Source organism: Bidens hawaiensis, unplaced genomic scaffold (assembly GCF_021521415.1).
Source record: "Bidens hawaiensis isolate Kalapana, Puna unplaced genomic scaffold, B.hawaiensis_p1.1 tig00028248_1, whole genome shotgun sequence".
NCBI lineage: Eukaryota > Viridiplantae > Streptophyta > Magnoliopsida > Asterales > Asteraceae > Bidens > Bidens hawaiensis.
In genome coordinates, this window is record NW_027494600.1 from 72,895 (window position 1) to 144,983 (window position 72,089).

The 72,089-nt window shown below is 36.1% G+C and overlaps 1 non-coding gene and 1 pseudogene across 1 annotated transcript; both read left to right on the forward strand.

Moving 5' to 3' along the window:
* The first annotated feature begins 20,818 nt into the window (after window positions 1-20,818).
* On the forward strand, window positions 20,819-20,920 carry LOC143576633 (small nucleolar RNA R71). Its single transcript, XR_013142977.1, has one exon. It is a non-coding gene; the product is annotated as a small nucleolar RNA R71 (small nucleolar RNA).
* Window positions 20,921-42,420: 21,500 nt separating this feature from the next.
* LOC143576630 (RING-H2 finger protein ATL13 pseudogene) lies at window positions 42,421-43,743 on the forward strand (annotated as a pseudogene).
* Window positions 43,744-72,089: the final 28,346 nt, after the last annotated feature.

Genomic DNA, 72,089 nt, shown 5'->3' on the forward strand with positions numbered 1-72,089 from the left:
CAAATTGTCCAAAACCTTTGATTCAGTTGAACTAATCTATTGCAAAAAATGACTATGACAAAATACTCTTTTGCACTCATAAACTTATAAAATTCCGATGATCGATCCTTATTTTCTTAGCTACTTTGTTGCTTTTTCGCACGTCTTTGTTGATTACTAAAAGGCTACTTGTAATAGTAATATTGATGATATAATTAATATTAGTAACAATAATATTGTTTTTATTCCATATGATCATTAGTACTTATTAATTAAGTTGGTTGTGGCTTAATGGTAGAGCACTCATCTTACTAATGAGAGGTAGGGGGATCAAACCTCAATATCACCAATTAATATGGGAGATATGAGGGATGACCCTGGCTTGCCAGGGTTCGAGTCCTGATCTCACCCGGTTTTACCGGCTCCTCGCTGTCGTGCCGTTTGGCGGGTGTGGGGGTCGGGTTTTATCCGGGGAATCCCTCAATAGGTGGACCGCTAGGGGCTCCGTCCGTCTGGACTCGTAGCCGGCTCGGGCTACCTTTAGCCATTGGGGGCCGCGTACGGAGTACCCGGCGTTACTTAGTTGGTCGTTCAAAAAAAAAAATAGTATTTATTAAGTATTAGTTTGTATTTATTATTTATTTGTATTTATTAGTTCACATGTGGCAAAGTAAATGACTAGAAAACGTTATGTATTTCCACATTGGATAGAGAGGTGTTAGGAGATGTCATGTGGCATTAGGGGTTTTCTTTTATTAGTTACTAGGATAGAGCCCGTGTAATACACGGGTGATTAAAAAATAAAACAAAAAAGTTAAATTTAAGAATATGCATAATAACGTATCTTATGGATTCATAAGACATATATAATTTTCTAAAATACATAGGTTAGTAAGAATAATTTGTATTTGCGTTTTAAAATAAGTTAAAATGAAAAGTTGTGACTCTATACTAATTAAGAAAAAGAGAAGGTTAACATCAATTTATCCTAATTAAGTTGTTAAGTCATAAACATTTTAAAAGTAAGGTAGTGAGTTCAATTCCAATTAATAACATATTTTTTGATTTTATTAATCATGAAGGAGAAATGTAAAAATAGAACTTGTACATTTGGTACCTTATTTGGAGGGTGTAATTGAATGATATGTGAAAATTTTGTATTGCTTTAAAAATAAAGGTAAATTATATTATTATTATTATTATTATTATTTAACTTGATTTCTTTAATTATCTTCACCGAAGATAATTGTTTGTTGTTGAAAAGTTTGTCATTTTGAGTTCCGAGCATATCAAAGTAATCAAATTGTTAACGCATATATCACCTATAGCAAGTTATGTGTTTGTCATTTTGTTGATAGTATTAATAAATTCTACTAAATTGTTTACATGAATTGTTTTGTCATTTAAAAAGGGTCGTGCACGTAACTTGTTTTCAGTTACTTGACTCTTTATTATATATGAATATGTATTAGGTTTTTATGATAAGGCAAATCGGATTTTAGTAATCCTAACTTAATGCTTTTGGCGGATAATAGTCTTAACTTAGAAAGTAGCTGTCACTAGTCCCAACTTTCACACTATTTGTTTTCACTGGACCTCCGTTAAAAAAACTTAACAGCATTAAGGTTTTTTTTTCCAAATTTCAAATTGATATTTTAGAAGCTTTTGATCGGAATGAGAACACGAATCGATTGATGTAAAACTTAACTCGAAACGGTGTTTCAAACAACTTGATTTTTGTTAATTAAAAGTTCAAACACCGGGATTGAAGCATCCTTTAATCGTTTGGATCACCGTTTTCAAGTAAGTTTTACATCAGTCGACTCGTATCCTTATTCCGATCAAAAACCCTAAAATATTAATTTGAAATTTAGAAAAAATATAACATCGTTAAGTTTTTTTAACGAAGAACCAATGAAAACAAATGGTGTGAAAGTTGAGAATGGTGACAGCTACTTTTAAGTTGGGTTTATTATTCTCAACAGCATTAAGTTAGGATTATTAAAATCCAATTTACCTTATTATAATTATCTTTGAAAAATGGATAATAAAAATGGAAAATAAAATGACAAATGTGAAAAGAGAATTGGAATAGAAGAAAAAAGAAGCATATGGGTTCAAATTCCAAAGTTTTGTTTTCTTGAAATAGTTTACTAATTGTTAATTCAATTTAATTGCTTCCAAAACTTTATTTACTGGTCGAAACATTATTAATATTAATTGTGTATTTAATGTGCATTGATGTAGGAGTTTTGGTAAAGGTAGGTTCACATTTGAAAATTAGAGTCAACAGAAATACAGTGCATCAACTCAGAGATTAAAATCAATAAATGCAAAATTAAAAACTTTCAGCTTAAATGAATTATAGACATCTTTTAAAAATTATTACATCATCTTTTTTTCACAGTGGGACTCCATTAATCCCTCCTTCCCTCGTCTTAAAGCATTCTTTTCCAACCCTTTATTTTATATGAATAGTGTTTTTATAATTTAAAAAATGATTCAGGGTCTAGTGAGCGAAAAATTTTTATATTCCTTTCATCACTTCAGTTCTCTGACATTAAATTATAAAAAAATTGTTATTGTAGCTTTTATATATAAAAAACTATTATTTATCTTGCATCAATTTATATGAATATATAAAAACAAAGAAAATTTATAAAATAAGTATTTGTAAATAAGATAAAGATAAAAATAAGAAATAGGGTGTAAGTTTTTTTTTTAAATGATACATAAATTTTGAAAATTATGATTTTAGTTAAATTATATTGTAGAAAATGGCGAAGAGAATGCTACACCAATTTTCCAAATTAATATCATCAAAGTTTTTATATACAAACTAGTTTCTAACCCGCTGTGTTGCGTCGGGAAGGTGGGTAAAGCTCAGACGGTTGTCTAACCCAAGTGTTGAGCCGGTAAGCCGATGCGAATTCGATCTATGATGTACGTTATTGTACTAGAATTAAAACCAAATATAAAACAAAAAAACTATAAAAATTGAGGTGGACCAATGGGGTGGTGTCGATTGGTAAAACTCGAGCGTTGATAAAAACCCAACCGTGGTCGATCCCGGGCTTTGAAACGGTGAGTCTACGGGAATTCGGCCAGTTCCCGTCACGCTCTTTATAATACCGGAACCGAAAAAGAAATTGGCGTTTGGCCAGTCTCCGTTGCGTTTGTTATGATGACTGAACTAAAAAGACAAAAACAAAATTTACGGGCCAGTTCGGTGTCGCCAAGTAACCCAATAGAGCACTTGCGATACCAAACTTGTCATTTGTTATATAGTATAATATCTCACATCAATATAGATTTCTTTTAGAGAAAAATTTCTTTTAGTTTGTGACTTTAAATCATTTAAAGATTTTGTCTCTACGACTGAGCCATCAATCTTAAAACTCCATCAATATCTAAGAGCATTCTCATCTTACCCTTTATCTTCAAACAAAAAATTATACTAAAACTCACTTTATTTTCTCTTTTTATTTCAATTAAATAATATTTTTATACCTTTTATTATTACATTTTCTCTTTCCTTCACTCACAACCACTTTCAAAATATATTAAAAAATTATAGGGGATGAACAGTAACTTTTCAAATATACAGAAAAATCATTACTTTTTCTAAAATATAAAAACTCTTTACTCACAACACCCTGAATCACTCTCTAAATTATAAAAACACCTCACATAATATAAAGGGTTGGATGAGAGTGCTCAAAGAGCATTTCCAACCGGTTCTTCAAATTATGGAGTATGTTCTTTATTTTTTTGACTGTGGATGTGAGTGGAAAATTAAAATGTTACTGTTTATTTGTAAATTTGAATAATACTATTCGCTCTTTATAGTTTTTTAATATCTTTTTAAAGTGGTTGTATATAGAAGAAAAAGAAAAGATAATGATAAATATATAGAAGAATATTATTTAATTAATAATAAAAGAGAAAATTTAGTAATTCTTAGTATGATTTAAAAAATAGAACTAAAGGATGGATTGAAAATACTCAAACAGCATTTATATTCATGAAGTGTAAGATTTATAGAAAAATTATTAATGTGTGTAGATAGAGGCAACTTATTATTCAAATTAAATTTGCCTTTCAATAATGCGTAGATAATTTTATTAATAACCTAGCAAGGTTCTTTTAATAAGTCTTTTAACTTTCTTTTTCCCGTTTCATTCAGGAAACTGACCTTGTAGTTTACTCATTATTTGTATAAACAAATTATGTTTCAATTTAATATTTCACAAGTCAAGATTAGAATTTGTAAAAAATATTAACCATCGAATATTAGGATTTTTTTTTGAAAAAGGGAAAATTCTTAAAATAGCCTATTTTAGAGAAAGAATCCCCAAAATAGCCATTTTTTCCTCAAAAATTTTTTAGAATTTGCACTTGGTAGACACATTGGGAAAATATAATAATATAGGGGTAGCAGGCCAAATTTCGAAAGAAAGTGTGGTAGGAGACGAGATTTGAAGAAATAATGAAGGGAAAGTCCAAATTTTTTGTAATCTTAGAGCAAAAGTTCAGCTTTTTTTTAAAAACCGTATTGAGAGACTGTTTTTTTATATTTCCTACCTTTCCCGTCCATATTTTCAAATTCTTGAAAAAAGAGATTTTGAAATCTCGTCTTGAGAGACGAGATTCTACCACCACCACCACCACCCACCTTTCGCCTTCTACCACCATCACTACCGCCACCACCTACCACCACCACCACCACCACCCACCGTTCGCCGCCACCACCATCCACCCCCACAACCCACCCACCGTCCACCACCACCATTCGTCACCACCCACCACCATTGTCCGCCACCACCATCCGTCACCACCACCCACCGTCCTCCTCCACCACCGTCTTCTCCATCATCTTCATCTTCATCTTCATCATCATCATCATCATCATCATCATCTTTTTCATCTTCATCTTCATCTTCTTCATCTTTACCGTCGGGTGGTAGACGGTGATGGTGGAGGACGGTGGGTGGTGGTGACGGATGGTGGTGGCGGCGGTGAGTGGTGGGTGGTGGCGGTAGTGGTGGTGGTAGAATCTCGTCTCTCAAGACGAGATTTCAAAATCTCTTTTTCCAAGAATTTGAAAATATGGACGGGAAAGATATGAAACATAAAAAAAAAAGTCTCTTAAGACGGTTTTTTGAAAAAAAAAATTTGAAAAAAATCTGAACTTTTGCTCCAAGATTGCAAAAAGTTTGGACTTTTCATTCATTATTTCTTCAAATCTCGTCTCCTACCACAGTTTCTTTCGAATTTTGGCCTGCTACCCCTACATTATTATTTTTTCCCAATGCGTCTATCAAGTCCAAATTCTAAAAAATTTTAAGGAAAAAAGAGCTATTTGGAGATTCTCTCTCTAAAAGAGGCTATTTTGTGAATTTTCTCTTTTAAAAAATCTAATATTTAAATACTAGCATGAACGGAGGATCAGAGTATAACAAAATATACGGGATAAATAAGAAGTGTAATATGGCGCTCATATAAAAGTGATTGTCCATAAATGATTAAAGATAGAATTTTGTATTGTATATAACTTAAATTAGCCGATAAAGCATGGGATAACTAACGATATAACCAATGTCAACGGTATTTTAAACACATGTTTTGTATAACTTAACTTATAAAACTATATTTCAAGTGCCATAATTTCAGAGAACATTTTAAAATCATGAAAGAGTGTTGATAAATCTTTAAAGCCAACCTAATCGATCATGCCATGTTGGTAGTTTTGCAAATAATGATTCGATTAAAACTCAAATATAATCATTTTAAGATGCGAATAGGAGATCATGAGTGTAACATTTTGGAATTTTCTTTTCCTTGTATTATTCTTTACCTGACCTGAATTACATTCGGTTATATCATCAATAAAAATTTCGTATTTGTTTAAGTATATTTATTTATTTTATTTATTTATTTATTGATAAAACTATGAATCATGTGCAAAAACAACCCTTAACTAACCTTTTACCAACTCTTGCACCCACAACAAAAGACCAATGTCCATGTTGCAATTAAATAAAAAATTCTTCCCTCCCCTCCTCTTCTTTCCGTCACGACACCATACCCCTCTTTCTTGTTCTTCAATCCTCGACCGAAATGAACGGAATTAACCTTACCAAGCCGTTTATTTACCTTAAACGAATCACACTAACACTCTAATCATGGTAAAATATAACGGTTTGATAGCTAATTCACCAAAATACAAACCGCGGCTAACCAGGCATTGTTTAACTATAAATGCACGTCCATAAATCAATTAAACTTGTCCACACCTTCCCCTCAACATCAGGATTCAAACCCCTAACTTTATTTCAACATACGAAGCCGACAAGACCCATTTTGATTCCGAGTTGAACCGTAAACCCTAAGCCACCATTCTCGCTCAATTCATTAATATTCAAGGTAATAATTATATGCATTAAACTCGTTTTTAATCAATAAATGATAACCCCAAACCAATTCGAATCAACATTGATTAAAATTTGACCAATTTGGAACGGATTCAAGTTAGGGTGCATAATTAAAATGGGGATCATGTTCTGAGTCTGTTCAAGTATTTTAAGAATCATCATCTTTCACAAGTTGAAGCACAAGCCTGATGGCTGGTGCGTATTTTTTAATAACTCAGAACCGACCCAGGCGCGAGTTCAAACCATCTGGACCCGGTTTTTGTTTTCCTTTTTTTTTCTCTTCTTCTTTCTTTTATTTTTATCGTAGTTTTCTTTAATAAATTATATATATATATATATATATTAAAGAATAAGGAACCAATGTATTTTTTTACCTCTCGCTTAACAAACCAAACTATATTAGATGTTCAAATAAATTTTCGTTTAATCTTCCCATTAATATATATATATATATAATATTATTTTATCTATCAAATATTAATATTTATTTTATTTATCAAACATGAATGTAATAATAATAATAATAATAATAACCACAATAATTATGATAATTAAGCTAATAATATTTTGATTTCAATCTTACTTAAATCCCTACCGAATTCCAAGCCCGCTATAGTCTTGTTTTTTTAATTATTTCGTTTATAATTAATGAATATTATCGTTTATAATTAATGAATATTATCTTACTTAAAACCCTACCGAATTCCAAGCGTGACCGTTTCTGTCTTAACTCTTTACCGTCGTCTCATCACTCATTCCACTCGTTAAGGTGAGTAATCACAACCCCCATTTTTATCGTTTATATATTTTTGGGGGCGTTATGCGTTCACAAATTAAATAGATTATCATTTTCACCACAATTTCACTATATGCGTAGATATGAAATTGCTCAATTAGTTGAAATACGTGCGAATGTGACTATTTGCTTATTTTGAGTTATGGTTGTTGGGGTATCTCATCCTCATCCTTATTAGTATGATCATACGTCTCCAGGGTAACTCGACCGGTTTGGGACGAGGGAAATTGCCTTTTTTATTATTATTGTTATGCTAGTTGTAGTCGTTCATGTTTATCACAAGGAATTGTCATTTTCAATATTATTATGTATGAAAACCGTGATTACTTGTTCAAATTTATCTTGATAAACTATATATTTTCACGCATGACGCGGGCAGTTATTTGGGATGAAGCAAGAGATTAAAGAATATATTATATCTTAGGTTGCATGATGAATAAAGATTGATCTTTTACTTTAATTATTTAATTGTAATGTTATTTTCATTAAGACAACGTGATGCTTCTGTTTACTTGATCGTTTTATGAAATAAATAATTTAGATATTGACACGTGTAATTTATTTAGTGTCTTTTGAGCCATGATATAAATTATGTCACACCCTGGCATGTTCCGCCGTAGCTTGGGGTGTGACAGTTTGGTATTAGAGCCGAAGGCTATAAGATAGGTGGTTAGACGTAACGACCTAGTAGTATGCTTAGGATCCCTATACATATTCCTATACATGCACCCTAATTATAAAAGTTAAATTAATTAATGAAAATTTTTTAATTTAAAATGGAAATTAAATATAGAGAATACATAATTTAGTTTAATAATAATAAAATTTACAATAATTAAATTTTAATAATAAAGATTTATAAAGTGGAAAATAAGTTGTGAAAATCATCATGATATTGAGGAAAACAAGAGATAATAAAATATTTATAGTTTAAAGTTGAGGATAAGGATTTAAATGTATTTAGAAATTTATAGTTTGAGGATATGGATATAATTAAGAAAATATAATTTAAATAATATTTTAACGGATATGAGTTAGTATAAGATTTCTTGTTCGGTGTATTTTTGTTTTGACGAGATTGGCGGTCATTTGGTTAACGGAAGACAGTAGCAAACTCCTTGGCGATTCTAGTAGCAGCAAACTCCTTGTCGATTCTAGTAGTCGAATGGAAATCACGAGAAGCAGGCGAACGACGTTGATAACGATGTTTTCCTAGGAAAGACATTCTCCGAGGATCAAGAATGAGATTTTAATGAAATGTTGGGTAAGTTGTAGGAATGAGTTGATAGAAATAATGGGGATGCGTATGTATATGTATTAGTACCAGTGAAGACTCGAGTACGAGTCGGGATTTAAAATAATATGAGTTTGGAGCATTTAAGTAAATAATGTTTTATAGAATTTTCCAAAAATAAATAACCAAGCATATTAAACGAGTTGACCTCCCATGAGCTTTACATGGCAATTTGAATGACCCAACTAAATAAACAACATAAAGTTTGTGAATTGGCCTTCCATGGCAATTTGTTGGCCCAATTCAAATAACGTGTAATAAACAATTGAGTTGTTCAGCCCATGTGCGTGTACTTGGCATTTAACTGACCCAACTAATTAATGAATTATCGAATCAATGAAGTTGTTCGGACCATGAGCGTTACATGGCATTTAACCGACTCAACTCAATATCGAATCAACGAATCAAATATAAGTAGTTGGTGTATCTCGGGAACCACCCCGGACGATACGTTCCAACCCAAAAATCAAATTGAAAATGATTCAAGAAATGGATAGTTGCAGTGCCCATGGATTTTCATGGATTTTTCACCCAACTAAGCATTTAAAATAATTTAAAAACAAAAATTTGGAAGTATAACCGTTTAGCCGGTTATGTTTACCACGTAACCGTTTAGCCGATTACGGGTACCACTTGAAGTTATGTGGTTGTACGAGATTTGTCATATTCCCACGCTTCAAGGTGAAAGAGCAAAGCACGAGAATTCTTAAGGAATGTCCCACAATAAAAGATAATCTACTAAAAATTAAGAGGATTTAAAAATATTTTGAAAGTTGAGGCATAACCTCGGAATTTGTGTGTGTGTGCAACAATTAAACAAGATAAATACAATTTAAATAATTAATCTAAGCAACTTGTAAACAATTTATTAAATAGCACATAAGGCAGTTTAGATAAGCACGTATAGGGTTCCTAACATATGTCTAAGACCATTTCTAACGACCTATCTTATAACCTTCGGCTCTGATACCAATATGTCACACCCCAACCTAAGGCGGAAATGCCGGGGCATGATCCGATTGCTCACAGCTCGAAGATACTATCATAATATAAATGACAATATCTAATTAATTATTTTAATTAAAATATTCACACACGTTTACAAACATTACAAAACAATTCAAATAAATGATTATAAACATGATTTAACGATCGTCTTCATTATAACCTATGGTCTTGACTAAATATCCATACTTCAATCTAAGCAACTTGCATATGCGTAGAAAATGGAGTTTGTTAACAACACATGTTGAGTGAGATGATCACCAATTTTGAAACATTAAATAATAGCATATATATGTATATAGTTGATAAATGATAAATGATAAATGCGCAAACCAACTATGTGATAATAATCAATCGAATCATAACAATCACGCATATAACCAAATCGTGTGTGCCAATGAAATCGTTGCCAAGCGAATCGGGCATTGATTACAATGACTAAGGTTGTCGGTTTACCATTGCGCGCCAAGCGAATCGGGCTCCGGTTACTAAGACGAGCGTATGATCATACTAATGAGAACCCTCTACAAGGGGATATGATGGACCTCTCCGAGCGTTATCAAGTAATCAATTAAACATGTAGCAAATAGTAAATAACGTTCAACTGATATTCACACAATGATTATATTTGCGATTTTGTGTATATATATAGATAGAAAATATGAATAAGTACGCATATGTCCCCAAAATGTTTGAAAATAGTGTATAAAAAGGGGAATGATCAAACTCACCTTAGATTAAAGGCAAGTGAGTATAATTAAGAATAAACGAGTCAACGGATAATCGAGTCGTCCAATACGCGTCAAACGAGATAACTGATCAGAACCTGAAACTTTGTGATATGAAACTATAAATAAAAATGAACTTAATGCCGCTGGAATTAATCCAAACGGATGAGAAGAACTCTAGTTATGTTGATTTTAATGTTTAAACGAGTCGAGTCTGAACAAAATCCGAACGTCGAGTCGGGAGTCGGGTTTTGGGTAGAACTCTAAAAATTACGTTATGAGAATAAAAGTCTTCTGGACCAAACGTTGAATCCGACCAGAAGCATGAGAAAACGCAAAGTCAAACTTGTTGACTGTTTTACCCTTCATCGGGTTTTAAAGCAATTGACCAGTCAATACCCTTCAATCTTAGAAATTGATTGAAGGTTATTGACTAGGGAATATGTATGAACGATTTTACAGTTTACAACTTACCCGGAAAGTGAAAGGATTGATGAGAAACGGAAGTCAAAGATCCTAAAGCAAGCAAAGTCAACGAACAAGTCTTGAATCTTTAACGAATATGCAAAAACCGAAGGGTTTACAATCTGGGCAGAAGGTAGGACGAGTGGAGGATGTTTTTTACGGTTTGATTAAAGTTTACAGCAGATGAATGGGGCTTGTTTATATAAGAATAGCTAAAACGAACAAAATATGGGCTTTTTGGCCCGTTTAAGCAAGTATATGCGATTTAAGGAAAGAATCAATGAAATATTAGTAAGGATCTGATCTTGGGTAGAGGGAAACGAATTAGGAATAATATTTTAGTTATATGATGTTTATTTGGACCTTAATTCACTCAAACATGCCTAAAATAAACGATTTTATGCCTTAAATGAGTTAACGAAAGAAAACGAGTTGGGATTCTGACCATATCAGCCACCGCGCTGCGCGGCCACATGGAGTGGAGCCTGTCGCGCGGCGCTCCGGAGTTTAGGAGGGGAAAGTCTCATTTTTTACAAGTTTAGTCCCTATAGTTTGGTGTATGGTCTTTAAATGCACTTTTTGATGAAATCATAAGGATTTAAACGTTATTTAAAGTACGAGGGCCTAAAGTGAACACTAGAAATTTAATACTTATAAAGATTTGATTTTTGATTAATAATAGTGATCCAAAATATTCCCGGGTCGGGTTAAACGTAAATGAATACGATTTGAAAAATCCGAAATGTTACAGTATGTATATACGAGGTGGTCCCTGAGTTACTACAACCATATACCTCAACCACCCCCCTAACTCGATTTTAATCAATTTTGTTGAAGCCAAGCCATGGTGATACATTGATATTTGAACAGCAAATTTTATTTGGTTTTAGGTAATTTTCATTTTGTTAGGGAATCATGGTGGTTCATTTTAAGTTATGCTAATATTTCTTTTCTTTGTTTATAATGTTAAAGATGATAGACCTTCACTTAATCAAGTTTCTTAAGTGATAAAATTCTCAACCTCAAACACAATCTCAACCTCAATTATTAGTAAAATTCACAAGTATCAATTTATGCAAACTCATATATTTACAACATTTACCCGAGTCTCACAAAAGTTTACACATTTTATCCTTGCAGAATGTCTTCCCTGCCTCATCAACTGTAACCTGCGTACCGGCAACTCTGGCCGTAGCATGTCATCTCGCATTGCTAAGGGAATCGTGGAAGCCCTTCCAACACTTATTTCTCAACTCCAAACCATGAATGTTGCTGCCACACCCGTGACTCCAAACCCAATTACTTGCTCCTTCAAACAATTCACGAATGTTAACCCACACGATTACGTTGGGGATGAGGTGCTGTTATGGGCTAATTTTATGACTCGGGATCCTTTTCAGGATTCCACTCGGGATCCTTGTCCTGATTTTGACTTTTTCTAGGATCATGAGTACTAACGGTTTATTTCAATCTTGTCTTTGACTTATTCTTGTAGGTAACCATTGGTAACTTAGTTAATCATAAAGGGTCGCAAAATAAAGAGAAGAAAACACGTGGAATGGGCCCATAACGGGCTAGGAGTGATGACCAAGTTAAATTCCTATTAATTAGACTTATTCTATGCTGGAGACAGTTACTTTTATTTCTATTGATAATAAATATAATGTTGATAAGTAACTGTTTTAGACTTATTCTATGCTAGAGACTCAGTAAAAGCACATGAAGAATAGCCCAACGGCTTTGAGTGTTGACTAAGGAGAAGCTGGATTTAGCTCATAAGCTGTTTAATTCTTTTACTTTATAAGGAGGTCATTATGATGGATATGAACACATCGTTTTTACACACAACACTCCCACTACTATATTCTAGACTCCATCACACTTGGCTCTCGAGTTGTAACCTATTTTTCACTTTAATAAATTAAGGCAGGGGATAATTTATCCCTCCCGAGATTTTTTTCCGAAGATCCTCACCAGGATCCTAGGCTTTTCCTTGCTATATCGCAGTGTTCGCTTTTACTTTACCGCATTTACTTACCATATTGTTAAAGAACACTTTACCTCACTTAACAAATTTGTTCAATTATTGCTTTGGTAATTTTTGACCAAAATAGTTTGGTGCCCACCATGGGGCAAGTGGTGTTTTACATACTCAAATCGATCCTTAAATTCATCCTAAACCATTAGCTTGCAAAGCAATACTCAAATATGACCTCAAAATCAAAAGCTACATCTTCTTCCATGCCATCCGCAATTTCTGGAGCCGCCCAACCACTTCCTCCTCCACCTGCTGCCCAAAGAAATACGACCAACATTGGCGTTAACATCTCAGGAGCTGGAGAATCAAGCAGCATGCTTCCTCCTACAACAAGGCATTCTGCCGACATGCCAGCCCAAAGATCCGGGTCTCCCAACACGAGACCTGTCCATATGTCTAATGATGATATTTTTGGTGTTTAATACAAATGAAGGAGCACATTGAGACCCAAAATCAAACTAACAACTCTGGTGCAAGGGAAGAAACCGGCAGAGGAATCCTTCACTTCATTGCTACCTAGGAACCTGAACTTTGAAGTGTTAGGATCCCAAGGGAATCGTTATAATGATTTCCTTCCCATGTTGCCCACAACCAGAATGAGTGAGCCCTCTTGGCAACGAGGGCTACTCCTACTCGGGAATTAGGTTTTATCCGGAGATCCCGTTGAGGATTCCTGATACTGGTAATTTTAATAATGCTGTTATTCCTATGACTAACCCTGATGCTGTGCAGGATTCTGGTATTAGTCCAATGGTTCAGAAGCAGTTGCAAAACCTGAGAGAGTTAATCTCCAGTGTACCTAGAATAGTCCAGCTGATTCCGGAAGTAGCTCCCAGCAGTCACAGGATCTCGAGATTCGCACCCCCATATGTGATGCCGAGATCCCGAAGCGATTCTAGACTCCAAGCATGAAGCTGTATGATGGAACCACGTATCCTGAAGAGCATGTCACCCCATATCAAGAGGGATGGAGATCAACCCCATACCTCGGAATCTCAAGGAAGTCTGCTTGTGCAAAGGCTTTGGCTCAACCTTTGTAAAAACGTTAAACGAGCGTTTACGAGCCAAGATCTAGTCGCAATCAATACGTGATTCGTGTTGATACGTTAAACAAATACTTTATTGATGATCAATACGTTACATGAAGATACGTTAACGGAGGTCTAGAGAGAATCCGGCATGGTAACGGTACATAAACATAAATATGGCACATATCTCTATGCTAAACAACTATTGAATGCCTATTTATAGGCTGGGCTCATTCGTTAAACTATTGTAGCAAATGAGCCTTCTCATTCGTTAACATTCCTAACGAATAAGTCTTTCCATAGCCCCATTCGCTAAACACCCTTAGCGAATGGGTATACCTTAACGAATAAGTCACCATTCGTTACATTGTAGTAACGAATGGGCTTCTAACTTAACAGATGAGTCTAGTCTTTAACGAATGAGGCCTCATTCGCTAAACATGCTTAGCGAATGAGCCTTTATACATTAAGTGTAAAGACTAAACTACCCCTATCCTATTCGAACAACTGCGGACACCAAATCCGTGCACTTACAACCTTAACCGGAGCTGCATTAAATTGGCTTAGTGTCTCTCTTTTCTCTATTAAGTATTTTTCTCATTTAGTTAATATGTTTAATAACCAATTTTCTTGTAGTATCAGTTTCGAAAGGTTAACTAGTGACTTGTATAGGGTAACACAAGGCAAAGATGAATCCCTTAGGGATTACGTCAGCAAATTTAGCAAGGAAGCTTTGGAAATCCCCAACCTTGATGAGTAACTATGGTGCAAGCTTTCAAGATAGGGATTAAGAAGGATAATCCTTTCTACAAGGATCTTGTAATGAATCCTTGCAGGGGTCTGTATGAAGCGAGAAACAAGGCTCTCGGGTTCATCAGACTAGAGGAAGACAAGTTGGTTCAACAAAGATTGGATAGTGTCAACAACTACAACCACCCTAACAGGAAATCGGATTCCCCATCATCCAAGCCATATAGATCCAAACCATATTCAAGAAATCACATGGTTAATGTGGTGGACGATAATGAGGATGACGAATCTTAACCCAACTTAAATGATTATTGTTTTTCAGTTGATATTCCTAGATTAATGTGTCGTATGCAGGATCTGGGTGAAAAAGCAAGATGGCCACGTAAAAACAAGAAAAACGCTGCTTGGGATGACAAGTCCAAGTGGTGTGCCTTTCACAAAGATTTTGGTAATGTAACATAAGATTGTATCGCTCTAAGAAGGGAGATTAGGTATCTACTCAACAATGCTCACTTAAGAGAACTGCTGGGGGAAAATAACAGAAGTAGGGATTCTGAGAAGGATCCTAAAAGGGCGGAATCCCTGCCTCCGGGTGCTCGAATTGTTAATGCTATTTTAGGAGGCTCAGACATTTGCGGAACATCCTACTCGACAGCTAAAAGAAATGCCAAAGTAGCTAAAGTAGAGAAGCCAGAGGGACCGACAAAGACAATGACTTTGCCCAAGAAATCAGATGTCCTGTTCGATGATGAAGATTGGGATAATATTCAGGATCCTCATCACGACGGTTTGGTCATAACCCTTTATGTTGCTAATTGTTTCGTACGCAGGATCCTGTGGACAACGGAAGTTTGTTGAATATCATCCAGCTGGATACCCTAAAGAGGATGAACATTCCAGAATATGAGATTGTAGCAAGACCTTCGGTCTTGGTGGGATTCAGCGGTGAAGCCAAGAGCACTGTGGATAAATTAAGCTTCCTGTTTATGTCGAGGGAGTAAATTCTATCCATAAAATTTGTGTTATTAATGCATTAACATCTTTTAACATAATCTTAAGCAGGCCCTGGATCCATGATATGAAAGTGGTTCCCTCAACCTATCACCAGTGCATCAAGATGCCAACATCTAGGGGATCATTAAGATTCAAGGTGATCAACAAGAAGCTAAAGACTGTTATGCCTCATCAATGAAACAAATAGCTAAGCCAAATCAGGCATTGCAATCAAAGAACAAAACACTTGATGTATTGGAAGCAGCTGACCAAGAGGTCAAAGTAGTGCAGTTAGATGATCGGGATTCCGACATAAAAGTATTTATAGGAACCGGGATTCCCGAAGATATTGAAGATCAGTTAATCAAGTTTCTCAGAAGTAGAATCTCTACCTTTGCATGGAAACATGAGGATATGACAGGTATTTCTAGAAATATGATTACTCATAAATTGGGTTTGGACAAAAGTTTCAGGCTAATCCAATAAAAGAGAAGGAAGTTCGCCCCAGAAAGGAACGCCATTATTCAAGAAGAAGTTGATAGGCTATTGAAAGATGGAATGATTAGGGAAGTGAAGTTCCCAAGATGGTTGGATAATATAGTGGCAGTATAGAAGAAGAATGGAAAGTGGAGAGTTTGTGTTAACTACATTGACCTCAACAAAGCTTGACCCAAAGATCCTTTCCCCTTACCGCACATAGACTCGATGGTAGATGTAACTACAGGGCACAGAATTCTAACTTTTATGGATGCTTCTTCGGGATTCCAGCAGATCCAGATGGAACCCTTGGATCAGGAAGACACGACATTCATGACCAAATAGGTATCCATTGTTATATTTCCATGCCCTTCGGTTTAAAGATTGCAGGTGCAACCTATCAAAGGCTGGTCAACATAATGTTCAAGAAGAAACTGGGGGACTGACGTGAGGTCGAAGACTCACTCAAAAATAAACCAAATACAACTAACTAGATAGCGGTAAGTGGGTGTCGAACACGAGGAGTTTATGGAATATGTGTTAATATGTAGTTTAACGATTAAGCTAATATAAATGTAAAGAACACAAAGTAATTTCCATGTTGATTTTGATTTGATTTGATTTTGTGAACTAAAATAAACCAAACGAATGTTGTAAACGATTGATTAAACAAGTATTTCTCTTGGAATTCGGGTTATCACGCAACACTCTTGTTTAAGTTCAATGGATAAATCATAATATTTTGATTTTGTGTAAATGTAATTGTTTGTGATTAATCAAGAACTAAGTACTCGGATTACTAGAACGCGAGGTTGTTACTTGTTAATCAATCAATATGTTTTTAACCCTAATTCCTTCTACTAAATCTCAATTGTCAACGACACCAAGAACGTATAGAAAGAAACTAGGTTGAAACAATATGGACAAGCTACAAACAATCAAACAAACATCATAATTGTACTAACATCACAATTAGATAATCAATCCAAGTGCAAGAACAATAAACAAAAGTGTTTTGTAAATAACCTTACATCCAAGATACCAAGAGAAACTAGCCACTCATGGTTTGATGGATGATCATACTTTCAATTGTCTCAATCATATGAATCAAAGACATAAACTAATGATTACCAACACCCAAAATAATGTTTCAGCCTCCACAAATTGCCCTAGGGTCATCCCAATTGAAAGATATTTCAAAAGACAACCAAAAACGGCCTAAAAAGTGGCCCAAACTCAGAAGTTACATGTCGGATCACGGGCCACGGTCCACACCGTGGACCACGGTCCAGCTACGGTGCCTGGAATGCCACGGTACGGTGTATTCTATTGATTTTGGTTCCAGTTTGACCGTGGCCCACGGTCAACACCGTGGACCACGGTAGAGCTCTTCCTCAATTTCTTGTTTTCTTCATATCTTTCTCGTTTCAACTCCGTTTTCTTCGCCGTTTTCGCCCATGTTCTCGTAATTTCATTCTCTACCTCCAACTACCTGCAAACATATGTGTAACCATAGTCAACTAATTCCATGAAATTAAGTTGGTTAAGCCAATGCATTTATATCTTTTAACTTGCTTAACAGCTTCCCTACGAGTCACTCGTCACATTCCCACACTTAACCGTTGCTTGTCCCCAAGCAACACTTCAAACAACAACTGTTTTTTAAACTAGAACCACCATACCAACAATGCCGATTTAGTCAAGGTCCCAAGTCATACCATATTCCCTCGTTACTATAGGTTTGCACTAGTATACTTGATATTATATTTAAACCATAGAATTCTAATAAACCTAACATGATTTCGGTTTTTACCCACACATAACACACCTCCACACATTAACTCTATTCTTGGTGATCATTCACGTGTATTCAATCATAACCAATTCTCCTCGCATACGCTTGTACTGCCATCAAATCTCCACCTATATATGCTTTGACACAAATACAAATCAAGAGGACTTAAAACGAGTAATAGAGGGGCTAGGTGCAAGGGTATGGAATGGGAATATTGAAAGTAGCTCAGACGATCCGATCCGGCTTATTACATCAAAACTAAATAAACAATAAAATAAACAACTATAAACATTACTAACTTGCATCTTAACACTCACTACACCATACTTCGAACATTGACTCTTAACTTTTTCTTTCTTTTTCTATTTTTTCTTTTTTTTTTATCTTTTTATCTTCTTTTTTTTTCATTTTTTTTATTTTTTTCGAATAAACATAATACTTAATACTTCCTATTAATTAGTACTATAACAATTACAAATACAAAGAAATACCTACTAAGCCAGATCGTCTGATAAAATAACATCAGGGTTGATCGAATAAAAGAATAGATCCAATAAAGTTTTCTAAGGGAACCAACCCCTGCCCCTCTCATTGCCCACGCTCATATGTGTAATGTATGAGGCCCAACCCTCAAAACCCAAACTCGCGCTCATCCAGACGAGGCTTAAACCTAATTGCCTCTATCACTTTTGCAATTATGCCAAGCTAAGGTCTCGAAGTGCATTGATCGCACAAGTTCTAACGGAGAATAATCAATCCATCACCACTCTTCACTTTCCCAATACACAAGTGGATAAGGACATGTTATGCAGGTTATTGTACTGAAAGCATGCTAACCTTAACTAGAATACTACACAACCTCGTTTTTAAAACAACTAAGCAAACTTGAATTTAAGGGAATTGTAACCATGAAAAGGAACCAAAACTTTACCCCGCCATCTTACCACTTTCCGGTTTTCTTTCAAATTTTATTTTTAATTTTTGAAAACGAAAAATTCCCCCATCCCCACACTTGGGATACATTGTCACCAAAGTATGGTTTTGAGAAAATAAACAAAGACGTTACTAATTAAAACCCGTGTTGTCCCCAACATAGTGTCGAAGAGAAATCCACAAGAATTTTCCCACACTTGGTTTTTGCTAAGATGGTAAATTAAAATACCATTAATAACAAACAAACTAGAAATTATAAAGCAAAATAAAAAATAAAATATACAAAATGTACAATTACCACCTTTTTGAAACTTTTATGACATTCAAGGTGGGTGGCTGGCCCACTCCCGTGCAACCTTCTCGTTATAAGCACGCTCTTTTTCAAGCAATTGTTGCCAGTCTTCCGGAAAAACAGGGTCGGGCCCGAACATCCTCATCCTCCACCCTGGATCATTTAGGTTAGGTGGATGTCTCACTTTCGTCTTCCTTGGTCGGCGACCTTTTTCTGCCACCTTATCACTCTGTTGATGCTCAACTTCTTTCTTCTCAACTGACCTGTTAATCACAAAATACTCCATTTTCGTGTGATCCTTGCTCAAGGATACACACTTGTTAACAAAATCCGTCTTCGGGCATTCCTTGTCAACAAGAGGGTTAGTAGTATTTTCAAATAATAATAACCGTTTATCACGATTCTCACATTTAATTCTCAGTGTTCCCTTAGCACAATCAATTACTGCAAGTGAAGTGGCGAGGAAGGGGTCTACCCAATATGACTGTGGGTTGCGTATTAGTTACATTTTTAGCATAATCAAGTACTAAAAAGTCAACTAGGTAACAGAAATCCTCCACATGTACCATCACATTATAAATCATGCCTCGGGGAAGTTTATGGGTTTGATTCGCTAAAACCACGGTGGTGTTTAGTTTTTATAGCGGACCAAACTCATACTGATCATATAAACTACCGGGCATGATACTAACACAAGCTCCAAGATCTAGCAGTGCCCGATCATTTTTATGTTCACCAATTTGGATTGATAAAAGGGGCACACCTGGGTCTTGAAGTTTACTAGGGATAATATCATTATCAAACCTCTCATCCCTTATTTTAGTTAATTTGTCATTTAAACATTTATCACAAGAACAATTTTCACAAAAAGATTTTTCATTCGGTTGTAATTCAGAGTTATTTTGGAAAATTGTTTCATAATTACCCACATTTTCAATCTCATCACTAATATCTTCCACCACCCCCTCAACAAACTGTGGTATTGGGTTAACTTGTACACTAGAAATTCCAAAATTAGGTAAAAGACTTACCGCATTGATATGCACGTCGTTCCCATTCTTTAAGCTCGAGCTGTTTTTCTTCAAATTCTCAACATTGGTTGCAAGTTGACCCATTTGAGTGGTCAACGATTGAGTGGCTTTATCACGGACTTCATCCTTTTGCTTGCGCACTTCATCAAGTTGATTTCTCCTTTGCATGTCTTGTTGTATCATCTTAAGCATATCCATGACTTCATTCCCACTTGAAGAACTTTGACCCGAAGACCCACTTTGACCACTTCTCGTTTGTTGAAATTGACTTTAAAATCCTTGATTGTTGTATTTCTAGCGTGGAACATAATTTCCTTGATTCCCTTGGAAATTCGGATTGGATTGAGTGGCCGAATTCCCATAACGAAAATTGGGATGATTTTTCAACCCGGGGTGGTAAGTGTTTGAGTTCATGTTATAGTTTCTACCATTTCCACCTTGACCTTGAGTCGCATTCACTTCATTCACTTTTTCTTGTCCCACCATACACACATCCACTGCATGACCCAATTCGTTACAATTAGTACAAACATCAATTACTTGATTCGTGGTTTGTACTCCTCTATCTTCCACGCATGTACTTGCACTCTTCCAATTGCCGGCCTTGCTCTTCTTGCGGTTTGAGCCTTTCTCTTTGATGTCACCGACATTTGCTCCAAAAATGCCCAATCATCTTGTTTATAATTAGTACCAAATGTACCATTTGTGATTGATATTAAATCCTGCTCACCTTCCGTATTCAACTCCTCATGAAAAGCATTTAACAACTCCCAAAGAGCTATACCATGGTGAGGACAATTCTTTATCAACATATTGAACCGCTCAAATGCTTCATGAAACATCTCACCCGATTGTTGTTGAAAGCTTCTCAAATTTCATCTTGCATCATTAGTCTTTTGAGCTGTGTAAAATTCTTCTAAAAATCTCTGTTGCATCTTGGCCCAAGTGTAGATTGATGCAGAAGGCAATGTGTAAAACCATCTCTTTGCCTTATCTTCTAACGAAAATTGAAACAAAACCAACTTAACCTCATCCGGTGAAAATAAGTGAAAATAAGGTTCTTTCGTTGCTAGACCCTTATACTTTGGTAAACTTTGGAGCGCATTGGTTCTACCCTCAAATGTTCTTCCTTGTTGATTTTGTGGAATAACTACCGGAGATGGGTTATTGGTGATGACCAGTCTAAAATGAGCTTCAATTCCCCTTACCATCTCTCTTGCATGCCTTCTTGGTACCTACAATGGTACTCTCGGTTGGCCCATTTGCCTATAAACTGGTCTTGGTTGTGGATATGGCTGAAATTGTGGTTGAGGCATTGGTTGTTGATAATGAAGTTGTTGAGGAACTTGTTGTAATGGTTGTGGTTGTTGCAGTTGTTCTTGATTAATTTGAGGTACACCCCATGTTTGCAAAATTTGTTGCGGTTGTTGTTCGGGTACATACCCGAACATCCCTTGAACCCTCAATTGATTCCCATCAACCCCACTTGAATATCCCTCTTCATACTCTTCATACCCTTCATTGTTATCGCCATAACGTGGCCCACCAAACAATTGCGGGCCTGATCTAGGACCCGGTGAGATATGGGTTATGGGTGGGTCTTGAGGTAATGTGTATGGTTGTTGATTGAAAATTAGATGTTGTTGAGAGTGGAAAGGTGATTGTTGTGGTGAGTTTGATGATTTTCTTTGAATAGGCATGAAGTTGTTTAAAGGTGGAAGGTTAGATGGTGGTTGAAAGCTAAACAGGGTTGAGGTAGGCTCACGCGTAGGACTTGTAGTGGTAATGGGTTCAGTGAATGGAGGATTTTCTGGATTGATGGGTGGCATTAGTGGTAAGGATTGATCGAAGTCATGTTTGTTGTGTTGGTTGTTCTGCTTTGTGTGCTTGGTGACCCAATAATCTAATTCTCCCTTTGAAGAATCCAAACTGACAATAACAATTAAACAAAAACTACAAAAGTAACACACGTTGCGCACAACTCTCCGGCAACGACGCCAAAATTTAACGTGAGGTCGAAGACTCACTCAAAAATAAACCAAATACAACTAACTAGATAGCGGTAAGTGGGTGTCGAACACGAGGAGTTTGTGGAATATGTGTTAATAAGTAGTTTAACGATTAAGCTAATATAAATGTAAAGGACACAAAGTAATTTCCAAGTTGATTTTGATTTGATTTTGTGAACTAAAATAAACTAAACGAAAGTTGTAAACGATTGATTAAACGAGTATTTCTCTTGGAATTCGGGTTATCACCCAACACTCTTGTTTAAGTTCAATGGATAAATCATAATATCTTGATTTTGTGTAAATGTAATTGTTTGTGATTAATCAAGAACTAAATACTCGGATTACTAGAACACGAGGTTGTTACTTGTTAATCAATCAATATGTTTTCAACCCTAATTCCTTCTACTAAATCTCAATTGTCAACGACACCAAGAACGTATAGAATGAAACTAGGTTGAAACAATATGGACAAGCTACAAACAATCAAACAAACATCATAATTATACTAACATCACAATTAGATAATCAATCCAAGTGCAAGAACAATAAACAAAAGTGTTTTGTAAATAAACTTACATCTAAGAGAAATACCAAGAGAAACTAGCCACTTATGGTTTGATGGATGATCATACTGTCAATTGTCTCAATCATATGAATCAAAGACATAAACTAATGATTACCAACACCCAAAATAATGTTTTAGCCTCCACAAATCTCCCTCGGGTCATCCCAATTGAAAGATATCTCAAAAGACAACCAAAAACGAACTAAAAAGTGGCCCATACTCAGTAGTTACGTGTCGGGCCGTGTGCCACGGTCCACACCATGGACAACGGTCCAGCTACGGTGCCCGGAATGCCACGGTATGGTGTATTATGTTTATTTTGGTGCCAGTTTGACCGTGGCCCACGGTCAACACCGTGGACCACGGTGGAGCTCTTCCTCAATTTCTTCTTTTCTTCATATCTTTCTCGTTTCAACTCCGTTTTCTTCGCCGTTTTCGCCCATGTTCTCGTAATTTCATCCTCTACCTCCTTCTACATGCAAATATATGAGTAACCATAGTCAACCAATTCCATGAAATTAAGTTGGTTATGCCAATGCATTTATATCTTTTAACTCGCTTAATGGCTTCCCTAGGAGTCACTCGTCAGGGACACCATGGAAGTCTACATAGATGATATGATGGTGAAGTCAAAGAAAGTTGGGAATCACCTCCGGGATCTTGAAGAAGCCTTTAACATCCTCGACAAGTACAACATGAAGCTGAACACGTCCAAGTGTCACTTTGGAGTAGGGGCAGGAAATTTTTTGGGATATATGGCTACTAAGAGGGGATGGAAGCAAGTCCAGAGCAGATTAAAGCCATCGTGAACCTGAAAGTGCCTATCAACGTAAAGGACGTTCAAAGATTAACCAGCAGGATCGCAACCTTGAATAGGTTTATCTAAAGATCCTCAGAAAGGCTAAAAAGAGTTCTATAAGATCTTGAAAAATAACAAGAAGTTTGAATGGGGACAAAAGCATGAGAAGGCACTTAAAGACTTAAAACGGTATCTTTCATCAGCACCTTTACTCATGAAGCCTGAAGATGCTGAGCTTTTATTCCTCTATCAGGCGATGTCCCAAGATACAGTAAGTGATGTACTAGTCATGGATCACGAAGGGCAGCAACATCCTATCTACTATGTAAGAAAAAGTCTACTTGATGATGAATCCAGGCATTCCCATTTAGAAAAGTTAATTTTGGCTTTAGATATGACCTCAACGAAGTTAAGACATTATTTTGAGACGCATACTATTTTTGTTAAAACTAATTATCCTATTTAAAATGTTTTGAGAAAACCTGAAATGTCTAGTAGGATGGGTAAGTGGTGCTAAATTGAGTGTTTATTATCTTTTCAATGAATCTACGACATCAATTAAATCCCAAGATTTAGCTGAATTTGAGGCTGATTTCAATACTGATATTCAACAGGAAGCTGACTGGGAACTTCCATAACTAGACTAGATAAGAATAAGTGGATATTATTTACTGATGGGGCTTCAAATATCAGGGGGGACAGGCTTAGGAATTATCCTAAAATTGACATAATACCCCAGGCAATCAGAAGTGATTTCCAAGCCACCAACAATGAAGCTGAGTATGTAGCTTTAATTGCTAGCCTTCAGTTGTCTAAGGATTTAGAAATTAGAAATATTCATTTATTTGTGGATTCCTTATTACTTGCTAATCATTTCAATGGCTCTTACGCTGTTAGAAGGGAAAAACTAACCGAATATCTTCATACAGTTAAATTCTGGCAGAGAAATTCGATTCCTTATCATTGAACAGGTACCCGGGGAGGAAAATGCTGAAGCGGATGCTTTGGCAAATCTTGGATCTGCTTTCAGGATCTTGATGGAAATAAAAAATTCCAATCACACATATCCTGAATCCAACCACAGATATGCCTTCACTTAATGAAAAGGAATTAATAAGAGAAGCTGCTGAGCGAGATCCCCAAGTCAATGAAGTAACATATTTTGAAGATATTGCAGATCAGGATCCTCAAGCTAGTCAGGAATCCTAGGTTCAACCTATCAAGAAATATTTGCAACACACCGAGATCCCTATGGATGAGAATCCTAAAGTCTTTCGTATGAAGGTATCTTGATTCGTTCTTCTGAATGATATTCTCTATAAAAAATCTCTTACAGGTCCATACATGAGATGCCTGGAGGATCCTGAAATACAAGAAGTTCTAAAAGATATCCATGAAGGCAACTGTGGGAATCACACTGGAGGTCAATCACTATTCTCCAAAATCCTTAGGACTGCTTAATATTGGCCAACCATGGGGAAGGATGCAATGATCTATGCTCAAACGTGTGATGCCTGTCAAAGACACGGAAACATTCTTTAACAACCGCCTGAACCCATCCATCCGATCGTATCTCCATGGCGTATCTTGAGGGATGGATAGTGGGGAAATTACCCAAGGCTCTAAGAGGAAAGGTTGTCATGTTAGCCATGTCAGACTACTTTTCCAAATGGATTGAAGCAGAAGCATTTGCCCAAGTTAGAGAACAAGAAGTGATATCCTTCATTAAGAGGAACATCCTAACGCGTTTCGGAATCCTAGCCGAGATAGTCTGTGATAATGGATCTCAATTCATTGGCATGAGAACCACTGAATTTTGTGTTGCGTGGGTATCAAAATGATCACTTCTACACCAGTACACCCTCAAGCCAATAGACAAGTGGAATCTTCAAACAAGATCATCGTCAACAATTTGTAGAAGAAGGACAAAGAAAGGAAAGTGGGCCGAAGAGCAATCATTTTTATTATGGGCAGATCAAACTATATCAAAGAATGCTACCAGTCAAACTCCTTTTGTAACGATTCCGACTAAACCAGGTATACCCTAACCGGTAGACAATAGTTACGTCATATTTAATGTCGGGTACATGAATTACCATAGTAATTATACGAGAATACATGGTTCAATGTATTGATTGTACGTGAATATATAATTCATCGTATTGAATATGCGATTAATCGATTGATAGTTATTGAAACCCGAACGGATCGAGGGTTCAATTATAGACGATATCTATAATATTTAGTGATTTTATGAAGCATTAATGCTTCAGGATAAGTAAAGTACGGTATAGAAAAAGAATTACGATTTAATGGTACGTCGGTACATTAAACGAAACCTTCAATACCAAACCGAGCAAGAGACGATCGATCAAGCCGAAAAAGATGCGCAATTATTAATAATATGATGTTTTGAGTTAATAAATGTCATGGTTTAAGTTTTTAAAGTTTTTAAATCGGTTTTATATAAATTTCATTTTTAAGCCAAAAACGACCGTTTTAGCCTCGTTTTAAGCCGAATTAGACATTTAACCGAAAAACGAACTGAACCAGATTATCCAAAACATTATCCGGATTCTCAATATCCAAATATGTGGCTAAGAATGAAAAGGTGGGTCCCACCCCACCCCTTTACTTGGTCCGATCGGAAATGGGGTAAAATCCCCTTACCCCTCATTTTTTTTATAACAACCTTAGCATGATCTTCAATCCTCTCCACATTTTGATCCACAAACCCGGAATTTTAACAAAAAAACCGAGGTAAAAAGTCGAGTTATTTACGTTTCCATCTTCGTTTCTTGAGTTTATTTGCAAGAAAATGAGGTTTCAAAGATGAAAACCGATTCTTGCATGATCAAGTGATGTATACGGGTTATACAAGGGATCTTGGTCCAAGAAAGGAGTTAAACGAACCAAAAACGAATTTTTACGGTTTAAACTTTAGTTTTGAAACAATAACCGAAACTATAGTGTAAGAGGCTTGATTGTGAGTGTAACTTGCTTGGTATTGTGGTATGTTGGTTGTAGGTTCTGTATTTAGTGGTAGATAAGGCGGAAAAACGAGTTTGTAGCTTGTAGTGGCGGAAAACAAAAGGTATATTCGGTTTATGTTCGGTTATGGAATTTTGGACAGATTGTGGATGGTTTAGATTTGGGTCATGAAATTTTACAGGGATTTTCTACACATGAAAATAAGAGTTCTGTGAAATTTTGGTAATTTTTGGACAAAGGATGAATATTTGGTGAATTTAATGCTCGGTTTTGGCTAAAAATGGTGAAAAAAAGTTAAATATCATGAAAGATTCTGGAAAATTTCAGATAAGCTTTTTATAACATGTATATGTCACACACAAAATTTTAGGTCAGTTGGAGAAGTCTAGGTAGGCTTTTCGGTTAAACGAGTTCTTGGGTTTTCTAGCTCGGTTTTAGTGAAAATGGCATGTAAAAGAAGATTTTGGTTCTGGAAAAATTACAAGGGACTATTTGGATGGCAGGGGTCTTCCAGGAAAAATTTGGGATTTTTCTAAGGTCGTTTGGTATTTACGACATATTTAGTGTTTAAATGGTGTTTAAAAATAGATAAATAAATTTTAAATATAAAAATTAATTCTGGAAATATTTTTATAAAATTCCCCACTGTCAAAAAGTGATTTGTGCAAAATTTCAAGATCCGAGAATAAACGGATAATTATTTGTGCAAAAACAAACTTTTAAAGCTTAAAACGCGTAAACCGGTAAAGTTCGCCTAAACGAACTGACTGGTGTATAAAAACCCTAAAAATGAACTATTTTCATATAATTGAGTTAAACAAGTAAAAATGAATCATCCGAAAATAATTCGGATGATTTGAGTAATTTTACCCGATTTAACAGTTTCCGGTGCGCTAAAGACGGAAACGGGTCCCGCGGCCAAATGGGGCGTCTAAACCGAGCTCTAATTTCACAACTTTAATTAAACTATCAGTCAACCACTATTTTCGGGTCGTGTGTGACCAAACTCATTTTTGAAACGTAAAAACGGATAACCGTGCTAGGCACGCAAAACGGGGAAAACGAACTAATAGTAAATTTGACTATAGAACTCTAAACGATATCACAATCTGAGTCCGGAGAAGTGTTTCTGGGTTAACATTGCCCCCGGAATGGGTACAGTACTGGGTTAACAGTGTCCCCAGATGTACCGGTTGATACGGTTAAAGATTATATAAACAATAATTGTATAATAACGATCGTAGGGATCATATTACAGATTGGACGTGTTAACTGATAATGATTGTTGTTACCTGCTTGCATGTGCTAAGGTGAGTTTCACGAGCCCCTTTTTCTGAATTTTTTTTAAATATTTTCTCGGGGCGGAAGCATGTTACTACTGAAATGTTTAAGTACATACTGAACGCATGGATTTGCGTGGATTTATATATATTTTATTGTACGGGAATCGTACGGAAATGTACTAAGATGGTAATTGTCTGAGTTGCTAACATTCTAAGGCCCCGGAACACGAGTGATTAACTGAAAGCCGGTAGAGTGTGGATAGTACTATTGGTCTGACAAACCCAACTGGTCCGGCATGGATTTGCTGATGTTTCCCAGCCAGTTGCACATGTTTATTTTGTTGTTATTTATTTTGCTATGTAATGTTAGACATAGCGGTTTGGGGCAGGTCCGTGGGCGGGGGATATGCCACGGGGGTTGTGTGTGATAGTCAGAGGTTTCACTTGTGGGCTCAGCATAATTACATCGATAATATTATATTTTGATATTGATATATCATGGTTTACTCGAATTGTGAAACTCACCAACTATTCGTAGTTGACCCGTTTTCTCACATGCTTTTCAGGTACAAGTAAGATGAAGTGATTGCTTACGTGCTAAGTGCTTGATGTGTGTAAGATTTGCGTGCGGGATGTTAGGATACATTATAATAAATAGAATTATGTATCGTATTGTATGATGTGTGTATCACATAGACGGTAATGAAATACGAGATAATGTAATTTGAAGTATATTAATGTATTCAGTTTTCTTTATAAACAATGTGGTTGATATCAGAGGTGTCTGTTGCATCCCGTTTACGTTTCCGCTGCGGTTACGGGGTGTTACACCTTTCTCTTTAGTGTTCGGAACCGAAGCAATGATTCCGACCGAAATGGTGATCCCTACTGCAAGATCCTACCTGCAGAATCCTAAAACCAACAATCAAGATCTTGCCGATGATCTTTACGTGGTGGATGAACTTTGGGATTCTGCAAGGATTCGTATGGCAGAATACCAACAAAGTATCATCAAGTCCTACAATAAGAACGTCAAGGTCAGAAGATTTCAAGTGGTAGATTTGGTACCAAGGAAGGCATTTCAAAATACAACGGATCCCAAGGATGGAAAATTAGCACACAAATGGGAAGGACCATACAGGATCGAGGTTGAAGCAGGGAATGGAGCATATCAGTTTTCTGCTATGGATGGCAGGATCCTACTAAGATCCTAGAATGCTATTCACCTTAAACTCAACTTCGTGTAAGTTAGAACTTTATTTCTAACTTAGTATGGTATGTATCCTAACCTTACTATTTCAAATATTTAAATTCTTTTTACTATTCCTTAAACCAATTACTAGGTTAAGCATCAGAGGGGTGTTAGATGAGCTAACACCCACCCTCACAAAGGTTCAATTGTTTTGCAGAATCGGGATCCCGACTAAGAAGTGAATGCAATCCTAGGGGTTTGGCCACCTCTCTACGTTTAAGGTTCTAATCCATTCTAAGGTTTAAACGTTTTCACCTTTCTAAGAATTGAGTTTAAACACTCCGTCTGGGCGCACGTTGTCCACGTGTAGTTCAAGATGGCGGGACAAGTTCTTCTTAATGGTGGCTAACAATTTCATTGCTATTGGCTGCATGTTGGATCCTCAAGTATATTACCAATGGAATAACATAACCATGTTATACAACTGTGGCTTGTCCCAAGTATTTACATAAGGTTTTGGCATTTTCATTTTACTCACGATTGGCTCGTCTCCAGAATTTAACACCTAGGTGTTAACTCAAGATCAACGTTATTTTCGGGATTTTCCCTAGGATCTTTATGATCAAAATTATTTTTGGGATTTTCTCTAGGATCCTCAAGATCACCTATTTATCTCAAAAATTCTCAAAGGATATTATCTTAACATGTCTTGAAGGATCTCAAGAAGATAACTACTATGGCGATTGATTCTCTTTAAAGTCCAAAGTTTCTACCGTTAGAGTGACACTAGGCCCTATCCTATCCAAACAGGTTTTTTCATTTGCTTACTTTCCTAAGTATGTGGTGAAAAATTATTTCCAAACTGATGTTTTTATTCAATCCAATTAAGTATAGTTCAATGCCTTTTTGATATAAAACGAAATACACATAAATAAGGCTAAAGATTATCATCATATTAAGCAAAAGGATATTCCTAACTTCCTTCTGAAACCCAGGATCCCTCCATCTGGAATATCTAAAGTTTTTGTAAGCTGATACTCAAAGGCTTCATCTTGAAACTCAGGATCCCTCCACCTTAAACTATTCATTGTTTTGCAAACATAAGAAACAAAGTATTCAAAAGATCACCACGTGACAGGAAAAGTAAATTGTTTAGTAACAACCAAGCCTATCAAAGGTTCAGAACTTATTTAACTCTTTGCTGATATCTGATATGCATACCTATTCAAGTTATTATTATTTTTATGCTTTTAACTCTATTGAAATTTTAGTTTTTGACCAAGCTCAATTAACTAACTCATAGCATTCATATAATCTGTTTTTCAAAATAATCTATTTATTTCATATACATGTTTCTAAACAAGGATTTGATGAATGTTAGAATTGTTGTCAAAAAAACCTATCTTTATATGTAAACTTTTAAAGCATCTTGTATCCTAACAGGATGCTTAAAATTTTTTCTCAAGTATATCAAACCCTTGGTAGTTGAAAATTCATTTCAAAATTTGTTTTCAAACAAACCAACAGAATGGCAGAAAATATTTCTCAATTTGAATGTATAAGGAATTGCAGCTTCTTGGTGACTTCAGCATACCTCATCATTTCGAAGAGATTCACTGGCGACTTGAAACAAAGCAAAGAAACGCGTGGCTTCAAAACAAGACGAAGTAGGAGCTGGCTTAAGGGATCTGCAATAGGGACTTAAAGACAAAATGTTTCCTCAACAAACAACGATTTGAAAATTTAACAGTTGTAAATGGTGATTACAGCTGTTAAATTTGGGGACAATTGTTATAGGTCAATTTTATAACTCGGGATCCTGGTCCTGATTTCTACTTTTTCCAGGATCTTGTGTACTAACGGTTTATTCCGATCTTGGCTTTGACTTATTCTTATAGGTAACCATTGGTGACCTAGTTAATCATAAAGGCTCGCGAAATAAAGTGAAGAATACGCGTGGGATGGGTCCATAACGGCTAGAAGTGATGACCAAGTTAAGTTCCTATTAATTAGGCGGGATCCTCGGAGACTGTTACTTTCATTTTTATTGATAATAAAAATAATGTTGATAAGTAACTGTTTTAGACTTATTCTATGCTAAAGACTCAACGAAAGCACGTGAAGAATAGTCCAATGGCTTTGAGTGTTGACCAAGGAGAAGCCGGATTAGCTCATAAGTTGTTTAATTCTTTTACTGTATAAGGAGGTCATTGGGATGGATAGGAACGCATCATTTTTACAGACAACCACAACACTACCACTTACTGTACTCTAGACTCCATCACACTTGGCTCTCGAGTTGTAAACTATTTTTCACTTTAATAAATTAAGGCAGGGGATAAATTTCCCCTCCCGAGGTTTTTTCCAAAGATCCTCACCAGGATGCTAGGCTTTTCCTAGCTATATTGTTGTGTTCACTTTACCTATACCGCATTTACTTACCATATTGTTGAAGAACACTCTACCTCACCTAGCGAATTTGTTCTATAATTGCATTGGTAATTTTTGACCAAAGCAGGTGCTACCAACCTCCTCTAATGGTTTGAGCCGAAGGAAAGTGTGTTCCCCCATTGCTCGTGGCCAGAAGACAAAAAGACAGCCTACGCCTAAAGCGTCTTCAAACTGAGTGCCCTCACCTAGTGGAATGGTGAGAAACGCTTTCTTGGGGCTGAGGTTGCAATGGCCTTTCCATAGGATGACCTCAAGCAACTCATGTTGAAAAAGTTTTGCCCGAAACACAGAACTCCGGAAGCTGGAAGAAGAGTTCTGAACCTTGAAGCAAGAAGGTGGTGATAAAGCCACTTACAATGATCGATTCCATGAATTGAGCCTTCTCATCCCGCACATGATCACTCCTTGGAGCATGCCATTGATAAGTACATCTCGGATTTGCCTATGCAAATCCAAGATTCCGTCCTGAGCCGTGACCCAAAAATCCTTCATGATGCAATCACTCTAGCCGGTACCCTCACCAAGAACCACGTTAAGGCCGGGACCTTGACACAAAAGAGTTCCAAGTAACCCAATGATAAGCCCGCACTCGAGCCCACTAAAAAATCCAAGCTCGAATCCTCTTAGCCCGAATCCTCCAAGCACAACAACAATCATAACTCTTCCCATTACCACAACAACAAGAGAAAGCCCAACTCCCAAAACTATGTCTTAGCCTAACCACTAGCCTAACAAGCCCCTCCAAACAAGAAGCCCTACACCGGCCCACACCCATATTGCAACACTTGCCAACGCCACCATCTGGCACAATCCACTTGCCGGGTGTGCACCAATTTTCACTAGTTCGGCCACCTTACCCAATATTGTCGAGAAGCACCTCGTGTGCAAGCCGCTCCACTGCGGTTCCCACCATCAAACCAACCCAACCGAGCCTTCCCCTGTGCTCTAATCATCGCTCCCGTTAGAGCTTGTTTTAATTGAAGTGACCCAAATCACCTATGCAATGTGTGTCCTCGGCTCGCTCAATCCCACCAAGCCTACAGTGCACCACTACCCTACTACACCTCCCAAGCCTACCAAGTACAAGTTTACCAACCCCAACTCATGGCTCCCCAAACTCCTTAAGCCCAACCCATAGTTATGCAAGCCTATCAAGCTCCAACTCCTCAAGCTTCAACTTCTCAAACCCAAGCACCTCCTGGAACTTAAGGGAGAGCTTTCACCATCAATGCTCATCAAGCCCGAAACTGGAATGATGTGGTGAAGGTACGTTTCTAGTTCATAAGCACCATGCTTCGGTATTATTTGATTCGGGAGCCGATAAGAGCTTTATTTCCTTTGATTTTGAATACATACTTGATGTGCCTCGTAGTAAATTATCTAAGCTCTTAGTGATAGAGATAGCTAATGGTAGTTCGATCATTATTGACTCCGTTTTCATAAATGCACACTTACTTTGAATGAGAAAAACTTCTCTATTGACCTTATCCCTATGCAAATGGGTAGCTTCGATGTCATTGTTGGTATGGATTGCTCCCTCTCCACCGTGCCGAAATTCTATGTTTTGAGAAACTCATTCGAATCCCTGTCAATAGAGGCACAGTTCTAAACCTTCCCGAAGAAAAACCCTTCTCAAGGCTAAACCTCATGTTGTGCCTCGAAGCCTAACGCTACTTACGCAAGAAGTACGTCGCTTTCTTAGCCCATGTCACCACAAAATCCCATGAAGAAAAGAAACTTCTCGACATCCCAATTGTCCGCGACTTCCTCGAAGTCTTTCCCGATGAAGTTTTCGGACTCCCTCCCGTTCGTGAAGTGGAGTTCCGTATTAACCTCGTACCCGGAGCAAACCCCGTAGCCAAAGCACCTTATCGCCTTGCACCTTTCGAGATGCAAGAACTCTCTATCCAAATCAAAGAACTCATGGACAAGGGTTTCATTTGCCTGAGATCATGTCCATGGGGCGCACCCGTCTTGTTTGTCAAGAAGAAGGACGGTACTCTTTGTATGTGTATCGATTACCGCGAGCTCAGCAAGCTTACTATCAATAACCGTTATCCCCTTCCATGTATCAATGATTTTTTCGATCAACTCCAAGGAGTCACATGTTTCTCCAAGATTGATATCCGTTTGGGTTATCACCAACTCCGTGTTCACGAAGATGACATGCCCAAGACCGCCTTCCGTACTTGTTATGGCCACATTGAGTTCCGAGTTATGCCTTTTAGGTTAACTAATGCTCCTGCAATTTTCATGGACCTTATGAATCGTGTTTGTAAACCATGCCTCGACAAGTTCGTGATTGTTTTCAACAACGATATCTTGATATTTTCTAAATCCAAGACCAGCAAAAGAATCATTTCCGTGCCATTCTCTACTTTTTGCGAAAGGAACAAATTTACGCTAAATTCTCCAAATGCGAATTTTGGCTAAAGCAAGTTCAATTCTTGGGCCACATTGTCAACGATAAGGGTATTCATGTTGACCCCACTAAAATCAAGGCCGCTAAAAATTGGAAGACCCCGTCATCTTCAGCGTAGGTTCGTTCATTTCTTGGTTTAGTGGGGTATTACCGTCGTTTTATCCATAAATTTTCAAATATTCCTTCACCCATTACTGCACTAACCCACAAAGGAAAGTTTATGAATGGGGTTCCGATCAAGAGGAAGCATTTCAAAATCTAAAGGACATGCTTTGCAATGCTCCAATCCTTACTTTTCCCTAGGGCAACAACGATTTTGTTGTCTTTTGCGACGCTTCCATTCAAGGTCATGGTTGTGTTCTTATGCAACGAGACAAGAACATTGCTTACGCCTCGCGTCAACTCAAGGTTCACGAGACAAATTACACGATGCACAATCTCGAACTCCGTGCGATCGTGTTTGCCTTGAAAAATGGAGACACTACCTTTACGACACGAAATGTGTGGTCTTCACCGACCATAAAAGTTTACAACACATTTTCGACCAAAAGGACCTCAATATAAGGAAAAGACGACGGGCCAAGTTGTTAAGTGATTGCAATTGCAAAATTCGCTACCACCCCGGGAAAGCGAATGTCGTGGCCGATTCTCTTAGTCGTAGAAGTCATATAAATTCTGTCTTACTCAATTTTATCACCAAGCAATCCGACCTTCAGTACCCACATCTTTGACGCACAACACATCTCCGTCACCGAAGGTAACTTATACGACAAGATGTCGTGTGGCGCCGAAATCCAACTTGAAACCAAACGCAATGGTTTACTCTATTATTTGAACCGTTTATGGGTTCCCGATCGTGATGGTCTTTGCATTTCATCCTCGATGAAGCTCATAAGTCACGATACTCTATTCATCCCGGTGTGGATAAAATGTATGCCGATCTCTGTCGCCTGTTTTGGTGGCCGGGAATGAAGAAAGATATCGCGGTTGATGTATCTAAATGCCTCACTTGTTCTAAGGTTAAACCCGAGCATCAAAAGCCATTTGTCTTGCCCAAGCAACCTCCGATTCCTGTTTGGAAATGGGAAGACATAGCCATGGATATCATTACCAATTCCCCACTACTTAAAGCCGCAATGATAGCATTTGGGTGATTATTTGATCGTTGACCAATTCGACTCACTTCATACATTTCCGAGAAAAGTCCTCCATAAGCGAATTAGCCCGACTCTATGTGAAGAACATCATTTTCTTCCATGGAACTTTGTTGACCATTATCTCTGGTCGTGATGGTCGGTTTACCTCTCATTTTTGGAGTTCGTGGCAAAGCCGCCTTGGGTACCCGTATTGATCTAAGCAACGCTTATCACCCGCAAACCGATGGTCAATCCGAGCGAAAAATTCAAACTCTTGAGGATATGTTCCACTCTCGCATGCTAGATTTTGGTGGAAATTGGGATACATATCACTTGTAGAGTTTTCCTACAATAATAGTTTTCACACTAGTATTGGCATGGCACCCTTTGAAGCTTTCTATGGCGGAAATGTCGTTCCTCGATTTGTAGGAACAAGATTGGTAAAACGCAAATCACCGGTCCCGAGCTTGTTCAAGAAACTTCCGATCGAATTTGCTCTTATTAGTCAAAATCTTCTTACCGCTAGTAGCCGTCAAAAGAGCTACGCTGATAAGCACCGTAAACACCTCTCTTTCAATGTAGGTGATCGAGTTCTCCTCAAAGTATCCCCATGGAAGGGGGTAGTTCGTTTTGGCAAAAAGGAATAAGTTATCTCCTCGATTCGTTGGTCTGTTTAAGATCGTTGAGAGGGTTGATAGAGTTGCGTATCGACTAGATCTCCCTGATGAGCTATCGAATGTTCATCCGAATTTTCACATTTTCAGTCTCAAGAAGTGCATAGCCGAAGGGAATCTCCACATACCCCTCAACAATGTATAAATTGATGAATCTATGTGCGCTATCGAAAAACTGTTGAAATCATGGATCGTATGGACATGGAAACCAAGCGTAGCCGTATTCGCTTGTCAAGGTTCGTTGGGAATCTAAACACGGTCCTGAGTTCACTTGGGAGCGTGAAGACCAAATGAAGATCAAGTACCCGCACCTCTTCATTACGGCTTAATCTCTAATTTTGGGACGAAATTTCCAAAAGTGGGGAATGCTGTAGCATTTCGGAATTTTCTTTTCCTTGTATTGTATTCTTGTAATTCGGGTATATTATCAATAAAAATCTCACATTTGTTTAAGTATATTCATTTCTTTTATTTATTTATTTATAAAACTATGAATCGCATGTAAAAACAACTCATAACTAACCTTTAATCAAATCTTGCACCCACAACTAAAGACCAAGGACCATGTTGCAATTAAATAAAAAATTCTTCCCTCGTCTCCTCTTCTTCCCATCACGACACCATACCCCCCCCCCCCCCTCTTTCTTGTTCCTCAGTCCTCGACCGAAATCAACGGAATTGACCTTATCAAGTCATTTATTTACCTCATAAGAATCACATCGACACTCTAATCATGGTAAACTATAACAATTTGACAGCTAATTCACCAAAATGAAACCGTCGCTAACTAGGCTTTGTTTCACTATAAGTACACGTCCATAAAGCAATTAAAATCGTCCATACCTTCCCCTCAGCATCACGATTCAAGCTCCTAAATTGGTTTCAACATGCGAAGCCAAGAAGACCCGTTTTGATTCCGATTTGGACCGTAAACCCTAAGTCACCATTCTCCCTCAATTCGTTAACATTAAAGGTAATATATAATTATATGCATTCAAATCGTTTTTAATCAATAAACGATAACCCCAAAACCAATTCGAATCAACATCGATTAAAATTTGATCAATTTGGAACGGATTCAAGTTAGGGTTTATAGTTAAAACGGGGATCATGTTCTGAGTCTGTTCAAGTATTTTAAGAATCATCATCTTTCACAAGTTGAAGCACCAGCTTGATGGCTGGTGCGTATTTTTTAAGAACTCAGAACCGGCCCAAGCGCGAGTTTGAACCCCTGGACCCAGTTTTTGTTTTCCTTTTTTAATCTTCTTCTTTCTTTTATTTTTATCAAATCAATTGATTTGGTCGACCCATGAGCGTTACATGGCATTTTAACCGACCCAACTAAATATCGAATTAACGGATTCCAATATGAGCAGTTCGAGTATCTCGTGAACCACCACGGGTGATACGTTCCAACCAAAAATCAAATCGAAAACGAGTTGGGAAATGAATAGTTGGATTGTCTATGGGTTATCATGGATTTTTCACCCAACTAACCATTTTAAAATAAATAATAAAAAAATATAATATTGGAAAATTTTCCCTAATTTAGCCACGAACCACCGTGAATTTGGTTCTTATAAAAGGAATGTAACTGACCGGTCACGTTGACCACTTAAAGTTCCGGTCGTATGACATTTGTTCCGCTTTGGCCTATAGGATCGAATACTGTGGTTAGGTTATCCTCCAAGTAAGGAATAGCGTCTTACCTTGAGTTCTCGAAATCGTTTTGCTAAGGCCCTACTCACAATTCTCTCCCCCTTATGGTTACTACAAGAACATGTCTTACTCCCATGCTTTAAGTTGCAGGAGTAAAAACAAAACTAGGAAATTCTTAAGGAATTTCCCAAAATAAGAACAATCCACAAAATTCATTAAATAAAGGAATTTAAAAATTATTTTGAGAGTGAGACGTAGCCTCGGAGTTTGTGTATGCACAACATTCAAATACTAAAATAAATAAATAATCTAGGTAAGCCATAAACACATAATAATAAGCACATAAGGCAATCGAGTAGACACGTATAGGGTCCTAAGCATATTTCTAGGACAATTCTAACCACCTACCTTATAACCTTCGGCTCTGATATCAATCTGTCACTCCTCAACTTAAGGCAGAAATGCCTGGGTGCGAACCGTGGTTCACAGCTCACAAGGTACTCATATAATATAAAATATTACAATATCTATTTAATTTATTTATTTCATAATTCAAATAAAGTGCACAAGTTTCCAAACATGACATAAATTCAAAACAGTTAAAAATTCCAAAAGTAAATGATAGAGCAAATATTCTTTATTTTATTTTCTAAGGTCTTTCTATGCGTTCTTCACTTAGCTTCAAATCGACTGATAACCTGCATATGCGTAGAAAATAAACAGAGATTTTGTCAACAACACATGTTGAGTGAGATAATCACCAGTTTTGATACTAATAATAATAATATATGATATATAATAAATGATGGACTCTAAATGCGTAAACAAAATAATGCGAGTAATAATCAATCAAACCGTGAGCAAATAAAAGGTATCAGTTGACCAAGCCTCACGAACACGGGCTATGGCTACCATGACTAGCATACAAATGTGATTGTTGGTTGACCATGCATGTCGAACATGGGCTATGGCTACTAAGACGGCGTATGATCATACTATAATGTGATTATGATGGACCTCTCCGAATATAATAGCATACAAACACTTAATCAATTAGCAATTAGCATTTAATTGATATACACACAATATTAACGTTTGCGAGTTTGTATACATACATACATACATATATATATACATACATATATATATATATAATGAAAACATTAAAATAAAAGGGGAATGATATCTCACCTTATTGTTTAGGCGAGTGCGCGAGAAATACGAATAAAAACGATTAAACGAACGAACCGTCCTTTAACATGCTGACTGAGATAAACCAAACAAACTTGAAACTTAGAGATAATAAACTATGATTAAAACCGAGAACGTAGCCACTGGAATTGATCCAAACGGATGTCTAGAACTCCGATTATGAGAAAATTAACGTTTAAGCGAGCAGATATTGACCAGAATCCGAACAATGAGTTAGAAGTCGAGTTTTGATCAGTAGACTTAAAATCTCGAGATAATAATAAAAGTCTTCTGGACCGAAATATGGTTCCGACCAGAAGTATGAGAAATTGATTAGTCAAAGTTATTGACCAAAATACCCTTAAACGGTTTTGAATCGAATTGACCCGTCATTACCCCTCAATCTCAGAAATTGATTGTGGGCTATTGACTTAGGAATGATAATGGATGATATACAGTATACAACTTACCCGGAATGTGTATGAATCGATCGATAAGTGAAGTCAAAGGTTGATATTATGGCAAAGTCAAACACCAAAGCTTGTATTTTCGAGTAATATGGCAAAAACAGAGAAGAACCTGAGGGTATAATGCGGGTGAAGGCTGAGATATAATAATTTAGGATTTAGGGATGAGCGTAGCAGATAATTTATGCCTTGCTTATATAGGATATGCAAGCATAAGTCGATTTTAAGTAATATGCTCGATTAAGAAACCGAATATCGTTTTAATGACTAAATCAACTATAGAATCATAAAAATTCGTTCTTGATGAAGGGTTTATTGAATGTAGACATGTACTTAATCTAGATTAGTTTTCTTAGGGCTTAAATCAAGTGATTCGGCCCAAAAATAACCGATTTTGCACAAAAAACGAACTAGGAAACAAAATAAACAAATGAATCTGCACAGGTGTGTGGCCGTGCGACGCAACCAACTTCGCTCCTTTTGGACGCGCCGCGCGGTATGCCTGGGGGTGTAAGAGTTGTGTGGTTTGGCAGTTTTGGTCCTTGAACTTGTTAAAGTGTTAATTTTTGATATTTTAAGAGTTGTTAAGCAAGAAATGACAATTTGAATAGCATAACGGGTAGGAAATGAAAATACATCAAGGAGTACTTATAAATGTTTGATTTTTTATTAAGAATAAAGGTCCGAATAGCGTTCCCGAATCGGGTTAAATGTAAACGAATATAAATACGGAAAGTCCAAGATGTTACCGTTTGAATAAGAAGTTAACATTTTCTAAGAAGTGTAGGAACTGATTAAGACCATTAGATCAAATAAAACACATAGGGATAAGATGGTCATAATTGAAAATTTTTAATTGGGAATTAAAATCTTTATTAATGGAGATTCTTATATTTATGCAGTTATTAAGAAAATTAATTAAGAGTTATAAATTTTTTAGATTCCATAACTAATACATAGATACATACTTCGCCGGAGAATTAGGTTGTCTTGGTTGGATTTTACCACCGGAAAAAGCGTGGTGCAGTTATTGTAGCATCCCAAGTTTCATGAGGTATTTAAATAAATCGGGTTCTAAATGAATTATAGAAGATAAATGTAATTATCTAAAGTAAGAGGAGGCTAAGTGTCATTAGATGAAAAGTTAAATGAAACCCTACCCCCTTGCTATAAATATAGCCACCGTCTCATTTTATAATCATCTTCACCTCTAACCTCCTTCTTTACCAAAATCCCATTTTTTGAGAGCAACCCGCAAAGATCCAACGATTCCCGAATATCTAACCGTCGGATCAGTCTCAAATGTTAACTGAGTGTTCATGACATATAAATGAAGATTCCCACCGATCAGATATTCGATTAGAGGTCGGGAAGTCCAGTTTTTATCAGCAAAACCATAACAGTGAAAAATGAAGATTTATGGCGACTGTTTGGGTTTTTCGGTAACTATAGCAGTGGTTTCCAGTGTCGGAGAACTCATGGATTCGTAGATCGTGGAGATACGGTTTCGTGGCCGCTTGAATCACCTAAATCGGAGTTCGTTTGATATGGTTTTGGGCTACTCGAGTGATTTCAAACATAAACATCATAGGTACGTTTTTATTAAAAAGGCTTACTTTTCATGTACGGATTTGCATGAAACTTGGTAGGATGATAGATTGGGTCATGATTATTGATAAAGTAATGAACTTGCTAGTAAATTTGTTAGGTGGTTCGGTTCGGCTAAAACGAGTAGAGTTTGGATTTGTGAAAAGGACAGGTAAACGAAGTCGGTTTTTCATGAAATTTGAAGAGAAAGTAAATCAGGTTGAAACAAGTAAGAAAGACATAAACTTGGTGTTAACATGCTGTTTGGAATGAATCGGGATGGACGAGTGGCGTTCGGACCGTGTAAAAATGAAGTACGTAAGGTTGTGATGACCTAGAACTCGTTATAACAGTGAAACGAGTCATAAGAAAATATTAGAGGATGAAAATAGTTAAAGAACAATATTAAAGCATAAACAACTCAAATCGCAAAAAGGAGTATAGTCGCATCGCTCGAAAATGCGATGCGATTCGTTTTGCATATGCGATGCGATTTGTTTTGCGTATGTGATGCGATTGGTTTGCCATATCCGATGCGATTTGTTTTTGCATATGCGATGCGACTAGTTTGCACCCACTTATGCGACTGGTTTGCATCCATGCGATGAGATTGGTTTGCACCCATGCGACGCAACTGGTTTTCATTTATGCGACGCGACTGGTTTTCATTTATGCGATGCGATTAGTTTGCATCCATGCTATGTGATTGGTTTGCATCCATGCGACGCGATCTGATTATGCCATGCGAATGCGATCCGTTAGGGAATGCGATTGCTTTCTGGTCCGATTCAATTCAGATTAGTAACCCATTAACTAAGTTATAGTAGTTGACTAGTCTAGAAAGTATGACCATATTAGAAGTAGTTAATTAACAGTTATAATTGTTACATAATTAGTTATGCATAACTTTTTAGTCCAGGTGAGTCATTCTACACAGTTAGTTATAATTGTTACACAGTTAGTTATGCATAACAGTTATAATTTTCTCATTTGTATTTTATCTTTTTCTTTTAATTTTGTGCTTTCTTTCAAATAACTCATCTTATTTATTTTTAATATTTATCCCACGTATTACACAGGCTCTAAAGCTAGTAACTAAATACTATAAATTCAAGGGTTAAGTTATTCTACAAAGGGAGCCAAAAATAAGAAGAATGAGAAGGATTTATAGCTACACAAAAAAAGCCCTTTAAAAAATTTAAAAAAAATAAATAAAAAATCATAACTCAAAATTTAATAAAAAAGAAGTAAAAACACAAAAATGTTTCCACCGTCTTCCTCATTTAAAAAAAACACAATGTTAATGGAAAAAAATCATTGTGTCTTTTTGTTTATCATTGTGTTTTGTGTTTATTTTCGTCATTGATTGTGTCTTTTTTCCTTAACATTGTGTCTTTTTTTCTTGATATTATGTTATATTACTCAACATTGTGTCTTTTTTAGTTATAATTGTGTATTTTGTTCATTTTCGTCATTGTGTCTTTTGTCTCTGTATTGTGTCTTTTCGGCATTTTTTTTTAACGAGAATGATTAGAGAAACATTTTTGTTTTTTTAAGTTTTTCATTTTTTATTTATATTTTGATTTATGATTTTTTTAGAATTTTTCTTAAAGGTTTTTTATGTAGCTACAAATTCTTTTCACACTTCTCGTTTTTGTCATATTTTAACTTTTCCAAAGTTATTAATTTTTGGGATTGACCAACCATCATGTCTTTTACCGAATTATTATTTTTTATTTTTGGAAATTAAAGCTCAAAGTCCAAACTGTCATATTCATCTCTCTCTACCTCTTTGACTTGCAGAGTCCACATCCAACCAGGTACTCCCTTCAAAAAGCTTCAAAATGACAGAATCCATTTATGGGTTCTTCAATTCATCCGAATTATGACATGGGTTTTCCCCATTTTATATAATTTTTCCATAAGTTTCAATCTTATTAACTTCCCAAGACAATGGACCGGAAAACCCTTCCTTCCGAATACCAAAAGCCTTATTCTCTCATCCTGCAACCACCACCACCACCACCGCCACCTCCGCCGCCGCCGTTCCAACCCACCGTCGGCGGCTCAAACCCAAACAGCAATGTGAGTCCAAGTGTTTTGCTAATCATCATAATCCTTGCCATTATTTTCTTTGTTTCTGGATTGCTTCATCTTCTTGTTAGGTTCCTTGTGAAGCCATCCAATAGAGAGCCTGATGAATTTGACAATGTGACTGCTCTTCAAGGCCAACTACAACAGCTATTCACTCTCCATGACTCTGGGGTTGACCAGTCTTTCATTGACACACTTCCTGTTTTTGTTTACAAGTCCATAATTGGTGTCAAAGACCCTTTTGATTGTGCTGTTTGTTTGTGTGAATTTGAAGGTGATGATAACCTTAGACTGTTGCCTAAATGCAGCCATGCGTTTCATATGGAGTGTATTGACACATGGCTTTTGTCACACTCTACTTGTCCTATTTGTAGAAGCAACTTGCTTTCTGATTATTCACCAGACACTTGTTGTTCACCTTTTGTGCTTGTTCTTGAGTCTGCTAGTGGTGAGAGTTCTAGAGAGACTGTGAATGTGCCCACAGTTCAAAGGGTGAGTTCACAGTTTAGTGTTGATGTGAATCTTGATGAAGGGTTTGAGCCGGATGGTTCGGATTCGGGTCGAAATGAGGTCAAAGATGAGGAGAATAAGGAGAAAGTGGTTACTGTTAAGCTTGGGAAATTTAAGAATGTGGATGGTGAGAATGATGATGAAAAAGGTAAAATTGATGGTAGGAGGTGTTTTTCAATGGGATCTTTTGAATATGTGATGGATGACAATACATCATTACAAGTTCCAGTTAGGGCCCAATTCAAAACACAAGCTTACAAGAAGTCAAATCTCCCAATCACCCCTGGCCACCGGCCTGCGAAGTCGGAATGTGGTGGCGATTCAAGGCGGGATTTTAAAGGAATTGAAGCATTTGGCGGCAGCATCAGGAGGGAGAGCTTTTCGGTGTCCAAGATTTGGCTTAAAGGGAAGAAAGAAAAGCCTAATTTGACACAGTCCGCCATTGAGCCACCGCTGCCACCAACGGGAACTTTCTCGTTACAGTTTTTGCTTCGTCAGAATGTTATCGGCGATGAACCAAAGGTTTCTGAGACCGGTTGTTATGATCAAGAAACACAGAATTATAACAATTTTGATCAACAAGGAACATCTTTTGCAAAAAGGAGCTTGCTTTGGCTTGTGGGTAGGCAGAAAAACAAGGTTGTTCATTCATCTTTCTCCACAAACATTTAAATTTTTTTGCCCCAGAATGTACTGCTATCTATGTTAAGATAATTGAAGGGTATTTTCTTATGAGTACAAAGGAAGACAAGATTTAATCAGATTGAAGAAAACTCAATACAAAGTTTATGCATTTTCATTGGATTAGAATAGTCCACTCTTTTGTTTTGTCCTTGTGATAAAACTAAAACACTTATGTGTGATTTAACTAGATAATGTTTTGTTTGGGTAAAAATAGTTTTTTTTGGCTTTTACCTACATAGTCAACGGAGACTCATTTGACAAGAAAACAAATAGGTTGATTTTGGTAAAGTTTGTTTTTTTTTTTCCTTTGTTGTGTTCATTTGGTTTACTCAAATAAATTATACATAAAGTCGAAACAGGTAACCAAGAGGGGTTGCTGACTTGGTAGGTTATTTTAGGTAATTTAATAAATCATGGCCCATTAAATGAGTTAATTTGGGTAACTCTTGTTTGCTTAATAAGTGCATTTAGTTCTACTTAAATTAGTCAACAGATATCACGGATCAGGAACTTGGTAGTTTGACAAAGATAGGGTTATGTTTGTCAAAGAAAAGTAGTTATCCATATTTGAAATTCATGCATATTTAGATTATATGTTATAAGTAGGTTTGAGCCTTGAATTTTGTTACATATTTGACTATGACTCCTACTTGAGGATGATTTGACACTATAAGTTGTTAAATACCATATGAGTGTGCAACTTTTTAAACAAATACCTAAAATGAAGACTCTAATTAGGAAAATATAATATTAAATTCAAAAATAAATTGATCATTAGCTTTCCATAACATTTTAAAATAATAAAATGCACCTATTATACAATGTAGATGCTGATATGACGGGCATGTGTGAGCAAGTGCTATGCGGGAAATATGGAGCACATAATCAGGAGAAACATATGCTAGGGATCGCCTAAACAACATTAATTGCACTCACGAGCGGTTGCTCCTAGCCCCATCTCGGCTTATTTGTCTCTCACCTTGTATTACTATTCTAGATAGAATAGTTTATTGAAATGAAAACTTAAGTTTTTAATAAATTAAAAAAGCTTCCTATCACTTCATACCCTGATTCCGTAAAAGATATTCTCGAGTACCCGAGTGAACATAACAAGAATAAAGATGAGTGTAAGGCAATTTGAATAATCTTGATGGTGGTTACATGCTTTGGAAATCAAGGAATGACAAGATATTCAACAATAAACAAGTATCGATGGACAAGTTGGTTAATGACATCAAAGATACTTTGCTCTTATGGGTTAAACATAGAAACAAAAGATCGAGCTTGGAGTGAGAGAAGTAGGGTAAGTTTAATTTTGTGAATTTTTTTTTATAGTTTAATTTCTTATATTATATTGTGTTTCTAGTTAGTTGATGATACATTTCTTTATACTTTTGAGCTTCTTGCCTCTAATAAAGTTGCCTTTACTTTAAAATAAAATGACACGTAGTTACACCTTTTTAATCTTATAACACAAACAACCTTTCATTAAAAAATTGTTTACCTTTTACAAGACACATGAGGGACAAATATGTTCATTATCATGCATGTGTATATCGTATATGTGTTCAGGGGCGGATTTAGAGTGCAAAGGGGTTGTTCTCCGAAATCATCCGAGTTTCGAAATAATAGTTTGTCAATATATAGAAAATATTAGAGGAACCATCTTATAAATTATAAATGAACCACTTTATCTGCACTACAAGCATTGGACTAACTGGTAAGTTGCTTACTTTGTAAATGGAAGGTCATAGGTTTGATTCCTTGCAGCAATGGAATTTTTAATTTTATTTAAAGTAAGCCTTATATCAATTTAAGGTTTTATAAAACACACATCTGATTCATTTGTTAAATATTTAATTGTTCTTGATGTTGTTAATTGTTAAGTTATTTGTTAAATTTTAGTTTTAATTTGTTAGTTTGTAATGAACTTTGCCCGAACCTCGAACTGACCCAGAATTTTTTATACACGATTCTATGAAATTGAAGCAGATAAAAGTAGTGCACTACTTGAAAAAAATTCCTGAATCCGTCACTGCATGTGTTTATTTCCCTTTATATTTTAAGAAAACAACAAATTAGCATGGTCATTTTAGGAGGCACGTATTTATACAAAATGGAACCAAAGAAACTGTTTTAATTTCAAGAATTGTCAAAAACCGTTGAAGTCGAAACCTAATCACCTTTAATGTATTTCTTCACGATCTTGAATTTATTTTTGTGGAGTTTCATGGAAATAGAAGAATTACAATTTTAATTCTTAATTGGTTTAAGTTTAGTACTTTTGATAATTCACAAAGTTAAAATGGATTCTTGGATCGCTTTATGGCTTTTACATGTAGAAATAAAAACTTGTACTTAAAATTAGTATATCAAAATTCTTAAAAGACGAGCGTATTCTTTATTTTCTAGAAAAGTGAAAAACTACGCCAGTTCATTTCTCTCTCTCTTTCTGTGTGAGCGTATATGCTATACGATTGTGTTTGTGAGCACATATACGCCGTATATGTTATACGGTGTGTAATTTACACGCCACATATGTGTTGTGGATATATATATATATAGGGAAGATTTCAATTAAGAACCCCTTTGAATTTTAAGAACTCGAAAGAACTCAGTGTAACGATTTTTTTTTCGAATATTTTTTACACATACGTAATATATGTAAGTTACATACACGTAAAAAAATTACAGAATTTTTTACGCACCGAGTCGACTTTTTACACATGTGTAACGGACGTAAAAATTAGTGTAACCACTTACATATTTATTCTCTCTCCTACTTTGACTTTTTCGCCAGATTTAATTTCAACCACATATTCCAATCCATTTAATTAAATGTGTGGCCTAGAATTGAGTTCTTAAGTTCTTAAAACTCAACATGGTTCTCAAAATATCCCTCCCCTATATATACACACACACACACACACATATATATATATATATAGTTTTCTTGTTCTTTGTTTGTGAAACTTTTATTCTGATTGAAATAAAATTTTCTTTCTCTGCATCTTTGCTTCTTTTCTTTCTGTGTCATCGTTTTCAACGAGTACATGGTATCAGAACAGCTGTCTTAATCTTGTTCTTTATTTTAATCGATTTCTCTTGATTCACTGGTTTTCTCTCTTCATCCGCTGTATATTTTTGATCTTTTGATCATTCTCTTTCATCATTCTAGTGTTTCTTTTGATTTTAATCTTATCTTTTTCAAATTCTCAAATACATCTATTTTCTTCTTTATTTTCTTCATTCCAGAATATTTAATCGTTCAAAATTCACCATATTTTCACATCACGTCATATTCTTGGTTTTGATTAGTTTATCAAAGTGTCGAATCATTTCACCTTCTTTCTCACTCAAAATCTTGCAAAAATATCCTGCTTCTACTTATACGTAGTATATGTTCTTTCCGTATAAGTTTCCCGACGTGTAACTCTTCACCGTATAACTTTCTGTACTAATACGGCGCATAAGTCCTCATACGCCGTATAAGTTGTTCATATTCTACTTACACGCCGTATAAGGTTATACGCCACATAAGTTCTTTTTCGTTTCTTGTGCGTTTGTTTCATTTTGTTGTGTTCAATGGCAGCCTCGAACAGTTCTATTCTTCCGAATTTGTCCATCGATTCTTCAAAACAGTGTTCAAAATGGATCATTGATACTGGTGCAAATGATCATATGTGGCATGATCAAAATCTGTTTTCAAACATTTCTTTTCTTAAAAATCCTATTCTTATCACTTTTCCTAATTGGACATATATCACAATCTACCAATATGGGATTGTTCCTTTGACTGATGACATTTCTTTGTCGAATGTTTTTTTCGTGCCACATTTTAAACGGAATCTTCTCTTTGTCTCAAGATTATACATTGATACTAATGGTATTGTTCTTTTCTCTAAAACTACCTGTGTTTTACAGGCCCCTTTTCTGAAGAGGCCACAAGTTATTGGTTCTATGCTTAATGGCCTTTATCTTCTTAAGGCTACTAAACATTATCTTGTTTCCAATAACATGTGTAATTCTGTTGTAAGTTGTGAAACTTGACACAACAGGCTTGGTCATTTACCAAGCTACAGACTGAAACAATTACCTTTCATTTCTAATGCTTCTTTGAAATCTATTAAGCATTGTGATATTTGTTCTAAGGCACGACAACATAAACTGCCATTTCCTACTAGTACCACATCAACTAGTAAATATTTTTGCTAATCCATATTGATATTTCGGGACCATATCATACAACTACATATAATGGCTTTAGATACTTTTTTTTAACCATAGTGGATGATTACAGCAGAAGCACATGGAAGCATTTGCTTTCAACTAAAAGCAATGTCTTTCCCATATTTCATTCCTTTATTAAATGGTTAGCAATCAGTTTGGCACCACTGTGAAATGCATCAGATCCGATAATGCCTTTGAACTGGGTCTAGATCTATTCAAAGTGCATATTTGTTGAGTAAAGACGTTGTTCATCAGACCACTTGTGTTGCTGTCCCTCAACAAAACGGCATTGTTGAAAAAAGCATAAACATTTGCTTGAAACCTCAATAGCTCTTATGTTTCAATCTAAGCCGTCGGTTCAGTTTTGGGGTGATTGTGTGTTAACTGCAACACATTTAATCAATCAGTTTCCTATCGAAATTCTTAACAATAAAACCCTTATGAGGTTTTAATAGGAAAGGCTCTTACATATGCACATATGAAATCATTTGGATGTCTTGCTTAAGCTTCCACCTTATCTCAAGGAAGAGATAAATTCAAACCAAGGGTTGTGCCGTGTGTTTTCCTGGGTTATCCTCTTGGTAAAAGGCATACAAAATGTATGAGCTTGACACAAACAGAGTTATCATATCAAGAGACGTTGTTTTCTTTGAAACTTTATTTCCTTCAATAACTAAATCCAAATAATGTTTCATTTTTCTATCTATCGATCTCATCAATCAATTTTTTGATGATCCATTCCTCCTCCTGATCCTGGTCCTTCCACTTATCCTTCATCTTCCGTTCCCATTCCTGATCCTCTTCTTAATGATCCTCCTGAACCTGTTCGAAGATCTTAGAGAAATTCTGTTCCGCCCTCATAGACTATATTTGTAATAACTCTGAATATTCTCATCATTGTTCCGTACTGTCACTAATTCGAGTTTCTCTCCTATCTCTTGTTCTTTTTCTCATCTTCTTCCTTCCAGCCAGTCTCTCACTCAAGCGATCTCTGATTTACATGAGCCTACTTCTTATAAGGAAGCTACCGGCATTCCTGAATAACAAGATGCCATGAAAGCTGAATTTCAAGTTCTTGAAAACAATAATACTTGTAACTTCTCGGATTTTTCGTATTCGTTTACATTTAACCCGATTCAGGAACATTATTCGGATTTTTATTATAAATAAAATCAAACATTTATAAGTATCTAAGAGTGTATTTTAATTTCATATCATTTATGTTTTCAAAGTTGTTCATTTCTTGCTTAAACTCTTAAATAATCAAAAATTAACCTTTTTAGAAAATTCAAGGACCAAAATTTCCAAACAACAAAATCCTTCCCCCTAGGCCCGTTGCGCCGCGTGGCCAAGAGAGGAGACAGTGTTCGCGTGGCGCTGTGACACCCCTGTGCATATCCTTTGATTATTTTTCTTTCCTAGTTTGTTTTTGGTACTAAATCGCTTATTTTTGGATCGTATCACGTGATTTAAGCCCCAAGAAAACTAACTTAGACTAGGTACTTGTCCACATACATTACCCCTTTCCCAAGAATGAATTTTGGGTGAATATATAGTTGATTTGATCATTAAAGCTTTGTTCGGTTTCTTAAACGAGTAAATTAACCAAATTTGATTCATACTAAGGCTTACTTTACTCGCCACAATCTTCCCTAAACCCTAAATATACATTCCCAGTCATCACCTACCTCCAGCCTCCATATTCTTCTTCGTTTTTGTCATAATACTCGAATGAATAAACAAGCTTTGGTGTTTGACTTTATCGTTACTTCAAACTTTGACTTCACTTTTCGGTTATTCATACACTTTTCGGGTAATTTGTTTGTTGTAAATCATTCATATACATTCCTTAGTCAATAACCCTCAATCAATTTATGAGATTGAGGGGTATTGACTTATCGATTTGACTTAAAACCGTTTAAGGGCATATTGGTCAACAAATTTGACTAATCAGTTTCTCATGCTTCTGGTTAGAACCGGCTTTCGGTCCAGAAGACTTTTATTTTTGTTTCGAGATTTTAAGGCTACTAACTAAAACCCGACTTCCAACTCGCTGTTCAGATTCTGGTCAGTACCGGCTCGCTTAAACTTTTAAATTCTCATAACCGGAGTTCTAGATATCCGTTTGGAACGATTCCAGCGACAATATTTTAGGTTTTACTCATATTTATTTATCTCAAACTTTCAGGTTTAATTGACTCTCTTCGTTCGATGCGTTAGAGGACGATTCATTTAATTATTTATCGTGTATTCTTATTTTTATTCATTCACCTACGCAATAAGGTGAGTTTGATCATTCCCCTTTATTTTACTGTTTTAAACATTTTGGGGACATATGCGTATCTAATCATATTTTGTATCATATATATGCACAAACTCGCAAACATAATTATTGTGTGTATTTCAATTAAATGCTAATTGCTATTTGTTTAAGTGTTTATATTCTATCATATTCGTAGAGGTCCATCAGAAGTCTAGCATGGCAGTATGATTATACGCCGTCATAGTAGCCAATGGCCGATTTGCTAGGAAACGGCCAATTGACACATTATTTGTTTATGGTTTGATTGTGTATTACTCACATATTTTTGTTTGCGCCTTTATTATTTATTATATATATATATATTGTACATGAAAACTAGCGATTATCTCACTCAACATGTGTTGTTGACAAATCTATTTATTTTCTACGCATTTGCAGGTTAACATTTGATTTGAAGCTAAGGTGAAAAACGCATAGAAAAACCTTAGGAAATGAAATAAAGAATATTTGCTTTATTATTTAGTTTGGGATCATTATTGTTATATTTGAAACTTGTGCACTTTAATTGAAATTTGAAATAAATAAATTAATTAGATATTGTCATATTTATATTGCATGATAGTACCTTGTGAGCTGTGAACGATCAGTTCACGCCCCGACATTTCCACCTTAGCATGGGGTGTGACAGATTGGTATCAGAGTCGAAGATTTTAAGATATGTCGTTAGAAATTGTCCTAGACATATGCTTAGAACCCCATACGTGCTTATCTGACTGCCTTATGTGCCTATTAACTGTTTACAGCTTATTTAAGTTAATTATTTTATTTTATTTTATTTTTTGTGCACACCCACACAAATTCTGAGGTTATGCCTCACCTTTAAAAGATTTTTAAATCCTTTTATTTGTAGAAGATTGCCTTTTAATTTGACAAATTCCTTAAGAATTCTCGTGTTTTGTTTTTACTCCCTCACCTTAGGGCGTGTGAGTATGACATGTTCCTGTAAGTAACTAGAAAGGGGAGAGAACTGTAAGTCGGGCCTTGGCAAAACGGTTCCGAGAACCCAAGGTAAGACGCTATTCCTTACCTGGAGGATAACCTGACCACAGAACTCAATCTTATAGACCAAAGCGGAACAACATGTCATGCGACCGGAACCCTGAGTGGTCAAACGTGGCCGATTCAATGTTTACATTCCTTTTATAAGAACCGAATTCACGGTGGTTCGTGGCTAAATTCGGGAAAACATCCAATATTTTATTTTTCTTTATTTTTAAATGTTTAGGTGGGTGAAAAATACATGACAACCATGGACACTCCAACTATCCATTTCTCAACCCGTTTTGATTTGATATTTGGTTGGAAGTATCACCCGCGGTGATTCACAAGATACTCTAACTACTCATATTTGGATTCGTTAATTCGATATTTAGTTGGGTTAGTTAAAATGCCATGTAACGCTAATGGGCCAACCAAGTCCATTGATTTGATAATTCATTATTTAGTTGGGTCAGTTAAAATGCCATGTAATGCTCATGGGTCGACCAACTCAATTGTTTTGTAACTCGTTATTTTAATTGGGCAAATAAATTGCCACGGAACGCTCATGGGAGACCCAATTCACAAAATTTATGTTGCATTATTTAGTTGGGTCATTCAAATTGCCATAGAAAGCTCATGGGAGGCCAATTCATTGGAAATGTTTCGTTATTTAATTTGGGTTATCAAGCTACCATGGAAAGCCCAACCCAATAGCATTTTATTTTTGGATTTTACTAAACAATGGTATTTATTTAAATAGCTCAAAATCATTCACATTATTTTAAATCTCGACTTATCCTCAAGTCATGAATAAATCACTAGCACGATTTTATTATATTTCCCTGTTATCTCACATTAATTCATTTACGCAACTTACCCATTATCTCATGAAAATTCATCTTTGGTCCTCATAGAATGTCTTCTCTAATTCACCGTCGTAATCAACGTCGTCCATCTGCTTCTCACGATCGCCGTTTGGCTGCTAGAATCACCAATGAGTTTGCTGCTGCTATGCCTACTATTGTGACTGATGTGGTCTAAAATATACATACTATTATATAAATATTTCATACACTATTAAACACTTTTGAGTTGGTTTTTATTTAATAATATTTTTTATTGGTTCATTTGTGGGGATTTAAAGTTTCGAGAGACGACGAGCTAAAATGAAGTATTTTTGTTGAACTCTTGACCAACGAGTGATACTTTAAAACAATTTTATATTTGTTGAGTTCTTTAGTGTTTTTATATATAAGATTTGTGAACATGATTTATTATTTAATATATATATAAATCATTACTGAAACGTATTAGATTTATATTAAGATAATATAGATTTATATTAGGATAATATATGATGCATGTCAAAGTTATTAATTCAAATTTGTTTGTGATTTGGTCAGACAAAGGAAAAGCGCACCAAAGATAGAAAAGGGGCCCACATGAATGTTATTTCAACACTAAGGCCGTAAAAGAAAAGGAGGGAGTGCTAATATATATTTATTTTCGGCCAACATAAGAGGGGGGAATGATTATTAGGGGGAGCCGTGAACAGAAGAATAAAAACGGAAGAAAGGCATCCACAAAGAAAGAAAAGAGGTAGCAAGTCATTGGTTCGAGCAGAGAGCGTCTGGGTTTAACACCTACTCATTCAAACAATATTATTATTCGGTTTGAATTTATTGTTTTCGTCATGAATTCATTATTTCAACTTATTTATTTTGGTTTGTTCGTGAGTATGGTTGTTGGCTAAACCCCTAAACTGCCTAGGTTTATGATGAACTTTTGTTGATTTTGGATTTTAGTTTAGACTTTCGTTTTGTTACGGTTTATGATTAAGTAAGAGGTTTCTTGTTATTTATTCGATGCATATGTGTGCTTAGGATTGTTTGACAAGTTTTATTGTTTCACAATTTCCTTGGTGATTGTCTGTCATATAATAGGATTCTGTTAAGTCATCTACTATGTGTTTTTGACTAGTTAATGGTTGATTTGCAATAAAGTCATAGGAACAATATTAATAAATCAAATAAACCTAAGTGTGCTGCTAATCTAAATAGCTGAGAGGTGATAGATTATATGATAAGTCTTGGTTGTTTAAGATTGCTAGATTTAATTCTTCGTAAGGAGTCCGTCTAGGTTTGATTTTTCAGCTTTGTTTATCTAGTCGAGTGAATACTTTAAACTACCTTTGATTTTCGCGCTGTAAGGTAGGATTTCTTATAGAGGTACTTGTCATAAAATAATTAGCGACCGTAAGCGAGTCTAATTAAACTGGTGTTTTTAAGAACTTAATAGAGATCCATAGGTGTCTTCTTGAGAAGGGTCAGGGGTCCTGTTCGGGTTTTCTTTAAGTAACTATTTTAAGATCCCGGTTCCATAACTTAGCATTTTCCTACTATTTGATAATTGATGCATTAGGGATTTTGGCCTAGGTGGTTGTTCATCATCATCTGAATTAAGTCTAGGTTTAAGTCATCTTTAAGTCTTAGTGATTAATTTAATATTAGTTTAATATTAGTTTTTAGTAAAACCCCCCAATAAGAATAAATAAATAGTGATTCTGGCCTAGGTGGTTGTTCATCATCATCTGAATTAAGTCTAAGTTTAAGTCATCTTTAAGTCTTAGTGATTAATTTAATATTAGTTTAATATTAGTTTTTAGTAAAACCCCCCAATAAGAATAAATAAATAGTCGTGTCTGTAGTGGAGTCTAATTAGCTAGTTTACATAATTTAAAGAGTCTCGTGGGTTCGATATCCGGACTTACTTAGCTGTACTAGAGTCGACCGGTTCACTTGCCGGTTAGTAATTTTAGTTAAGTTAAGAGTCTAGACTTATTACTAAGTGTCTAGATTAGCGTTTATTTAGTTAATAATTATTAAACTACTTTTAGCACATTAGTGACCCAGATCCAAAGCCTCAACTCGAATGGTTCTACTACCCGAGCAACTTTCACTACAAGAAATTCACTAGTGCTAAGCCACCCCCGTACCTCGGAGAAGAGAACGCCACAAAACTTCTCCGATGGTTCGAGAGAATGGAGAACATAGTCATCCATTGTGAATGTCCGGACGAAAAATGGACAAAGTTTGCCTCAAGCATCTTTGGCGAGCGAGCGAGCTCTCACTTGGTGGAACACTTTCAAAGCCCTTCAAGGAACCGAGATTTCTATGACTATACCTTAGGATGAACTCAAAGAAGTTACCAAGAAAGAATTTTGCCCTGAACATGAACTGCAAAGGCTCGAGACTGAGTTTTGGGAACTCAAGCAAATTGATGGTGACAACTCTACTTACTCCAACCATTTCAAGGAACTTAGCCTGCTAGTACCCCACCTTGTAACGCCTTTGTCTCGTGGGTTTCGAATGTATATTCGTGGATTTCCAACAATTTTCCGTGATGTCGTGGTTAGTCGAGACCCTTTTTCCATCGAGGAAGCTATTGCTCTTGCTGCTTCACTTTCTGATGACCATGTTAGGGATGGAACCCTCCTTCGAAAGGACTCTAAACCTACTCTTGAGAACTCCAAAACCGAATCCTCAACCGATGCTAAGGCCGAACCCAAACCTACTCCATACAATAACGACCCTTCTTACCACAAACGTAAGTCCCACAACCAAAACTATGTCTTTAACCAAGCCAACCAACAACCTCAACCAAACCAAACTGTCTCGAACAAGAAACTTTATACCGGACCTTACCCGTTATGTTCCACTTGCAACTATCATCATCCGGCTTAATCCCCGTGCAATCTTTGCGCCCAATGCAATCGTTACGGCCACCTTGCTAATGTTTGCCGTACACCGCCTAGAGCGCAAGGCATTCCACAACGGTCTGTTTCGCCTTCTCCTAGACCCCCTGTAACACCCCGGTTTAAGCGAAAACTCATGAGTGTGACATACAGATTGTTCAAACACACGTGACACTATTTTGTGACAATAATAACATTAATTCATTTCAAGCAACATATAACACAAGTTCAAATGTAAAAAAATACAAATCCAAATCAAAATCACAATCATAACAATAGTTTGTTTATTTGAATAACCAAGGAACTAAATGTCTTCAATACTTCAACCTCTAATCACGGTACCTGTAACATATGTATAAAATATGGTCAGCTATAAATATAGCTGGTGAGTTTCCACAGTTTAAATACGTACATAAAAACCATACAATTTAGAGACATGTGATAAACGAGCAAGTAAGTCATTTCCAGTTGGTAACAACCAACGTACTTGGGTAATCGCGCAAGTAAGGTCCTTTCCAATTGGTAACAACCAACGTACTTGGATAATGAGGCCCTTTTCCACTCGATACAAATGGACCGGAGTGCAAAGGGGAGCGTATGATCATACTTAATGAGGCTACCACCACGTGCAAGTAAAGTTCGAGCAAGTAATTCAAATAACACACAAGTCCATATACGAATTGTAGTTTTGTAATAGAAGAAATCAATACTTGATTTTTAATATGGATACATATGCTACCCCAAAACAATAAAACATTAAAAAGGGGTGGTGAAAAACTCACCTTATGAATAAGGTAATAAAAGAAGCTTGAAAGCGTTGAAGGATGCAAACAACCGAACGCGTCACGAAATCCGAAACGTGTGATCTAAAATAAGTAAGAACAAGACTTAATAGAAAATTGTACGGGGTGTTTTTATTGTATAACTTGTAATGAATATTCTATATTATTTTCTATTCTTTGATTATAATATTATTATTTATGTTTTAACGGAAATTGGTTATTAATATGATTTAAGTATTTTAACGGCGAGAAAACGAAGTTTATATGTTCGAAAAGCTTGAACTATTGTTTATAAGTCAAAAATAAAGTTATTGTTTTAACGAAACGGTTTTTTAGGAAATTAAAGTTTACGTTAAGATTATTAATGATTTTTAGTTACGGTTTACGAAAACGAGAAACTTGGTTTTTAAGTGTGAAATGGTGAGATATATTTTATAATTAATTTGCATAATTTTTATTTAATTTAAAAAGGGTTTTATAAATTTATTTTGATTTTTAAATGATTAAAAAGGATTTATTAGTTATTATATAAACTGAAAATTTAATTAAAAAAAAGAGTGGTTGACCCGGGTTTCGAACCCGGGTCTCGAGGTTATAAGTTCAGTGTGTTATCCAACTGCTTTAGGGTTCATATTCGTTTAGAACACAGTTTTAAATATGCATATATATTAACAGATTTTAAGGGTTTTAATTAATAATGATAATAATATAAACAAGTTATATAAAAAAAGGAAAGAAAGAACGCCTGACCCAGGTTTCGAACCCAGGTCCGTTGGATACGAGACACAAGGTTAACCAGTTGCACTAGAAGGCATATTCAGTTTATAGATGAAAAAATATTATACATATATATATATATATATATATATATATATATATATTTCAGGTTCATCATCTTCAAGATTATGAACCTTAATTTTCAATTGATGATTATGTTCGATGTTTGGTGAAATTAGTTTAGGGTTTTTAATCATTGATGTAACGGCATTAAAATGTATGTATCGATTACCTTTTAATGTTTTGATTTGGCCGAGATTAAGGTCGCCGGAAAAGTTAACAAGAAACTCCCAATTACAGAAACTCGGTGTATTAGAGGGGGATTAAGAGGAATGAGCAAGTTGTTTAGGAGCTTAGGCATCTATTTATACTAGGTGGAGGAGCGTATACGCGGGTTTTTCCATTAATTTGATTACCGAAAAATCCGGCGGGTATCACAGACATTGAACACGGTGTTTTAGGTTGTTATAACGAAATTAATTAGTTGGTTATGATATAATATCGAAGATTATAGATATTTTAATAATTAAATCGGTCGTTAATGAGTTATACAATGTAAATGGGGTTCTGCGGCGCCAGAATACGGCGGCCGGAGTGTGGTCGGAAAATCGGGAGGGGACGGGGTGGGTTGGGATTGATTATATTATTTAATTAATATATTTTAAATTGAATTTTCATTTTAAACCCTCATGTTTCATAATCTTTTAAGTTGAAGTTTATTATTTAAACTTTCATTTTTAACCCTAAACTTTATAATTTAAATTATATAGTTTTTGGTTTTGGAATGTTTACGCGTTTAACCCGTACGGTTCGATTAGAGTTAATGCTCGGGATTTTTATAAACAATTGAATAACAAATCCACAACGAATATTAAACAATAAAGGTCGGGAACACTTTATTAAAAATAAATAATACATCGAAACGACCCAACGGGTCGGGTTTACAAATACGAATACAAATCAAAAAATTGACGAATGTCACACCCCCTACTACCCGTGTTTGCTACAATTGTGGAGACCCTAATCATCTCCCCAATGTGTGCCCTCAACTTATCCATGCACACCAAGCTCAAGCTATACCTGCACCCTACTACACTACCGATGCTCATCAAGTCCAAACCTATCAACCATATATCCTTCAAGCTCCTCCTGTTGATCAAGACCATTCCTACTTAACCCAAACCTATTAAATCCCGTACCCGTAAGCTCAAGTTTACCAAACTTACACCAATGAAACCCTGCTCTTGCAACCTGCTCAAGCTCAACCTATTCAAGCTATTCCAAATCCATCTACATCGACTGCTCAAGTTCTTATGGATCCAACTACCTCGAGTGCTCCAAGTCAAGTGAATCAAGTCAACCGTAACTAAAGTTTCTTAAAGACTCTGAAAACTTTCGTTGCTATCGTTATTTCTATCTTAAGTTATTTTATCTTTTCAAATCGTGCATTGTAACGACTCTTTATTTATTTGTGGTATTGGATAATTTCAATTTGGATTATAACTTTTGTGCGTTTCTATCTTATGAATAAGGGTTCTTTTCTCTATCAAGGTTAATTTCTTATAATATCATACTCTTAACTTATTCTCATTCATCACGATCCATTTCAATATCTGCTTCAAGAAATCCATTTTCTTTCAATCTTCGAGATTTTTACTTTTGCAACAAAAGATGTTTTAGAAATTTTATGGTTTTATTAATCAACTCGAACGTTGATATTTAGAAATGTTTAGTACATTTATGGTCTTCTGGTTTTATATTTAAACTTATTAAAAATTTTTCTTTCCTTAAAAGTTATGGTTTTCAATGTTTTATAAACCACATGATGGGATGGATTATGCGGACCATCCGACGATAAAGGTAATTATAGTCATGAACATAATTATCCAAGTCCTCACATGAAAATCATAATGCGTACAATAGTGTGTCATAATCTAGAACCAAAATTAGTACGAGTAAAGATACGAATGATTAGAGGATAAGGACATGGTGGATACGCCGCTGGTGCATCCTATATATAAGTGTCTTTATCGGATTTTCATTTGGAGCGTTGATTTGGCTATTAAAGGTTCTATGTTATGGTAAAATTTAAATTTAATTTGAAAATGTTTTCCTTAAAATTTTTTTTTTTTTTAAAACACGATTATGTTTTAGTTTCCTTAATTTCGGGACGAAATTCCCTAAAGTAAGGGAGACTGTAACATCTCGGAGTTTTCGTATTCGTGTTCGTTTACATTTAACCTGATTCGGGAACGTTATTAGGATTTTTATTATAAATAAAATCAAACATTTTTAAGTATCTAAGAGTGTATTTTCATTTCATATCCTTTATGTTTTCAAAGTTGTTCATTTCTTGCTCAAACTCTTAAATAATAAAAAATTAACCTTTTTAGAAAGTTAAAGGACCAAAACTGCCAAATGACAAAACCCTTCCCCCTAGGCCTGCTGCGCCGCTCGGCCAAGAGATGAGAGGGTGGTCGCACGTTGCTGTGACACCCCATGATGCAAGTAATATAATGATCACATATTCCTCTTTTTCCTAATAAATCCTGGCCACGTATCCATATGTTAAAAGAGAAAATCAAACACCAGATTTTTTTATTAGAGCATTCTCAGCCCGTTTTACAAGAATATTTGAAGGAGATTTATAATTATATGGTATGGTTATAAGTGGTTGTGAGTAGAGGAGAGAGAAAATGTTATATGAAAAAGTTAAATTTAGGGTTTCACTGTTTTTGCCGTATAATTTTTTAATATTTTCTAAAAGTGATTGTACGTGAGTGGAGAAAGGAGAAAATATTATGATAAATATATAAAAAGTATTATTTAATTAAACATAATAGAGAAAAACAGTGATTTTTAGTGTAATTATATGATACATATAAATATATGATAAAAAATAGGTTGGGAATGCTCTTAGGAGAAAAATAAACACTTCTCTTTTGTTTCTTATTTTTTTCCCGAATGAATCCAGTCTTTTTTGATAAATAACTGACACAAACATCTCACAAAATTTTGCTTAACATTCAATTTGATCACACAAACCTGATAAGTTTTCACAAACATTCAATGTTATCATCATTTACTTTACAATTAATTATAATAACCACTTTATTATTTTTAAATAACTAATTTATATTTCAATATAATATATAATAATATAATATAAAGAAAAGTTATCTAAAAACTTTTAACTAATTCAGTTAAAAAAAGTTATTTAAAATTTAAAAAAGCTTGTACCAAGTTTATTTCATAAAGTTTAACAAATTTAAAATGTGTATTTACATATTTTTAAATGTATGTCTACAAATATATTTTATTTATTTCATTTAAGGAAACCAGTCAATGACCAGCCCCCCATATGGACCAATTTTTATTGGGGATGGTATAAATGTTAGTTAAGGTTTCAGAATGGAGAATAGTACTGAAATTTCTTAGAAACGTGACAGGAATAATCAAACGAATTACAAATTCTTCAACTCTTTTATATCTTTTCTCAAAACAGTCGCAAATTGGCACACTAAAATGATCAAACACTCAAAATCATCTGCTCTAGAACCACTACCACCGCTGGGAACCTTAGGACTTCTCAAAGAGTCCTTCAAAACCCTAAAGAGTAACAAGAACCTACTGCTTCCAGTTCTAGTTTCAGTTTTCTTAATTGAACCCGTGTTCAAAGACATAATATCTCAGTTGGTGGAACATTCACAATTGTTACAAAGTATTGGCCACAACATGCATCAAAATGGTTACAGCAGGACCATCATGCCAATCGGTGAGGTCCTCTTGGTTAACATATTTATCTTAAACTTCTGTTCTATAACCTCCTTAATGTTTATTAATGCCAGTGAGGTCTCCAAATCAAAATTCATAGACCTTAAAGAAATGATCTTGAAAATAGGTGAATCAAGAAACAAGGTTACACTGACTTGTTTTCATATGTATTTAGTCATTATGGGTCCAATCTTTGTATGGTTTTGTTCTATGGGAATAACAACGGTTTTGGCTAAAGGGTCATGGACATTTTTGATCTATGGAGTTCTTGTTTTGTCAGTTATAGTTTATGAGTTTTATGTTAGTGCACTTGGGGTGATGAGTCTAGTAATTTCAGTTTTGGAAGATGTTGGTGGGCTGAATGCAATTGTTAGAGCTAGAGAGTTGATGAAAGCGAAAAATGTACAAGCCTGTCTAATAATGGTGCTTTTCGTAATTTCTTATGGTCTTGTTTATTCGACCATGAATGGTTTTACGAGCCGCGATGCTGAAAAATGGTCACGATTGGCTATTTTAATCCGCTTGAGTAAGGGGCTTCTCTCTTTGTTAAAACTCTTTGTGTTTGTGGTGTTTGTTGTATTCTGCCTTGAACGGAAAGAGAGGTGTAGTGAGAAAGAATCGAAAAGCCTTAAGGTGGTTCCAATTGTTGTTGGTTAAGTTTAGTTATATTGTCTTCAATGTTACCTATAAGGCTATAACATAATGTTTTGGCCACGTCGTATGTGGATGTGGTTATTTTCTTTTCTATGATAAGGCCAAACGACCGATGATCGAGTATAAATATAATAAGTCCAAGTTGCTGCATTTCTCATGGCCAGAGTAATGGCCCATGAGAGTGCAAGAAACGACCCTATGAATGTACCTGCAAAACGGGTCACGGGTGGACGACTCGAATACAGAGCTAGAATGGGCCCCATCTCTGATCGCGCCCCAAAACTCTATCAAATGACCCTCTGGTATCCAAAAATCTTTGTCCCCTCTCATAAAATACCCACGCATACTCTCTTGGAAGGCTTGTGTCTCTACCTCCTCCTGCGTGTAGAACCCGATGGCCACGGAAAAATTAGGCACCGACATCTCATATGTTTGCCTTCCTAGAGCAAAATAAATGACATACGCTCCGCGAAATCCCCAGTTTGATGTTTGAATTAAGAATAAAACTCTTGCGTGAACTCGATGTACTGAATCTAGTCACAAACGAGTATTTCCCTCCATTGATTAGTCAGCAAGTCTTTGATATGATCCTCATGACCCAACTCACCTATCAACCGCCAAACAAAACTCATGTGGCCTCAACGGCTGAATCCCCTGAAATCGCTGATATGTCGAGTGCTCCTCGGATGTCACACGCGGCCTTCGGGCCTAGGCATGTTACCAATAGTTGGTACCAATTATGTCAATTTATCAAAGTTTGCATCGGGAAATGCTAAGTAAAAATATTTACTTTTATAACATAGAGAATCAAATACCCTTTTTTGTTTTACAAAATTACTTGTTTAAAAGCAAGTTTTCACATATGCATTATTACAAAATTAGTTGAGCCACCAGCTGTATTCTATGCCTAGTGATCTTCTATCTCCACCGGCATATCCACCTCTATACTTTATTCCTGATTACCTAAAAACACTTTTAAGAATACGTCAGCTATAAGCTAGTGAACACGCTGACTCGATAAAAGGTTTTCACAATTCGTATAACACAACACCAATAGCGTTCAACGATTCAGTGGGTCTCAATCCCATCTTATCGGAACTAAACATACGCACAAACCACATAATTGGACGGTCACTTGCCCTAGAAACACTCACTTTCCTCATGGTCAGTATGTCTCTACTGTGTCGACTACAGTACATACATGTAAGGATCCAGACACATGTGTATTTTAGCCCGAGTGTTTAGTACTACCTTGTATCAAAACATTTTAGAGGATTTGGACCAACCCTCATGTAAATACTTTCATAACTCTTTACATATTGATAACTCTCCATAATCTAAAAGAGTAAATATCTTTCAAAAAGACAGTACATAGACGTATTCACGCCGTTAAGAAACTTTAAACATATTCATACTATAAAAAGGTTGGGCGTATTCACCTTTTGTTATAATCAATGTATCTCACTGATATATTCTTGATCTTTATCTCGAACCTATAGTACGAGAATAATATTTTATAAATAACTAGATCTACAATCTAGCTTTAGACCTTTAGTCTACTTGCATAGCCTTTACCTTGATATTCATTTCTTTTATAAAACATATGTTTAACATTTATATGCTACGTTTCTTCTTCATGAAGAAAACGTGTATATCAAATTTCTTCTTTCATAAGAAATATCTTTATATAAAATAAAGAATAATATTTCATCTGGAATCTTACCTTACGCAAGCTACATTTCACTTACTTATTTGATCAAGGTATGACTATACCCCGACTAGGGTCTAAGCCATATATAATAAAATAATCGGATAGAACTTCTACCTTATATGGCTTGTCTATATGGAATTCCTAAACTTCACGTAGGCAGCACTTCTACTTGCACGTACTTCTAGACAACGAACGCGTCGGAAATGACGGAATTATGGCATGAAATTCGAGGTAATGTGGGGTGTGTGGTAATGAAGTGGTTTCCACCCTAGCGCCACCTATTTATAGGCTGAAATGTGCTCCTTCGCGTAGTGCGAAGAATTTCAATTTAGCCGTTCGCGTAGCACGAAGGACAAACTAAGTCGCCTTTGATTACTTTATTCCTTCGCGTATCAGGAAGTTGATTCGATAGTTGTCCACGTCGCGCGAAGGAAAAAGATAGGTCCAATGTGTCATCTCCTAGACCTGCCACGTGGTGACACGTGTTAGCACCTGACAAGGTTGCTTCGTAGCTACTTCGCATAGCGCGAAGTTTTCTTACCTATTTCCTTCGCGTCTCGCGAAAGAACTTAAATCACAAAATTTTCATTTTTAGTCCCTTATCTTTTGTAGCTCGTCATGTCTCGATCTATCTTCGATAGTTCAAAAATACTAATGCAGCTCTCAAGCGGCTTGCGGCGATGCGAGCGTGCGAAATGCAAAGTGCTACATTGCGCCCTGTCCTGGAGCCCATGCCCGTGCGCGTGCGCGTTGGGTGCTTTGCGCCCTCCGCTAGGACTATTGAGAGTGGTTAGCCACATAAGAACATTACTATGGAAATTTCCTTTCTTAGAGTTTTCATTTTCTTCCTTCCTTCCATGTGGGATGGAGTTTCATTATTTCCTTAACATGAGATTCTTTTATCTCATTTCTCCATTACTTATCTCATAAATATTTTTTATCCTTTATCTTTATAAATTTGTCAAATTTGGACCTAAAATTTTGGGATGTTACATCCTCCCAACCTTGAAATGAATCTCGTCCTCAAGATTCGCTAGAACAGATGTGGATTCTTCTTTCTCATTTCTGATTCTAACTCTCGAGTAATGTAACATCCAACTTTTGTTAAATAATGGATCACACAAAGTTTTGTTATTATCTGTGTGTCGTTAAGTTAGTCGTGTGTTTAGTGTGTGGATAATATTTGGATTTGGAAGTGTGAGTGGGTTGTGGGGCCCATAACCCCCTATATAAACCCAACCCCTCCACCCTTTCACCATTTTCTTTCTCTCCACACACTTTCACACACACCTTAGAACACACATACTCTCTCAAGACCCGAATCCAAATCCGGGTTAAAGTAAGGAAGATCTTGATGCTCAAAGTGTCTTCAAATAACAAGAAAACGTCCAGATCTTCGGGGTTGTCCAGATCTGAACCGAACCCGGAGCAAAAAGGTAAGCTTCAGCCAAAGGGTTAAGTTTTATGGTTAGAATCGACATGCAAACCAATGTAATAATAGATCGGGTTGTGAAATGTAAGAAAAACATGAACTTGGTGAGTTTTAGCCTCACATAGACGTCTGGACTATGAGAAACTCGGGTATACAAAGTTGGTACAACCCAAAACCCATAAAAAGAGTAGAATCGGGTCCTAAGGAGGAAACAAGGAGAAAAATGGCTTTAAAATGGTAAAAACGACAAAAGGCGGGAATTTCGCATCGCACAGTCATGCGAAGTGAAAAAGTCATGCGAAGCGAAATTCTTCCTTGCGAAATTCTTCCATGCGAAATTTCATGAAATTCATTTTTCTGATGCATTTTTGTTAAAGGACAGCTCGACCCCAGCCAGGGGCTCTGCTCCTTAGACCCTGCTAGGGGCTGCCGCCCCTAGACCCCGCTACCAGGGGCGCTGCCCCCGGACCCTTGTTAGATGAGGGTTTCACTAACTTAGATGTAGGAAGTAGTAGTAATGGATAATTGACACGCGTAATGTGTTGTACAGTTAGCCGTGCGCAACTAAGGGAGGGCATTACCATTAACAGCGAGAGAAACCGACTCCAAGTGAGTTTCTAGCCCCTTATCTGTTATGTTTTCGGGGCTGTGTGCATACCCAATGTGATAGTTGTTAATACACTTACCTTAAGGGGGTGAGTGTATGATACGCGTATGATATGTGTATGATATATGTATGATTAAGTATTGAATGATATGATAGAATGTTTATACGAATGAATATGTATGTATGTATGTATGTATGTATATATATACATGATTAGAAGATATGTATAGTATGCACGTATGAAAATGAATGTCTGAAAGAGTGAAGAGACAGGTATGGTTGCATAGTTGGTTGAGACAGAGGGACCAGACCCTAATAATATCTGAGACAGAAGGGACCAGACCCTAATAATATCTGAGACAGAAGGGACCAGACCCTAAAAATATCTATGATGGTAGAGATGGTGTAGCCTATGTTATAGCATAGGGGATGAAAAAAGAAAGTATGAGAGCACGAATGAATGTATGTATGTATGTAAAGCAAGTATGAAAGAAGTAATAGTAAGTAAAGTCCGAAATACGTATCTCCGGACATATATGAGTAAGAACATGAATGTATTGTATGTTAATTGATTAACTAGAACTCACTCAGCGTAGCTGACTTTTAGTATGCGCGCGGGTGAATAGGATGCGACGGGTTGCTTAAGGGAAGACATGTGGCAAATGGATGGAGACTGGCATCGAAGACGGAAGATTCACGTGTCGTCTATGTTATTGTTTAAGACTTAATGTATTTTGTTAAGACAAGTACTTATGTTATGTAAGAATGTTTAATATTAAGTATTCCGCGAAAAGTTTTTAATTAACTATGATTTTAGAACTGTGTTTATGAGTAAATCCAACACCAAAGTAGGGTTACCGGGGACGGGACCTTACAAGTAAACTCTGGTCCTCTTCGAGAGTTCCATCTTATCTTAACTAACTTTAGCTTTCGCCGTTTAAGTTTCTTAACTTGAAATTCTTCAACTTGCAAAGGTTGTTCTACAAATTTTAGATTTTCGTTGATTTCTAGATCTTTTAAAGGCATGGCTAAAGTAATGTCAACCAGACACTTGCGTAGGTTAGAAACATGAAATACATCAAGTATTCCTTTAATTTCTTCTGGCAAACGTAATCGATAAGCTACAATACCGATTTGTTCAAATACTACAAATGGTCCAACAAAACGAGGACTTAATTTTCCTTTCTTGCCGAATCATACAACACCTTTCCATGGTGATACTTTCAATAGAACTTTGTCGCCTACTTGAGATTCTAACGGCTTACGACGAATATCTGCATAATTCTTTCGTCGATCTCTTGCCGTTTTAAGTCATTCACAGATTTGTGATATCTTATCAGTTGTTTTTGAACTATTTCTAGTCCAGACATTTGATTATCTCCGGTTTCAGAACAGCATACAGGCGTCCTACATTTACGTCCATACAATGCTTCAAATGGTGCGGCCTGAATACTCGTGTGATAACTATTATTATACGAGAATTCAATTAGAGGAAGATGATCATCCCAACTTCCTCCTAAATCAATCACACAATCTCGAAGAATATCTTCAAGCGTTTGAATTGTTCTTTCGCTCTGCCCATCAGTTTGAGGATGATAAGCAGTGCTAAGATTCAGTTGAGTTCCTAACGCTTTTTGGAAACTATTCCAGAAATGAGATGTAAATCTACTATCCCGATCTAATATGATAGATAATGACACACCATGCAATGATACGTTATTGCTTATGTATATTCCTGCCAATCTATCCATAGAGTAAGATTCCTTGATAGGTATAAAATGAGCAAATTTAGTTAACCTATCGATGATGACCCAGATAGCATTATGCTGATGGGTAGTTTTCGGGAGTTTTGTAATGAAATCCATTGTTATCATCTCCCATTTCCAAACAGGAAGTTCAGGTTGTTGAAGCAAACCTGAAGTTTTTGATGCTCAGCCCTGCAAACATGTTAAACATTTGGCTACATATAAAGCAATATCCCTTTTCATCCCAGTAGTTAGGTTTCATATTTTGATACATCTTATTACTACCGAGATGCATCATATACTTTGATCGATGAGCTTCGCTCATAATCCTTTCACATAATTCACCAACCTTCAGTACCCAGATTCTGTTTCCAAGTCTGAGTATATCGTCATCTCATTTGACTAAAGAGTCAATTGTACCATTATGCTTTTCTTCGATTGCTTTCTTCTGAGCCCTCTTAATTTGTTTGATTAAATCTACTTGTAGTTCCAGTCTTAAGGCTCTAACCCTCTTGGGTTTTTCATGTTCTTTACGACTCAATGCGTCAGCTAATATATTTGCCTTTCCCTCATGATAGATGATTTCACAATCGTAATCGTTTAAGGTTTCCATCCATCTTCTACGACGCATGTTAAGTTCTTTCTGATCAAAGATGTGCTTTAAACTTTTATGATCAGTGTACACGATAAGCTTTACTCCATAGAGATAGTGTCTCCATAATTTCAAAACAAAAATTATAGCACCTAACTCCAGATCGTGATTCGTATAATTCTTTTCGTGTACTTTCAATTAACGAGAAGCATAAGCTATTGCTTTCTTTCTTTGCATTAGTACTCAACCCATACCTGAATGAGACGCGCCACTAAATACGACAAAGTCTTCTGTACCTTCAGGCAAAGCCAGTATAAGTGCATTAGTAAGCTTTTGTTTAAGTAAATAAAATGCTTCTTGTTGCTTGGTTCCCCATTCATACTTAACATTCTTTCGAGTTAAAGAAGTTAAGGGAACTGCTATACGGGAGAAATTCTCAATGAATCTTCTATAATATCCAGCCAAACTTAGGAAACTTCAAACTTCGGTTGGCGATCTAGGAATTTTCCATTTAGCTATTGCTTCAATTTTGGCGGGGTCTACTTAAATTCCATTTGCGTTGATAACATGACCAAGAAATTGTACCTCATGCAGCCAAAATTCACCCTTGGAAAGCTTAGCATACAACTTTTCATTTCGAAGTAATTCAAGCAAGATTCTAAGATGAACCTTATGATCTTCTTCCAATTTAGAATAAATAAGTATATCATCGATGAATACGGTAACGAATTTATCTAAATAAGGCTTACAAATTCTGTTCATCATATCCGTGAATGCTGCAGGAGCATTAGTAGGTCCAAATGGCATAACCGTGAATTCAAAATGTTCTTGTCAAGTTCTAAATGCAGTATTTGGAATATCTTCTTCTGGGACTTTTAACTAATGAAATCCTGAACGCAAATCGATCTTTGAAAAACAACTTGCTTACTTGTAGTTGATCAAACAGATTGTCGATTCTTGGGAGTGGGTATTTGTTCTTGACTGTTACATTGTTCAAGTCACGATAAATCGATGCACATTATCACTGAACCGTCTTTCTTTTTCACAAATAGGATCGGAGCTCCCCAAGGTGAAGAACTCGGTCTTATAAATCCTTTCTCTAACAGTTCGTCTAACTGTTTCTTTAATTCTTTCATCTCTGTTGGAGCTAGTCTATATGGGGATTTGGCTATTGGAGCGCTTCCAGGTATTAAGTCGATTCTAAATTCAGCATCACGCTCTGGTGGTATTCCTGGTAATTCTTCTGGGAAAACGTCAGAAAATTCTGAGACAATTGGTACGTTTTTTTAATTTCTTTTCTTTAGGTTCTTTTGTCACATATACCATGAATGCTAAGCGTCCTTTAAGCAAACATTTATTACGTTTAATCATCAAGATTAAGCTAACATGACCTGCATCTTTGTCTCCAATGATTTGGATTGTCTTCCCGTTTGTTATACGAATTTCAATTGCTTTCTTATCACATAAGATACGGGCCTGGTTATCAGATAACCAGTCCATACCTAAGACGATATCAAATCCTGCCAGTGTTATGGGTAACAACTGGACATGTATGACTTGTCCTGCTAATAAAATTTTGCCCTTGTTCAAGACTTCAGATATTTTGACCAGATTACCGTCGGCCGTTTCAACTATGAGGGATTTGACTAACTTAAATAAGGGTTCATTTAATAGACTACAAAATCTTTTATCTATAAAACTTTGGTTTGCGCCTGAGTCGAACAAAACTCTAGCATAGACATTATTAACGATAAACATACCGGTTATGATGTCCGGCATTACAGCTGCCTTTTGAGTGTTGAGCACAAATACACGTTCATTACTCTTTTTGCCTTCATTCTTGGTGCCACTACAACTTACACTATCTCCTCCAGTTCTCTTCTTCGGGCATTCATTTTGAAAATGTCCTATCTCACCACAACCATAACAAGCAATCTTATTCTTCCAACACTCAGTTGTTGAATGACCCACTTGTTTACAATTGGTACATGTGATTCACAGATTAAACCTACAACTCCCAAAATGTCTTCGGTTGCATATCTTACACAACATTATTGGTGACTGGAAATTCTTATTCTCCCCACGATATGGTTTCTTGTTTTCCCTATCATTCTTCTTGAACGCAACTTCCTTTTTTAATGTATTCTCTTTCTTTTCTTCTTCACGAGTTCTGATTAAACCATTCATCATATACCCAGCCAATTCCATGGCTGAATCGATGGTTTGAGGTAATGATGATCTAACCATATCTCCAATTTCTTTTGGCAAACCCCAGATATAACGAGTGACCTTGTTATTTTCTGGCGTTTCCAGGTGTGGTACTATCCTACAATACTCCAAGAATTTCGTATTGTAGTCCTTGAGATTTGTTCCTAACACCGTATGGTTTAAAAACTTGATTTGCATTTCCTCCTTCTCATTCATTGGGAAAAACTTCCTAATCACGAGATCTTTGAATTCTTCCCAACTCAGCTTGTACATATTTAATCTACCCTTGGATTGTATAAGGGTGTTCCACCTTTGCAGAGCTTCGCCTTTGAACTACTGGGATAAATACTGAATTGCTTCTTCCTCAGAACACTTACTGATGACATTAATGGCTTCTATTTCTTCAAGCCATCCTAGTGCAGCAATAACACCATCACTTCCATAAAAATCTCTTGGCTTAAACGTCTGATGCGTCTTATAACTACAGCTTTTCTTAGTCTTTTATTTCTTGGTTTTTTTCTCTTCATAATCATTATCAGCATTAGAGCTGACATATTCTTCTTCATCTCTCATGGACTTAATAGATTTTTCATTGCTCGATATTTCCTTCTTTCTCATAGCCTCAAGCATAGATGGGAAAACTTTAGAAATTCCTTTTGCAATTAGTTGTTGCATATCCTCTTTTTGTACGAATTGATCACTAGCTGGAGGGGTAGCATTCACTTCCTAATTTACGATGTTTTTCTTCGATCTCCCTCTCGTATTCCTTGAGGATCAACTATTGACGTCAATGTTTGAATTTCCTCCTTTCGACATGCTATACGAGAAATAAGAGGTGACTATTAGTTACTATGTCTAAGAATTCACCAAATGCATATATATCTTATCCATACTTTCATCTCGTACTATAGGTAACTAATAGTCACCTCCTAACAAACTTGACACACAAACAAACTTAATGAATTTTAATTGAACTTTGAACCCGACATGTCATTAGTTCGTTTAATGACCGACAACTATATCAACAAAATAAATATATCAACACCACCCCGATAAACCCGACAACACCTATTTTCAAACATATCATCAATAACCCCGAATTTAAACTAATAATCCACCAAACTCGATCTAACCCGAAACCACCCAAAACCGAACAAACCAAAAACTTATACAAGACAATTCAAATACAAACTAACCTGGCTAACCCATGTCTAGACTAGCAAACTAAGTTACACAAAATCTAGCAAACTATCATTACACAATCACGACAAGTAATTTAACAAGACTCAGTTATACGCGTGTACTGCAAGGATGAATGAACAAATACTACTTAATTATAACTTGTCGATGATGAAGGTGTACGATGGTAATAAGGTGGTTTAGTGGTGGGGATGTAGCCATGGATGATGATGGTAGTGTAGAGAGATGATAGTGGCTGTGATGGAGATGATGATGATTGACGGTGACTATGGTGGTGTGGGATGGCATATGTGATGGTGTTACGATGATGGTGGCGGGTATGGACGGTGGTGGGCGGACTTGATGGTGGTTATGCTGGATGATGCCGATGATGGATGATAATGATGGAAGTGGTGGGTGGTGATAGAGAGAGAACAGAAAGGTGGTGGTGATATAATAAGTCGGGAATACGGTGGGAGATGATGGCTTATATTATTTTTTTTCAGGTTTTTTGACCCATCGAGTATGGGTCACACACATGGGTGGCACGATACGCCAACCAAATTAGTTAAAATTAGGGTTTTACCCCATCGCGTATCACGATGGGGTGGTTTGACGTCATCGCTATACTTGATGACGTTAGTCGTCGGAGATGATTATAACCCATCGCATATCGCAATGGGCTATGTGAAAATTCGATTGCGTAGCGCGATGAAAGATTTTCACAGAAAGTTTTACTGCTAATCGGGTCCAAACATTTTCTAACCCAAGATCACTCTGAATGCATTCCAAAGCCTAAAACATACTTTACATAACTGGAAATGCATTTAATTGACCTTTTTCTTACTGATCACCATGATATGCAACTTTCACCAACTAGCTTCCCCACACTTGGTCTTTGCTATACAACTAGAGGAAAACAATTAGTGGACTAACTCAACAAATAAAAACAAACCAAAAACACACTTGCAAACACAAGTTACCTCCCGGTTAGCTGAATTGCGTGTCTACAGCTCGACATTACCTCAAATGTTCAATCTTCCTCATAAACCAGTGAGGTTACAATGAAACTCACCAATTCCTTACCCGTGTTGTGAATGCCCTCCATCTCAAAATATGGCTTCAACCTACAGCCATTCACCATTGTCTCATATGGTCATCAAAGTCCTCCATATCGTACTCATCATGATTGTCAACACTCACAATTGCATGTGAGCCCATCCACTTGCTCTTTAGCTTTCCCGGGAAGAGTTTCATTCTTGTGTTGTAGAGCCATACATATGTAACATCTCAGATTTTTTGAACTTGTATTCATTTACATATAACCCGATCCGGGAACTTATTCGGATCTTTAATAGTTATAAAATCAAGCAATTATAAGTATTCAAGAGTTATATTTTCATTTTATGCCCCTTCATAATCTTTAAGTTGCTATTTCTTGATTTAACTTTTAAATAATCAATATTTATGCACTTTTAAAAGTATAAGGACTAAAATTGTAAAAAAAAATCAAAAGTTCTTCTTGTTGCCCGGAGCGCTGCACGGTGGCAGCCCCCTTGGGTGGCCACACGGCGCCTCCAACCAT